Source organism: Pseudonaja textilis, chromosome 2 (genome assembly GCF_049901715.1).
Source record: "Pseudonaja textilis isolate UNSWEBS1 chromosome 2, rPseTex1.2, whole genome shotgun sequence".
NCBI classification, from domain to species: Eukaryota; Metazoa; Chordata; class Lepidosauria; order Squamata; family Elapidae; genus Pseudonaja; species Pseudonaja textilis.
Window position 1 is genome coordinate 54,908,223 of NC_141991.1, and position 72,089 is coordinate 54,980,311.

General features: G+C 36.4%; 3 protein-coding genes and 1 long non-coding RNA gene across 8 annotated transcripts; 1 reads left to right on the plus strand and 3 right to left on the minus strand.

Annotated features, from left to right (window-relative positions):
• Positions 1–268: 268 nt before the first annotated feature.
• Positions 269–15,354, minus strand: MKRN2 (makorin ring finger protein 2). Its single transcript, XM_026724267.2, has 8 exons — positions 14,890–15,354; positions 13,702–13,830; positions 12,364–12,551; positions 10,016–10,323; positions 8,599–8,813; positions 7,663–7,773; positions 1,548–1,692; positions 269–782 (listed from the first exon to the last, which is right to left on the minus strand). The coding sequence occupies exons 1-8, from the start codon at positions 14,916–14,918 to the stop codon at positions 639–641; spliced, it is 1,269 nt and encodes a 422-aa protein (XP_026580052.1). The 5' UTR covers positions 14,919–15,354; the 3' UTR covers positions 269–638.
• On the plus strand, positions 15,129–22,829 carry MKRN2OS (MKRN2 opposite strand). 2 transcript variants are annotated; one of them, XM_087923954.1, is made up of 5 exons: positions 15,129–15,975; positions 17,044–17,336; positions 17,640–17,689; positions 20,170–20,332; positions 22,304–22,829. In XM_087923954.1, the coding sequence occupies exons 2-5, from the start codon at positions 17,119–17,121 to the stop codon at positions 22,536–22,538; spliced, it is 666 nt and encodes a 221-aa protein (XP_087780080.1). In that variant the 5' UTR covers positions 15,129–15,975; positions 17,044–17,118; the 3' UTR covers positions 22,539–22,829. The 2 variants fall into 2 exon arrangements, with proteins under 2 accessions (XP_087780080.1, XP_026580062.1); XM_026724277.2 differs by lacking the exon at positions 15,129–15,975 and having other exon boundaries at positions 16,974–17,336.
• Positions 22,830–23,225: 396 nt separating this feature from the next.
• Positions 23,226–38,499, minus strand: TSEN2 (tRNA splicing endonuclease subunit 2). Of its 4 annotated transcripts, none has more exons than XR_015741646.1 (12): positions 38,308–38,453; positions 35,648–35,863; positions 35,441–35,522; positions 34,375–34,411; positions 31,038–31,515; positions 30,379–30,456; positions 29,696–29,746; positions 29,079–29,217; positions 27,019–27,068; positions 26,034–26,145; positions 24,776–24,865; positions 23,226–23,429 (listed from the first exon to the last, which is right to left on the minus strand). XR_015741646.1 is itself a non-coding variant. In XM_026724255.2 (12 exons), the coding sequence occupies exons 2-12, from the start codon at positions 35,834–35,836 to the stop codon at positions 23,370–23,372; spliced, it is 1,353 nt and encodes a 450-aa protein (XP_026580040.2). In that variant the 5' UTR covers positions 35,837–35,863; positions 38,308–38,499; the 3' UTR covers positions 23,226–23,369. The 4 variants fall into 4 exon arrangements, 3 of the variants coding, with proteins under 3 accessions (XP_026580040.2, XP_087780075.1, XP_026580026.2); XM_026724255.2 differs by having other exon boundaries at positions 27,032–27,068; positions 38,308–38,499; XM_087923949.1 differs by having other exon boundaries at positions 27,032–27,068; positions 38,291–38,431.
• Positions 38,500–47,118: 8,619 nt separating this feature from the next.
• On the minus strand, positions 47,119–53,792 carry LOC148126858 (uncharacterized). Its single transcript, XR_015741407.1, has 5 exons — positions 53,668–53,792; positions 52,129–52,236; positions 49,103–49,202; positions 48,760–48,820; positions 47,119–47,480 (listed from the first exon to the last, which is right to left on the minus strand). It is a non-coding gene; the product is annotated as an uncharacterized LOC148126858 (long non-coding RNA).
• Between the last annotated feature and the right edge of the window lie 18,297 nt (positions 53,793–72,089).

The following is a 72,089-nucleotide window of genomic DNA, read 5'->3' on the forward strand; positions in this document are numbered from 1 at the left end:
AGGAAAAATGGGTACAACTTAAGCTAGGAGAACTGTAACATAGTGCGGCAAATGTTTAAATAACCATGCTGCTTATAAAATACATTAACAATGCTCATGCCCAATTTTTTTTTAAAAAAGATCACTTATATTAAAAAAAAAAAATGGCCATGTACAGTGTTACAAACCCTTGGAAGATAGCTTGTTTTTTTTGTTTTTTTTGCTAACAACCCTGAAAAGAGTCTGATAATTTTAAACCACACTGATATATTTGACATGGATAATTAGATGTATTTTTCCGTTCTTTTATTAAGATATTATAATATTAAAAGACAACCTCCAATTACTTGGATCTACCTCAAATCTTAATAGCAAGTTTTTTCAATAAAATGGGAGTAAATATTCGTTTAAACTAAAAAAAACATTGCTGCTTCCTTCTAATAGAAAAGTTCTTCTCTTCATGATTACATCTATCACTTTTATTCCAACCACTCATTTTATGATGTTTCAACACTTTTGCTCTACAGTGACGCTCATACTAGAATTTCACCAGGACCTCAGTCTCCATGGCACAATAATTCTAACATTGTGGTACAAAGTTACTGAAGAAACAGAAGGATCAATATGGAATATGGACACGGGAGAGATCTTGTGGTATTCTAGGGAGCAGCAGCAGATTCAGCATCTGTGCCCGAAAGATGCATAAAAAGCTCTCCAATCTCAGATACATCATCATTGGCAACTGGCAGCATCCTGTTTTCTCGGTCTTCAATAAAATCCCACAGACGAACAGAGTTGAGGAACTAAAACAGAAGGCATATGAGTTACTCGCACATATCTCTTACTAATATATTTAAAGCACTTTTGGGACTAAAACTACAGCTTTTTTTTTTTACACCCAGGGCAGCATCCCAACATCTCATTGTGGACTGGTAAAAGCATAGGGAGGCTGAGGAATGAGGATGCAGGGAAGTGTGCCGAAAGAATGGAGAGGGCTGGCACCAGAGTGACTTGCAACCTTCCCTGCCAGTTTCCCCACTGACTTTGCTTGTGAGAAACCAGCAGGGTAGCCTGTCAAGAGTGATGACACAACTGTCACAATTGTTAAGTGCAAGCTGGTTGCCAAACATCCAAATTGCAATCTTATGATTGGGAACTGATGTGACAACTGGAACTTTAAAGACTGGTAGTTAAGTACTATTCACTTTAGCATGGTCACAACTTTGAATGGTCACTGAACAAGTGGTGAGTGAGGACTACTGTATGTAATTTTCAAAGCTGTTGGAACTACAATTGATATAGACGAACAGCTCCATGTTATTCTTAAATGCACGTTTTAAAATTACTGAGGTTAATTGGGTTCTAAAATGGAAACAAACAAGTGGAATGTCAAAGTAGGAACTAGGTTTATTATATCTGTGTTTATTTATTATTTAACACAGATGAAGTGTCCCTCCTATCCCAAGTATTCAGGTGTTTTCAAAATAGCATGTGCTGTCTCAAATGAAAGGAGATGACTAGTGAGCCCAGCAGAGACAGGATAGAGAGTAAGTTATGTCTCTTCTTACCCGGACTGTCCCTTCAGAGCTGAGCTGCTTTCGTGGTTTCTCTGGCTCAGCTCGTCTTCCATCTGGGTAAGCATGGAGATACAAACATTTCCCCCCAAATGGGCAAGTCCCCTTTCCTTGTTCAAAATACTTGCAGGCTTTTCTCCTAGAATAAGAGGGTGAAGAATGCGTGTCAGGGTTACTCATGTGGAGATTGATGGCTCAATCTATTTTTAAAAACTCAAGGAGTTTAGTGGCTCTAAAAAGAAAAATAAAGCCAATTTACAGAGAAAAGATTAGTCCTAAAAGCAAGCCCAATGCATATTTTGGGACAATTTTGAAATGTGAATTGTGATGACAAAAGTATAAAGGAAAGCAACTCAGCATTTAAATTCTTTGGCTGTATTTATATGCTGGAATAAACACCGATGCCTTTCCTTTTCTCTTCTCTCTCAAATAATATTGACGATAACCCATGTTGAACAATCTGTAAATGTACAATATTATAAAACCACTTCTCTGACTGCCACTAACAAAATGAAACATACTCAGGTATTGTTCTTTCACTACTCTAGTCATTTTATTCTATTATTTTCAGCCAGTTTCTCCAATTTATAAACATAATTTTGAATGTTATTTATTGAGTAATATTAATTACCCATTATGTAATTAATGTTATTTTAAGTATGACAAACATTCTCTCCACTTAGTTAACCACAGAGTTAATAAAGATGTGGAAAAGTCACTAGGCCTATTTGTGGCACTTTCCTTGATTCCTCACACCAGGCACTTCTTGAATATGATTTCCAAGCCAGCATTTACTGTCATTGCTACTCACACCCTGTATGATTACATTCCTAGTCAAAATGTAATGGGTTACTTTGTTAAACTCTTTGCTGAAATTAAGGTATATTAATTCTAGAGCATTCCTATGTTCTGCTAAGGAAGCACACCAAAAATAATGAGAATAGATTGGTAAGATAAGTTATTAACAAATCCATATTAACCACTAATCCTCATGCCTCATTTTTGGGCATATTAAGAGATAGTCTAGTGTGGAAATTAAGACATCAGGCTAGAAACTCACAGGAGAGTGTGAGTTCTAATCCTGTCTTAGGCATTAAGACAACTGGGTGGCCTTGGGTTCTCTCAGTTCTAGGAAGTGATAATGGCAAACCACTTCTGAAAATGCTGCCAAGAAAACTTCATGGCCCTTGCCGATGCCTTTGTAGGAGTCAATACTGAGTTACACATACACACACCACCCACCATCACCACAGATTATCTACTCCAGAATCTTCCCAAGTATAAATGCCTGCCTGCCTGATTTTTCTCTTCCCCCATTTTTGAAGATAAGGACCAGTCATCTGGTATTTCATTCTCAAATATTTCTCAAAGAGCCATAGTGGCTCAGTAGTTAGAGTGCAGTTCTGTAGACTACTTCTGCTGGCTGCCTGCAATTTGGCAGTTGAAATCTCACCAGGCTGAAGGTTGACTCAGCCTTCCATCCTTCTGAAGTCAATAAAATGAGAATCCAGATTGTTGGGGGCAAAATGCTGATTCTGTAAACCGCTTAGAGAGGGTTGTAAAAAGCACTGTGAAGCGGTATATAAGTCAAAGTGCTATTGCTATTTATAGCACATGAAAATTTTTAACTGTACTTCTAATTAATCTGATGCTAAAGATTCACTTTCCAACACAGAACTAATGATTGACCTTTAACAGAATAAATTATATGTAACATGGGAGATCTAACAAGTAAGTCAAAGTCAAACACGTTAAACTTATCATTTGGCAAAGAAAATAGCAGAAGTGAAAGAAATTATATTCCCACTTAGGGTAGACTTTTAACCAAACCACTGAATATTTTCCAGTTACATCTTTGCAAAATATAAACTCACAGGGTTTCTTTTTATCTTGGTGCACTTAGGAATTTATTCCACAGGTTATCTGGAGACCATCATGGGTAAACTATCTAACAATCAGTTTTAATTTCTATGGAAATGTATATATTATAGACTTCAAACACAGACCAGAATATAAATTATGTAATATAAATCTAATATGTGTGTTCTGATCAACAGCTGCAGATTTCAGCTCTACATTTATTAAGAGCACAGCTCCTGATGTCACTGATAAGCAAAATGTTCCATAAATAGAAAGCAACATAATGTAAACAATGAAAGTTCAGCTTTTTTAGAGTCACGCACAAAACTTTTTAGAGACTAGCAGTGAAGGTCATAGAACTACAGATGCGTCATTTTGTTAAACATAATGTACATTTAACAATAGAATAGAATGACAGAGTTGGAAGGGACTTTGGAAGTCTTCTAGTCCAACCGCTCCTCAGGCAGGAAATCCTACACCATTTCAGACAAATGGTTGTCCATTCTCTTCTTAAAAGTTTCCCGTGTTTGAGCATTCATAACTTCTGGAGTACTATATTAGTACTATATGGTGTATGCTGATCACTGTTTTTTCAAATAAAACCAGTTTGTTAAAAAATTTTCATACCTCGACTTATAATTGCCTTGACCTACAATAAAAAAAACTGAACAAAATACCATATGTTTCTTAAACCTATTCACATTTTTCATTCTGAATTTGCTACTTGCAGAATATATTTGAAAACTTCAATAAATCAATGAAAGATGTTCTAGCAAAAGAATATGATTTGAAAACACAGTCTTTCATATATGCAAAAGAATACAGATTTGGGCTTCCGGTTTGCCAGGCTTCGGCGGCGGCAGGGATTCGTGACAGTGCGCGATCCCTGTTGCGCTAGCCGTCTTGGTGCCTCCGATCCTGATGGGTCTGGAGGATAAGGCTGCCCTGTAGAGGCAGCCGAAGATAGGGAGGATCTGGGAAGGGGTTAGGGGGTGTCGCAGACCCCCTCCTCACCCAGCTTAACCTCCTTTTCTCAAGGCGGTGGAGTGGCGGTCAGCAATGGCCGCCACAAAGAAGCTGGCAGCTGGAAAAGATTGTGCTGGAGGAAGAAGGAGAAAGAAGAATCAGAAGTGAAAGTGTTGGCTGAGCCGGGAAAATAACAAGCTTTAAAACCCTGGAACGGAATTGTTTGAATTGCCTGAAAGATACATTGTATCCCTAAGAAGAGAAAAGCGGCGGAGAAAGCTGTCATGGGAAAACTTTTTTTTATTCACTCTCCCACCCCATAGAAATAGCAGACGGAGACTTGGAAAATATATTTGGGCACCGAAGGTAATTCAACTTGAAAGTTATGAGATAAAGGATTTTTGGACTTTGGATTTAACAACTTCAGAAATTGGAAAACCCGTATTTGAGGTATAGATTTCTGAGCGTTTAAAGGGAAATTGCTGTTGTAAGTGGGGGGAGAGGAAAAAAATTTCTTTGGAGCAGAGCTTGAAAAAGGAGGAGACTGCCTAGAACTTTAAAGAAAGATATACTTTAATGGGAACTTTTTGATAAATCAGTAACCCCAGAAAGAGAAATAGAAGAAGGAAAATAAAAGTATTAAAAGAAATAGTTTATTTGGATCTTTTAGCGACTTTGGAATTTTTTGGAATTATTCTTGATTAAAAACACTTGGGTGGTTGTTTTTGAAGAAGTTTTTCTCTTCATGATGGCATTGCTTCTGGATGAACTAAAAATTCAATATCAAAAATATAAAAAAGAAGAGCAAGATGGAAAAGATACTTTGGGCACACTTTTTCAATTTCTAGAAATGGCGGTATGCACTTATGAAAAACTGACTACGCAGCAAGATGACTGGAATAAAGAAGAAGAAGAAGCCATCTTGGATGAACAATGGGTTTTCTTTGGGGAGGAGGAGGAAGAGGAAAAGAAAAAGGGGATTTTAAGGTTTGAGAAAACAATCCAAAAAGAGGAAAATGAGATGAAAGGTGGATACAAGGTTAGAAAACAACAGAAAGGGGGTAAGCAGAAGAAGAAAATGGAGGAGGAGAGACAATGGGGTAAAAAAGGCAAGGAGAAAAATAAACAAGAGAGAAAAGAGGGGATGAGAAGCCTTAATGGTGGGAAGCAAGACTTAAAGAAACAAAATCTATTTAGAGACAATGGGTAAATTTAATTGAAAAAGGGATTCTGGAAGGTACATAAGAGTGTGTTTTTGTATGTGTATTTAGAGTAAAATGTGTATTAATATATATGATTAGCTTTTTAATGGTATCTATGGTGGGTTATATGCTTTTATTTTGTAATTGTAGTGTACTTGTTTTTCTTATAAAATTTATTGTGTAATTTTAGAATGTACTAATCAGAATCCCAATATAATGTAAGTGTTATATTAAGCATTATTAAGCTAGGGGAAAGAGTCAAAGGCGTTACTCCAATCAATGTACAGGAGAAGTATATTTAAAGAGAAAAGATGGATGGATAACTGGAAAAGAACAGACATGGAATTAAGTATTATGAATTGTATTGAGATAAGATAAATAAAATAAAACTAAGAAAGATAAAAGAGGGAAGAAGCTATATAGAAAATTGAAAATGGTAATAAGATATGGAATGATATATAAAGTAAATATGATTTTTGAATTTGCGTCTGTGCGAAGAGTTTTAACCCGGGATCAAGCAGCTTTCAGAAAAGATGTTTTATGTTTTTTATGTTTTATGTCTTGTATGTTTGTGTATTGTTTCTTGAAAGGCAAAAAAATTTAATTAGTAAGAAATATAATCTGGATAATAGAATGAAAAGGAGAAATTGGGATAAGATATGAAGTTGAGCAGATAACGTAAATATATATATTACAATTTGGAAATATTTTGTATGTCCTACTGGTTTTTCCAGAAAGATCTTTTATGTTATTATGCCTTGATTGTCTGTGTGTTCTGCAAAGTCAATAAAATTTGGTTTTTTTAAAAAAAAAAGAATACAGATTTGGGTTCAGGAAAGAAAAAAGGGGATAGTGAATCATTAAGGGACAAGGAAAGTCCTGAGAAAGGACCTAATCTCTGCCTTGAATTTATTTGATATAAGATGGGACAGGGAGGAACTGTGGCAGACTTTCAAGATTCTCTTACTTCCCCTTCTAACAATAAAAAGTATTCCTGGAACCTCTGATGCTTATTTCTTGACCTCAGAAAGTTGACATCAGTCTTGTAAGCCTCACTACTGTCTGAGAGGCACTGGATCTCACCTTCCAGGTCTAGAATATGGTATCAGATCCCTGAGGTATCCAGCTTCTGCAAAACACCTGGCTGAGGCATTATTACAGCCTCAACAGCAGCAAGATATAGATAATACACCCATAAAACATTGTGATACAGCTAGAACAGCATTAAGGTTAAGGCTTATCTTAGTAGGAAGATTTTTTTTCTGGATGTCTACCAGAGAAGTCTGAAGAAACTCAAGATCCTTGACTTTCAAAACTCATGTGACTTGTTCATGGAAGGCTGACTAAACAGGATTTTCTACAGGTCAGAACAAGGTCACCTTTGTTCTTGGTCTGCTGAAAGAAGTGTCAGACAGTTGAATAGTCCTACTCATTGTGAGCAATCATACATTCTCAAATAATGATTTCATGCAAAGATTTGGAGATGCTTTTGAGGACCACTGTCTGGCAGATTTGCAAAGTAAAACATGGAAATTGCAAGTTTGTTTTTTGTATGTGGCTAATTTTTAGCTTCATACTGGAGATATGCACTAAATGAACTTGTCCTAGTTCAACAGTGTCAGAGAGACTTTGAGTCTGATAAAATGAAGGATAAATTAGTAAGAAGGTTAGTAACACTCCTTACTAGGACTGATGATGTTACGTAGTTTGGGTAATGAAATGTCTGAAGGAAAACTACTAAGCTCCAAAAGTACCAAGTACCCCTCAAAAATACAACCCCCTGCTCTTTTAGATTCTGGTGTGGTGGCGGATATCATAGAAAAGAATAGAGTATGTAGCAAGGATTACCCACACAGTGATTAGAGATGTACACGCTGATTGAAATAATTGACTGAAGCTGGTCCTATTTTGCAACACACAACTCTGCTTCAGTTGAAAATACATGGTCATACAGAATGTTCTTAGTCCTCTTTACAGGAAGTCCTTGTTTACTACCTATGTATTCAGCCACAGTTTTAAGCAGCACAGGACAGAACAAAAATATCTTACAAATGGTTTTAAATGCTTGTACGTATACTTACCCAACCCCCTGCTTAAATGCTTCAATTAGCTCATTCTTTTTTGTCTGATCTTCTACCCAGTACACACTGGGAATGACAAACTCGGATATCACACGGCATTCTGGACAGGACCTTGAGTAGCAAAAAAAAAAAGCTGGTATATTGCTTGTTGAAGAAGCTATTTTATCTAACTCAAAAACAGAAGAAGGTGGGGGACCCACACAACTCCAAAGGTTCTCTGCATTTATCATAATTTTGAAGACATCTACCAAGTAATTTTATTAAACCTAAGCATTCTATTTATTAAGAAAAGTCCATCCTATTTGTGTTTTTCAGGTCTAAGTTTTCATTCCTGCAGATTAACTTTGCATAATAAAAGTAAGCTTTAAAGCATTTGAAGAGCACGTACTTCATTTTCTGTAAAGTTCTAGATTCACCCCTTTGTGGCAGAAGTTGAACTTAAGAAATAACTAGCACCATCCAGCTCAAAATCTGCTGGATAACTCTTATCAGTTTCATATAAATAGTGAAATAAAATGAAGACAGACTAGAACTTAAGAGGGACATCATAAGTACCGCAACTAAAATTTGTTTGAAAAAATGAGTAAATTATGGCAAACAACACTAGTCAATTCAGGAAGATATTGTGCTTAATAGCATTAATAATGATGCAGAAATCAGCCAGAACCAAACATTAGTCTGTAACCTGATGCCCAAAGGAAGATAATCCATCAGAAATCAAAGTGCCAAAGCCCACTCTAAAGCCAGTTTGAAATTAATCATGATAATCTGCAACTGAGAAAACCACCGTCATATTTTGTCCAACTTATGTGTCTTGGTAAATACCCTTGTCAACTATCAGCTACTCTATCATCTATTTAAGCTGCAAAGACTGAACAGTTTGAAAGGAAACATGTAACAAACTACGTTTTGGAAGAGCAGGCTATGGGAACTTACTTGATGATGGGATTCTCAAACTGCTTGACCCCCCTCCACTGACGGATACAGGATAAGCAGTAGGTGTGATTGCAGTTAGAAAGGATGCCAAATCTTCTTTCGGATGCGGAGGGCTTGTCATAAACCACTTCCATGCAGATACTGCACACCTTGTCCTGGCTTGCTTGGAAGGCAAAAGCGTTCTCCATGTCATGTTCAAAGCTAGCCATGCACATCTAGACAGGGAAAGAGAAGGCAAAGACTGAGGAAAGGAGTGGTTACTCTACATTGAGAAAATAGCATGCTTTCAGTAAAACACAAGTGCATTAAAATCAATGAAGTTTACTCTGAAAGAAGTAGATGAAGGACTGCAATTGAGAAAGGTCTGCTTCTGCATACAACTGAAGGCTTGAAGTTTTAGCATCCCAATTTTATTGGTAAGAACCACTGCTAGTAACATTGGATTACATAATACCAAATAACTTTATTAAAAACTACCAGTCACTTAGTTCTTACTGAAAAATGGGACATAATCCACTACTATAAATAACACTGGCATTTGAAGTGTCAGACAGAAAAAAATATGATACAGATACAGGCACATATGACAATCTGGATTTTAAAGGGAACTGGATAAATATGGGATAACAGAATTGTACCTTTTATAAATTGTACCTTTTATAAATTATCAAGCTAAATAAATGAGCACATCTTTTTACATAATAAGCCACAAATCACAGCATGACATATGAACCAGGTCAGTGTAAATAGGGAAGCTCCACATGCAACCAATATAACAGATTAACAAAGTTTGGCACAATAAGTCATAAGCTGAACAGGAATGAATAATTTTTAACATTTGTAGGTGTTATCTTTAATGTAACATTGGTTAACAGAGAGCCTGAAATGAGAAATTCAAAAAGAAATAGGTTGATTGAAAAACTGATAAAAAGGGAAAGCAGAAAACTTGGAAAAATTTAATTACATATAGTCCTTGACTTCTGACCACAGTTGATCCCAGAATTATGGTTGTTTGTCATGCTGGACATTACCTGACTGTGCTTGATTTTATGACTTTTTTCACATTGGTCCTTAATCACTGCAGCCATTAAGCAAATGCAGTGGACGTTAAGTGAACTGTCTGGAACAGATGTTTTCTTTTTTGCCAGAAACCATCCCGCGAAAAAAGTCATTTTATCATGTTTTGTGCAAGAGTACATAACATCCATCAGGAATTGGCCACTAGCATAGCAAGAGCTAGTAAATCAGATGAGGACCAGTTCCACATTTTTACATACCCATATAATTGTTCAATCTTTGTCATTTTTATATTTTACATCCTATATTATTAAGTTGGCCTGATTATTTTTGTCAGTTAAATAATGATTTGATTTGAAAATAACAGAGCCAAGTTAGTTTTATTTCTGGTCATGTTTACCTTTTCATGTGCCTTCCTCTGTTCTGGATCAAAGGGATGGAGCACTTGCATTCCACAGATTTCACACACTTGCCCATGGAGGTAGAGGCACCGATCCCCAAACTGGCACATGCCGGCTGCTGCGTAGGGGCATAACTGTTCATCGTATGCATATGAGCTCCCAGGTTCAGCATCATCTTCAAGCCCGCTGCGGATAGCATCTAAATACGAATGGGGCTTTGCTTCTGGTATGTCAGCTGGAATACTGCAACATGCCAAGTCACTTACTGCCCCAGGCCTTGTCCTTTCTTCATTGGTTCCACACAAGTCTTGGAAGAAGAAGAAGAAGAAGAAAATATTTGATTGCATTCAAAACAGGCCACAATTCTCATGAAATCCCTATTCTAAAGCAAGGGGAATTAGCAAGTATTTCTAAGCTTAAGTTTTAATAGCAGTTGATGCGCTTCCATCAAACATGGGAAATCTGCTTTCAATTTCAAAGCATAGTAATTATAATAATCTTCAGCGACATACTATAAAACCACAAAGTTATGGCTATCAGTTGTCTACAAAACCATGCAGCAACAACATAATCTCTTAGTTTACAACAGTACATGAAAATCATTGCAAATTAACAAAATACCAGTAATGACAACCAGAGTTCACATAAAAGAACTTGTTTCAAGGACTTCAGAGGTGAGGCTTGAGCATATTTTGGCCACAACGTGAGTCTTCAAACACAGCACGTACTATTCTCCCTCCCTAAGTAGCAGCTATCCAATCAGGGGAGAAGAACATTGAGAAATGCAATTCAGTATCACTACTGGGATGGGAATTGGGGCTAAAGTTACTTTCTGACTTCACCCATCATGAATCAGGTCTGCCCTTATAACTACAGTTTAATGTAGGATCTATTTCCTGGTCAGTCTAGCAAGTAAGCGAACATTGGACCTGATGATTTTCTTTATATTTATCCCATAAAATCCTCTGACTATTATACATAAATTTAAAAAAACGATTGCAATACAAACCACAAAAAGCAAGTCTTAAAATATTTAAAAACAAAAGTCAGGATCTATAAAACCCTAGCAGCTTATTAAAAAAAAATTCAATTGATCCCAGGCAAGCTTCTTAAGACAGGGGTGTGAAACTGGATTTCTTTGAGGGCCGGATCAGCATTGTAATTCTTCTCCATGGGCTGGCAGGGGGGCAGGGGGAGAGACAGGACACCTCCTGCAGCAGCCTGCCAGCCAAAGTGGGGTGTGGGGAGGCCTGCCGGCGCCCTGTGCTTTGTTTTCGGCCTCTGTGGCACTCTGCTGGTCAAAAATGGGCCATGCAGATACCGCGCAAAGCTCCCTCATACCTCATTTTTTGCCTCCATGGCCTTCTGCAGCACTCTGACAGCCAAAAATGGGCCCCGTGAGATCCCTGCATGCCCATTTTTGGCCAGCAGAGGCATTGCGGGCTGGTCCTTTGATATTTCCAGGACGGCCTTGTGGGCCAGATTTAAGCACCCAGTGGGCCAAATCTGACCTGTGAGCCTTGAGTTTGAAACCCCTGTTCTAAGACAAGGCCATTCTATATCTGTGATGCCAACACCAAAAAGGTCTTCCTTTCATTTGCTAGAAATAATAATAAAAAATATATTCGCCTCAAGATTGAGGTAGGTATAAATGGTATGAGACATGAAGCTTTCTTACATAAAGGTTTCTTAACCAATATGATGAACTAGGCCTCCAATGGACGGAATGCTGAGAAATGCCATATATGTCCAAAGACCGGGTTCTACAGAGAGTTGGCAAAGAATGGTGATCAAATATTGAAAATACAAGTATATTTTCAGATGTCTGGTGAAGCAAATACTTTGGATGTATCTATTCTTGCTTGAACAACTGCACTTTGTATAACATACATGCCATTATTAGCAAATGAAATATAAGGGGAATGGATATAATGGTAATGACAGAGGAAATTATCAATCATCATATGCAACTCGTTAATTTTCATAGTACAATAGGTTGTTGTTTTTAAGAAAAAATAGGTCTATTTGCTTTAAAACAACTGAAAAGATAGGACATGAAGAACTAGTTAAGTCCAGATAGATGACCATGGCTGACTTCAAAAAGCTAAGCAGGATTAAGTTTGATGAGTACTTTGATGAGAGGGTTGCATACCATACCAGGGTTGCAGATTAGACTTAAAAGAAAACTCAGAAGCCAAAAACAAACAACTTCTCTATTGTTACCAACAAAACTATATGGGTATATCTGTAATGCAACCAGGAATAAAACCTGACTGAAAGATTTTACATTTTAAAGAACCAGTACAAAAAAGAAATTCCATTAAAAAAATGACCCACTCTTACTCACCTCTGTCCCTGAGCACTAAGGTTTTCTTTTCACGTTTTCCAGATTCGTGTACTTTACTTTTGGTAACAGTTGGGGTTTGCTCTGATGGAGAGTTAAATCTTTGGAATGGTGGTGCAGCAATGTAAAGTGGTCTAGAACCCACTGGGCCCCCGGATGCAGAGGACCCCAGAGGTTTAACGTGATCATATCTTAACAAATGAGAAACAACAATAATGTACAAATGCATTTATTTCAGAAAGCCCGCTGAACACAAAGATAAGACTCTGCTATTGTGAAGTTGGTTTGAAAGATAATGGTTTCTAATTATCTTTCTAATGGTTTGAAAGATAGCAATATTTGCACTATGGATTTGTTTCACAGAACTATTTATCTCAATGCAGGAACCTAAATTATTCTAATCCTAGAAGAAGGATGCCGAAGATAAAAGAAATAAGAATTAACAGGATTTTAGTTATTTAAGTGCCTGAGTGATTACGTTTATAATATAACTAAAACTATATATAAAATGTAAAAACTTACCCTGTGAAATTTAAAGTTCAATGTAACTTAACTGTAAAGCAATATATATAGTAGAATTCCAAATGATTAAGTAAAACCATTCATAGTAATGTTTAGTAGTCCGATATAGTTCAATATGGATTATTGTCATATATTCTAGTTTAACAATCTTAATTAAATCTGCTAAATTTAATGAAATAAATATAGCATATGCAGTATTATAACTTTAAGATGTGGATATATATATATATAGAGAGAAAGTAAGTCAGAATCTATTGATGGATCTGTGGGTATTTTACAATAGATCAGGATTTCTGACTTCTCAGTAGTTTAACATATAATTTATATCTGAACTGGCTTTTGGAGTTCAAGAAAAAAAGGAAAAAAAGAATTAAACTACAAAGTCAAGAGTCTTTCCTCCTTTTAACAGTTGGGGTCTGAACACTGCATTATCAGTGTACTTTGAGATTGCCAAATTTGTCACTTATTTGGGAGCAAGACCTGCTGAATTTCACTTGTTTTGGAGTAGATATGCATATGATTGGGATGCTAAACTTGCAAACTTGTAAAAAGCTATCTCGGTAAAAATGAAACCTATTTATGGACCATATCTCTGCAGTTTCTTTTAAATCATTTATCAAAATTTGAAAGCTCTTCTTTTAAAAGTTTTCCCAGATTTCTTCAGTTCCAATCATCTCACAGCAAACAGTGCTAGTAAGAAATTATGAGAAGTGCACTGGCATGAAGTACAAGAAGTACACAAACAATAAGCAGCTTCTTACATGTCTTTAGCATAATAAAATAACTGCAAGTTTTCTCTTGGAAATGAATAAAACATACTTGCAGCGAGTTCCATAGGCACACTGTCCTTTTTGATAGAATTTGCAGATAGTCGATCGTTTGCTCGTAGCCAAGTCATGGGAAAACAGGCACCTATTTCCTTCACGACATACTCCTTGTACAAAATACCTGCAATAATATAAAGTTAGTTATATACAGCAACTGATGTCAAAATACACAATTGTTATTTCAATATTTGTCAAGTCCATGAATAAATCTGCCAAGATTTTCTCCAGAAAGTTCATAAAAGCAGAATGCGAAACATCTGTATTTGAAATATACAAATATCCTAAAATAAGTAGATTCTAAACTCACGGCTCAAATAAGGTTACACTGATTTCTTTAGGAATATTGTTTTATTGGCACTTTTAAAAGAACTTACAAAATATATTTTAAGATTCTGAACCCATGTACTTTATATATCCTAAAAAGATTCCCATGATTATCAATAAGGAGAGACTTTGGGGCAAATCAGCAATCCACAGGATTAATGTTATATTTCCATCCTGTGTGAAACTTCAATCTTTCATGATAGGGAATTAAGAGAGCCGCCTGATATTGACTGGTAGAAAGGTTTAGGTGTTTTCTGGGTCAACTGCAGAAAGGCCTCGGTCCTAAGAAATACTAGGAGATACCTTTAGGAATCTTTTAGGGAACATCGGGTTTAGATCTTTTAAGGGGGAATCAGTAAGTCTCAATAAGCCTCCCTGTTTTGCAAAAAGCTCCCCTATGTGTAATGCGCATTTTCAAGGGATACAACACGCACAAACTGGGGGAAGTAAAAGAGGACCATTGGGGACCACGTGAAAAGGATGGGATGGCGAGTTAGCGGGAAAAACTCTGTGTAATGCGCATTTTCAAGGGCTACAACACACACACACACAAACACACAAAACTGGAGGGAAGTGAAAGGCGGCCACTAGGGCTCGGACGGCAAGTTAGAGAAACAAGGACAGGGAACCATCGGCTCTCCGGCTTTTCCCTTCCTCTGGCGGCTTCGTCGGAGATGGAGGAACCCGGCGAAGAGAGCGAGAAAGGAGCCCGGGAAGCATCTCGGTCCCGTCCTCCTCCTCCTCCTCCACCACCCCCCTTCCCCGTGGGTGGAGCGTCTTCAAGCGCCCGTCCGTTTTTCGGGGTGGGGAGCAAAGCAGAGAGCGCTTATCCCAAGCGGTAACCGCTCCGTCAGACCTGCAGGTTACGTCCTTCGTGCTGCTCATGTCTCCTTTGGCACCGCTCCTGCTTCGGTGTCTCCTCCCTGCGCGGCTCCTCGCATTTTGGTTCCGCTGTAGCGCCGGGGAGGGGGTGGTGGTGGAGAGGAAGGGAAAGCTGTTTGGGGAGCCCAACAAAGAGAGCCGGGCCTTTGCTACAGGAACTGGTTTCCGGCCGGAAATTATGAATGAAACGCCCTACCATAGAGTAGGAGAGAGGGAGGGGCAACCAGGCTTTCCTTTACACCGGAGAGGGTAGGCAGGAGGGCCGCTTATGATAAAGGCAATCTGCCGCCCTTTTCCAAACTGACAAATTATTGGAAAACCGCCTTTTAATTAAAAAAAAACTGTCAGTCGGGAAAGGGACGGCCAGCCTCCTGCTTTTTGGCTACCATAGACTCCCCGGATATACACTATATTCAAGAGCAGGGCATAGAGATCCGGAAAGCGGGACCGCGGCTGCCTGGGGGAAGCGAGATTACCGGCTAGAGTGCTCCTTCCCCAGTTTAAAGTGATAGGGTTTCGGGACCCGCTACTTTTGAGATATCTGTATGGTTCATGTTTCCTATCTGGCAGGGAATGGGGAGAAATTCCCAACAAGCAACAGGAGAGGGTCCTCTCGTATTTGAGGCGCCAAATAGATATGCAGCCTGCTGGGCCAATCTAGATTTATTGCAATAAAATGTTTTTTAAGCTGCAGCAAAAAAAAAAAAAAGATGGTGTGACACTGGGGCATTAAAGGATTCATCTTGACATACCTTGAAGGGTCGAGCTATATCGATGTATCAGAACTCAACTTATAAAATGTATTTTAAATGAATAAGTCCGTCTTGGTACCTGTAGGTATACACACAGACACACATGAGTATCCTAAAACTTCAGTGTATGTGGGATAACAATGATTCTGGCGCTGATAAAATAATCACATTTTAAATCAATTTACAGTATATATAACCCAAACTCTTCATGCTGGATTCTCTTTTTGAAGTTACCTTGTAAAATGTATAGATTAAAAGGCAGAGCATAGAGATCAGGAAAGTGTTACAGCAGTCTCATGACTGTAAAGGTAAGGACAGACAATAGTTTATATTGCACAATACAGTATAATGTAAAGCAGATAAGCAGTTAAATAAACCTGATCTTGTAAGAATAGCAACTCGTTATATCAAGTAATAATTGGAAAAATCAGCATTTCTTCCAAATTGGATGCAAATATTCTCCATCTTATGTCATTTGTAAGCATTTATAATAATTTGTGCATTATTTTGTGGAGACATATAACCTGTGCAGTATGCAGGTAGTAGTTTATTATTGCTGTCATAACAGTACTAGCTAACTAGAACCAAGGACACAACTTTTTTGGAAACTTTGTGGTATTGGGTCCTTGTACTCTGATATATGGCAGCTTATGAGAAGTATGCAGCTGTCTCAGTTTTGGAAAGCTTATTTTTTATTTGGTCTTTCATGTCTGTGTTCTTATTGGACAACATTGTGAGTTGTTTGCAATACTTCATTTATTAGTCAGAATAAATTTGTATTATTCAAAGTAATAGAATATTACTAAAAAGAGATAGTGTTCCCTATAACTGCATGATAAGCCCACATTAAATTTAGGCTGCTGATTTTTTTTCCTGCCAAGGACAAACTAATCCTGATAATTTGGTACTGCAGTTCCTGAAAATCTCAGACAATACAGCTAACAAGAATAGTAGGGTTGTATTTGAAAAGTTTTGCTTTATGACCAAATAAACTAGAAAACTAGAAAAAAAAGTTTAAACACTTTTGCCTGTAGTGCAAAAGTCAGAAGATCTTTGTCAGGAAGAGATGATGGTAATTCTAAATTTGTTTATTCCTCATTTTAATCAAGGGAAAGAAATCTACAAAGAGGTAACTGCTTACCATTAATTAACAGACAATAACAGACAAATGGGATGGTTTCTATTTATCAAAAATAAAGTCAGCACACAAGTACCAGATACAATTAATACAAAAAGGGAACACTATCTCTTTAAAAGAATGTCCAGGAAAAGCTGTCCCTCCCATATCTTGTATCTCATTTGCTAATTCAGTTCACAGTAGAGGAAGAATTGGTACTGAGACCTGTCATTCTCAACTAATCTCTTCCTTCTTTCAGTGTCCAATTCTACTGGCTTCTGTTTATTAAATACAAGTTGGAAAGCAGGTTCATTTACCTAAGGAAGGACTGATCATGCAACCTTTGGACTCGGAGAGAGCCTTAATTAAAATCACCCACTGTGACAAAGACATTTTTGGCTGCTTAGTTCCCAAGAACTGTCCATTGTGTGGGCAAAGATTGATTTATGGAAGCCTGGAAGAAGCACCTGTTAGTATTCCAAGCCCATTTGTTAATGGACACCGAGAAAGATGTTCTTTTTTACTGAAGCCCACTATAGGAACATTTCTAAGGTATGGGTCTTCCTTGTTATTCTATGGTTAGAAACAAGGTACATAGAAGCTGCCTTTTATCATTACCGGAATATAAGGCAAGCACCAATTTAGAAAAGGATTTCTACACATCTGATTACTAGAGAGCATTTTACTCAGAGGTTTTTAGACGTAATTACTCTTGCCAAGCAAATAACTTTTGTACTGCTAATTGTATTTGAGTAGTATTATATTATGTCCAGCCTATTTTTCAAAAACTCTTCAAATAAGTGAAAAAAATCTCTAATATCTTTTTCCAAAGTGAAACCTTACATGTCTTTTCAGAGATTATGATGGAGATTCTGACCTTCATGTTGGAATAACTAATACCAATGGTAAGAAAACATATAATTAACCTTCTAATATGAAGTCTTCATGCATTGTCAGTATATACTGTACAAGATGGACATTTTGTGTTTTCTATCCTGCAAAGTAGTTTGGTTACATGCAGTGCTGATAGCAATATGAAATGAAGCAGTGTCACCTAGAGTGGGGCCTAGATAAGATGCCTTTTCTGTCATAGCTCCTGCCTTTTGGAACACCCAGAGATTTGAGGGCTCCAACCCTGCTGGCCTTCTAGAAAGCCATAAAGACCTGGATCCCTCCTCTCTGTTACAGGCACTTTACGTAACCAGGATGTCTAGTGAAGTTCAGCATATATCTGTTTCTTATGCAAGTACATGTAATAGTTTATGATTCTGTATTGTGGAGAAAATCTAGGTGGTTCCTGAATTGCCACCAACTTCATGATACATACATCCCAAAGTTGCTTTTTCAGGGCAACTGGACTTTTCTTGTTTCTTCTTTTGAAGATGTTTCACTTGTCATCCAAGAATAGCAATAGCATTTGGACTTATATACTGTTTCATAGTGCTTTACAGCCCTTTCTAAACGGTTTACAGAGTCAGCATATTGCCCCCAACAATTTGGGTCCTCATTTTACCCACCTCGGAAGGATGGAAGGCTGAGTCCACCTTGAGCCTGGTGAGATTCGATCTGCCAAATTGCAGATAGCTGCCTGTCAGCAGAGTAGCTTGCGGTACAGCACTCTAACCACTGCACCACCGAATTTTCTTCAGCTCTGAATGGAAAGATTTATATTCCTTGCAAAAAGCTGGTCATTTACATCCTTTTAGAGGGTAGTAAACTTGGAGATTTATGCACTTGGAGGTTTATCTGGATCCTCAGGGTCACCTGAGTAGTGCTAATGGTTCCTGTAGTCTGCAATTTTTCTGGAAATCCGTTCACACTCCCACACCATTCAAAGTGTGCTCAGTCCAAATTGCATGTAGCTTCTACTATTTCATTCTGTTCCATTGGAAGCAGCTTTACAACTCAAAATGCCTTCCCTTCAGTTCAAACACAAGTCTGTTGGCCAAGATATCTCCGTGCAAGTAGTTTTGCTCATTTATCCCACAAACCATTTCCAGTTAGAAGAGCCCATGTAGCTTGCTGCTTATCAGCCAGTAATTTAATAAGTTTTTTTAAAAAGCAGTTTGATTCTAGGAATGACATTGTTTGTGGATATGCAAGCAGTGATGAGAATCAGAACTGAAGCAGCTGTAATTGTCCAGCCCTCTTTTCAAAGTGTCCAGTAATCTACTGCGCTGAGAAAAACGTGGAGAGGCAACATATCTTGGGGCTGGATATATACTTAGAGAGAACTAGGAAGCACTTAATAGGATCACCCTTTTGTGCCTTGTACTCAGTAAATTAATGAGCCTTTGGGAAAGACAAAGACTGAGATCATTTTGGAAGCACTATATTTTTGAAATTATTAATTTCAAATATTTGCTAACTCTCACATTTGTGCAGTAATTCAGTTTGGAGTGCATGTGAGGGCTAGGATGCTTTTGGTCAAGGAACAGTTGGATGCTTGCACACTTGTACTGACAACATGTGAATTAAGGTGCCCCCTCCCCCACTTCTCTGCCCCCTCCCCCCATTCTTCAAGCCACTGGTTTCTTTCTATACATAGGATGCAGAACCATTGGCTGCTTCTTGAAGTGTTAATCCTACTATTTCAGCTTTTTTTTTCTCACTCTTTATTCAAATCATCAGCATCTTCTCTAGCAAATATTCGTGGGTTCTTCTGTTTCTCACTTTTCAAACTGTTTTGCTTCCCTTCTCTCATCTTTTTTCTTTACCTCAAATCTAAATCAAACAGTTCCAATTAAAGTTTCTCACTGGCCATAGGGCTTCTGTACAAATAATAGACTTTGCCTACTCACTAAAATTTCACCCCTCCTTTCATTTGCTGGAATTTATGTTGAATAGTATGACTAAATCTTTCATAGTTGTCTTGCATATTTGGCATCAACATATGGAATAAAAGTGAATGTTGTGCACGTAAGGGTGCAGCTTGTAGAAGGAGAGTCTTGCAGGACAAGCCTAAAAGATTTAATTATATCATTCAAAATGGGAAGATGGATAAAAGATGGCAAACTCTGAAAGATTATGTTTTGTTTACAAAGTAAATTTAGTATTCAAATATTCTATTTCTATTAGAATAATCATTCTATTGTTCAAAATGATACATTTTAATGTTTTTGAGATACCAAAAGCTTAGACAGTAAATGCCTAGGGCCCTAGACAATTGGATAGTCAGAAAACCACATTTGGTAAATAATCTTTGTTTCACAATTCCACATTATTCTTATAACCAGGATTTTCAAATAGCTTCTGTACATGTCTGTAAAGGAAATGAAAATATCACAAGAGATAGTTACTAATATGTGGTAATCAGTCTTTCCATATTACCATAGTATACATAGCAGTTTTACCCTTCTGATTGCATCTATTATTGTGTTTGTAGGTTTGGTGTATAATTACAATGAAACTGGTATTACCATTGCTGAATATGGCTGGGAACAATGTGTCAGCATTCCACTAGTGAAGCCTGATATGTATGGCCTCCTTAACCAATGGGATACCTATCTAGAACAATTTTCAGCAACAGATATTTGGCTTCCACACAGGTACAGAATTCAAAATGGTATTGGGGACTTCCTCCAAAACTAACATGCTAAATTTTTGCACTTTGCTTAGACTGAGTTACAGATGAGTCTCATGCAATCATTTGGAGACAATAAAACTCTCCAGAACCTTTGTCTTCATCAGCCTGTTCTAAAAAATAGAGGTAGTCCTGGGTTAATGACTGCATTGTTTGGCAACTGTTTGAACTTATGATAGCACTGAAAAAAGTGCTAATTTATATGGTGGTGGTATCCCATGGTCATGTGGCTGCCATTTGCAATTTTCTCAGCTGGCTTCTGACAAGCAAAGTCAGTGGAGAAGCCAGCAGTAAATAGTAAGTTGCAACTTACATTGACATTGTACTTAATGATGTGAGCAGTTCACTTAATCACTGCAGCAGAACTGACCCTGTACACCAGGAAGGATCACGTGATCTTTCACTCAATGACTGCATCATTTAGTGATGGAGTTCCCAGTCCCTATTGCAGTTGTTAAGTAAGGACTATCTCTGTAATTTACTTAACAAGAGTTCTAAATGAATAGATTGCAATTGAACCAGCTGTGATAAAGTTTGGAAGAATTATTGATTCTACAACAGAAAGCAGTTCCAGTGTTCCATAATATTTCTATATGTTAGATGAATAGGCTTCAATTATCATTAGGTCAAATACGGTAACCACCTCAGGTGGTATCATAAGTGCTAGATGTTTGTTTTCTGAGATTTCTTCATTCTTCCAGAAGAAAGGATTGGGATGGGAAAAGAAAATTAGTTTCAGACGCAAACTGGGAAGATTTTTTCAAAATACATTTTTGAAACATTGGGATACAGATAGTACTCAACCTACAACCATTTATTTTGTGACCATTTAAAGTTATAAAGCCTCTGAAAAAAGCAATTTATGACCGTTTTTCACACTTACAACTGTTGCAGCATCCCCATGGTCACATGATCAAAATTTGGGCGCTTGGCAACCAACATGTATTGATGATGGCTGTAGTGTCCCTGGCTCACGTGATCATTTTTTACAACCTTCTGACAAGCAAAGTCAATGAGGAAGCAAGATTCAACCATGTTACTAACTTAGCAACTGCAGTGCAAATGTGGCAAGAAAGGTGGTAAAGATCATCATAAAGATCATTCCTCTCCTTCAGATGATAGCAAGATATTCAATTAGTTTTTCCACACAAGCTACTTTTATGGAATGAAACTTTCATACAAAATTCTGCAGCTGACGAGCTCAAAGTTATTCAGATTTCAATAAATTTAATTTATTGGAATCAATAATTTTGAGCTCCCTTGTCAATTGCAGAATTTTGTGTTAATTTTCACTCCATAAAAGTAGCCTGAGTGAAAAATAAATTGAGTATCTTGCTATCTGAAGGAGAGGAACTATATGACCACCTCATGAGAATAAGTTAGGTGGCTACCATGTGTGTTGAAAAATATTTTTTGATCTGCAGAAAATTATAAACAGATTTGCTTTTTTATCACAATAGGGGCATTGAGTTTTCATGATAAGTGCAGGGCTTTCCTAAAATCAGCTAAGCAATCTACATTTTGTCAGCCTTCCATACAAGAAGCTACTAAACTCGCATTTTCCAATAATGCTCGAAGAATACACTGGACTAATAATTTACTGCAATATCCTTATATGGCAATATTCTTTGCCATACCTTTTCTTATTTGTAAATCTATTCTATTTATAAGTCTGCCACTGTTTATTTTTATTCCAGCTGAGCATGATACAAATTCGCAACTAAAAACCAGTGCCTGGCTTGTTCTTTTCCTCTCCCTTATCTAGACTGACTAACAGTGTTTTGGCTAAAGAGCAGGAAAATTATGTTAAATAAGTTAAGATTCTCATTAAGACAACGTGTTATAAATATACCAGAAGTTAATAAAATATACAGTAGTTATGCCGAAGCTTTGTTATTGTTGCTTTGAGACTCATTTCTCTCTATCTATTTAACAGGTATGAAGAATGTTTCCATAATTGTTATACGTATGCACTAACATTTATTAATTGTGTGCTGAGTGCCCAAAAGCAGCAGCAAATGAATAAAAATGAATTTACAGAGAAATTTGTAATTCCACAAACAAGAAAAGCTTCCAAATATATCACCATCTACAAGGAAATATGCAAGAACGGTTTTTATGTTGTTGACCATCCTGCTCAAAAAGGCAGTACTTCTACCAATGCCATTTGACTTTAGGCCGAAACACTTACTGTAAGTAAAATTAAAATATTTGAGTTAAGACATAAGGTGTTCTTATCTTGTTGTAAGGAAAGTGGAAAACATTATCATCATACTTAATTGGACAGAAATCCAAGAAAAATCAGAACTATTTCCTATTATCCATGAAACTGCAGAAACTGAATCATAATGTAATCTTTCTAATAAACATCTTTATTTAGCATTATTTTAATTTAAAGACATTGATATGAAGCCTAAGAGTCTACGAATAGAAAAAAAAATCCAAGGCTGTGATCAAGAAACTTCCTTTTTGTTGGAAGTCAAAGACAATTTTTAATAATTCTTTCTCTACTCCAGATGGCACTAGAGCAAAGACAATGACTTTTCTTTCTGTGGGTGTATTCATGAATAGAAGTTAAGGGAAATTCCTACCAACCAACAAAATTAAATTCAGCATTCATAGAATCATAGGGTGGGAAGGGACATATAACTATCAACCACATCAATAAAATGGACTTTTATTTGGCATAATGTAGCAAAAAAAATTGGCTGATAAAAATAAAAAATCTATTTTTTTGTTTAATCAATTTAAGCCATCTTTAACATACATGGTATAACTAGAACATTTTGAGCCAAGACTATAGTAGAGGTTAATTAACTCTAGAAGTATTAAGCTAAGTCATAAAACATGCTCAATTGTCACTATCCATTTGAGCTTTTATTAAAAAAAACCACAGTGCTCTGTATTATATACACTTAATATACACATGCTAAAAGGAATAGTTAAATTTTATTTAGTTTGCTACAGTTTTATTAATATTGCTCAACTTTTGGATTCCAATTTCACACCTCTTCTTGTTCACTACGTTCACAGGATGAAACCCAGCGATTTAGGATCAATTCCTTTAAAAAGAAAGACACTGGTTATAAAATAAGTAAAATACATAAATATGGTTGCTGAATGCTATTGTTAGCTAATGCATATTTTCCTACTGAAGAGATAGCTTAAGGAGAAATAATGCATTTGGGTATTGTTAGTATACTATTGTTAGTATTTGGTTCACAGCAAGCTATAGCAAGCTAGAGACATGATCATTCGCACAACTACGAATAGCACTGAGACTGTTAGTGAAAATGGAAGAATGATTCTTTCCTAAATATTGCTCCGCTCTAATCAATATATAATGGCTGCTTCATCTCTAAATAAAGCGACAGTTGATAAATAAAAATACAGACAATCCTTGTTATTTGGGGAGAAAGTATATTTGTGAATTTGATTATGAAAATATCTTTGCCATCCTGAAATCAGTACCTGCATAAATTATCACACTTATTAGCAGATAGACAGTGTCAAATCATTAGAATTGCCCAATATGCACATTCCCAATTGAGGTTTTGGCATTTGCTAATTCGGTATCTAGAGCATTTTCATAGAAAGTAACTACCACTAATAATTTCCTGTACTAGTTGCAATAGCACTTCCAATATCATTTGGCTGACCTTTAGATTTTTTTAAAGATCAACCTACTATTTGATGAATGTTTTTATATAGCTGATTTTTAGCATTACGCATATTATGAGATTTTTTAAAAAAGCTTTTTCTCTTTGAACATATTATTCCAGTATTGTGAATGCTTCATAGACTTATTATGATTTGATGAGGCTGCTTCATTTCAAGATACATTCAAATCCCTTTAAAATTAAAGAACAGAGTAATTTGCATTCAAACCATTATTTTCCATAGTTTATTTTATTATATCAAAGCATTTTTAGCATTGCTCTTTCAAACACAATTACAGGTAATCCTTATTAATGATTAAAAAATGAGACTGGCAACTTGACTGTAAAGCGAGTTAGTCGCTAAGTGAAACTGTGGGCTTATCTTAAGCTTTCCTTTGCTTTATAGACCTGGGAAGATTGTAAATGTAAAGCTGCAAAATTACTTTTTCATCAGCATCATAACTGCAAATGGTTGCTAAACAAAGCAACTAAATGAGGACTACTTGTATTCTTGGATGAATTAGTTCAATATACCTAGATCATGCATCATTCCTATTTTTTAGGGAGAAATGGTCTATTTCAATCTCTTCTAACACACACACACACACACACACACACACACACACACACACGGTTTTAGAAAACTGACAGTGAATAAATGACCCAGTATACTTATTTACTATAGCAGTAAATAAACAATTCAATGTTCATTTCTGACAAAATATTAAATTGGGAGGAAACATACATACCTGGACTTTCATTCTTTTGAGACATTCAGGTGAAAGCATTTCTTTTTCATTCATATCAGATGGCTTAATTAAATAGCAGAACATGAGTTCCTGGTGACAAATAAATTATGTTACCAAAATGTCAAGTAAATGTAAATGTGATGTTTCTCCTGAAAACTTCAAATTAAGGTTCATGCACTCTTTATTGCAATAATGAGACAGACAGCGTCTACTAGTCTAATTAAAAACAAGGGTAAAAGAGCCCTTTTGTAAGGTAGTTTTGATCATTTTATTGCACCCAGGGCAGTTCCAAACCATTTTGGTGATTTTCTAGAGCCAATTTTCAGAGAAAACTGAAGTGAGAAAAATGCATATGTAAAAACTAGAGGGATGCATAGCACCTTTAGATTCAAAGGCAAAATATAATTTGGAGTGTGCAAGGAAATGTAGACCTGCCTGCAACTCCTGAAGGCAGTTGTGACTTTTCCTAGGAATATGTAGATGCCTCTTGCAGCCCAGTCCCAAGAAAATATGCATTTGGTGTAAGGAGTTTTGGGCATATACTCTATTGTGCTCCTGGATCTTCCGAAGCACCATTTGGCTTTGAATCTGAAGTGCTGCAGAGCCCTCAACATTAGGTTTCTTGGACTTCAGAGGTAACTTTCATCTCTAGTTACTATAATTGTTTCTTCTTTCCATCCATTTACTCTTTCTAAAATGTTCAGTGGGGATTATCAACATTTATCCTAAATAGTGTATTAGGACAAACTAAATAAAAATATATTTGAAAACTGATCTGTAAAAGCACTGGGTAGCTAAGTATTCAACCAAGCCTCAATTATTAGAGAAATACAATCTGAACAACTCAAGCCCCCTAGAAACTAGTAAGCTGAAATACTGTATAGCAGCAGACCAATATTATGGAAGTTTAGATTTAAAGCAATTTTTTGAAAAAATGGAATCTAAACTCTGCTTCGTATCTGTGATGGAATATTAAACATGGAAAAGAGAGAATCTTTTCTCCATAATAGCAGCTTCAGTCAACCAGACCACATTTGTGATTGCTTACAATTCACACACTGCAACATTTGTACGAAATATGATTTTCCACTGTTAACCAGAAACATATATATAGACCCACATACGCTTACTCTCATTTATTGCAAAATTATTTTACTACACGCTTTGTATAATTCTACCTACTGCACTTAAAGTTATTCATCCATTTTCCTCCATAGCATTTTTGGTTTATTTTAAAATGATGCTTCTTATTGGCTACCTTGGAAACATTTGCTGTAGTTCTGTTCAATCCAGACAAAGATTTCCAACTGAATGGTCTGTGCAGTGGTCCATCAAAATCATCATTAATTAATTCAGCAATCACAGAATAGCTGGAAAATAACCCCCAATATCTTTTTTTAGGATGAAAAGTTAAAACATATATTCAAAAATCACAACCAAAATAACTTAAAATACTGATGGGCTCCTTTAGCATAAGTGAAAGAATCAATTCAGCAAACAACAGGATATTTAGATTAGATCTCTTTTCACATTCTTTTAAGTCTCTTTTCTGGGGTTAGTAAATTAGAGATAGTTTCCCACAGTATTCATTCAAATAGACAAGTAGACTATGTAGGTTAAAGGGAAGGTAAAATCCAATGTAATATTATGATGAAACTGATTCTATCAAAGGCATGAAAATTCATCCCCTCTCTCTGTCACCAAAGTCATTTCCCCACTTTCCAAATCACTTCTGGACAGCATTGAGAGTCCCCCAGAACAAATATTTGTGAGGAGAGGTACTCATCACCAGGTACTCATCACCATAATGTTTTAATTACTTTAATTAGTAGAAGGAGCAACACTGGTTTGCCTCTATCAAAGCAGCATTTAAAGACCACAAGGGCAGCTTTTAATAAAATGCATACTGATAACACAATATATGAAAGTATGCCAAAATCAACATATTTTTTCTTTGTTTGAAATTTCAATTATTCATGTTTTTGAGACCCTTATTTGAATCTCAGGGCATCTCCAGGGCTATTCTGTGGGTAATAGAACATTCCAGAATAGGATTGGTTATCTGGATGTTCTTATTGAAGATGGCCAGCCATGGACTCTCCTAATTTGAGATTACTCTTAGTTTCAGCTTTGAAAAAACAATATTCTGAATTATGTTAAAGCAATTTAGAAACAAATATATAGTTTCAAGTAGCATAAAAATTAAGCATAGTATATAGTAAAAATGAAAACTATATCCAAACCTTAATGCTATACCTGGCATGGTAAAAAGGAGGGCCTTTTCGATATAGCACTACAACAGGAATAAAATGAACATTAATAATCAAGTATATTATTTCTTTACTATAACTTTCAGGCAAAATCCCCATTAAAAAAATATCTCAGGTTTTAAGAGTATGTGTTGTTTTAGCATTTTTTTCCAACCATACAAACTAGAATTGTATTTGCCCAAAATTGGAAAAATAAGAAAATTCCAATGGAGGAGGAGGTGATTAAGAAAATAATGGAATGTGCAGAAATAAGTAGATTAACATTAGCAATTAGAGAACAAGAAGAAAAAGAGTACTATAAGATTTGGGAGTTATTCTATGGATGGCTAGAAAATAGAGTAAGAAATTAAAGGATATTGTATTAATAATGATATACTAAAATTGATTATTTTTGAATAAGCTTTAATATAAATATAATTTAGTAAGATATGGGATTTGCCTTTAAGGATAGTTTGAAATTGAAATAAAAACTTAATGACAATGTAATGATAAGAGGATATATAATACTGACTATAATATGAATGTAAACTCAATAAGAAATGTATGCCAATATTATTATTATATGCACACAATATATCTACCCAACCGACACCGTACAATTGAAAGATGGTTTTATTTGTTGTTTTTGAACATTCATTTACTACAAAAGCCTTTTTTTTTCCAGTTATAACAAGGTAAGATTGTGGTAACCCATTATAAAACTTTCAGAATCTAAACCACTTTATAGTAAGATGAGCTTGTATTCTATAACATGAATGTACTAAAGTAGAAATGATACCACGTATTTGTTGAGAGTAAACTTTTTTTTTACTTCTATCTACTAAAACTCTCATGTCTGTAACCTTTAACTGGGCAAAATGGTGCATCAAAGGGCAAAACCTTTTGAGCCAAGATATCTCAAATAGGCCAACTTACGGAATGCATCCCAAAACTGGATCCCATGACTCCCATGGAATTGAAATTTGACAAATTTTATTTAAAAAATTATGCCAATTTTCACAAAGCATTTTATGACATAATAGAGAATGTCACAAAACATTTCCTGTGATCAGTTCTTAATGTGCTGTACAGTTCAAATGGGCTTTGTTGAAGGCAAATGCATTCTGAATATCCCCTGAATTTTTAAGAACTTTTCAAATAAATTAAAAGCCCTGCCATTGTTGAAGGCATTGAGGAAACGGGAACCTTATAAGGAAACAATGAGCCAAGGGATCACAGGCTGTTTAGTAGAGTTTTACTGATGTATAGAAAAAAAATTATACATCAACTGAACTGGCCACATAATACATAAATACAATTATATACAGGTAGTCCTCAAGTTACGACCATAACTGAGCCCAAATGACGTTGTTGTTAAATGAGGCATTTGTGAGTTTTGCCCCATTTCATGACTTTTCTTGCCACAGTGGTTAAGTGAATCATTGAAGTTAAGCTAGTAACACAGTTGTAAAGTGAATCTGGCTTCCCATTGACTTTGCTTGAACCCATGACCTTGGGACACAGCAATGGTCTTAAGTATGAACCCATTGCCAAGCATCTGAATTTTGATCCCATGATCATGGGAATGTTGCAAAGGTCGTAACTCTGAAAAATGGTCATAAGTCCCTTTTTTTCAGTGCTGTTGTAACTTTGAACTGTCACTAAATAAACTCTTGTAAGTTGAGAACTACTTATATCATAGAACAATAAAGCCCAGCATTATTCTTTGCCATTTTTTCTCCAAACAGCACAAATCCCTAAAATGGGATGTTCAGTCTAAACATGCTTATAGGGAAGAGTAAGCTGCCTTCACATAATATATTCCAAGAATATGAAAAGCAGACACGTAACTATACTCAAGATAATATGCCAAGCAGCAGAACATCAACCTCACTAAAGAATGACTGAATGTAAAGAAAGAGGAACGTTCACGTAACAGAGAACGTGAATGGACCCACTCTTGTTCAGTTACTTCATTAGGTGCCAATAATGAAAGGATACTACTTACACAAATCAGTTCCATATTTCAGGCCAACTTTAGGGATACTACTTACACAAATCAGTTCCATATTTCAGGCCAACTTTAGGGACCCATCCTTTACTACGGAAGTAATGATAAGCCATGTATGTAGCCTTAAAATTGGGTTGTGCTTTACTAAAAAGTTCCCACAGCTTCAAGATAGATAAAGGTGCCTTAAAAACACAACCAGATGATTATTGTGAATGAATATATTCTAATATTATAGAAATGTCATAGATAGTACTTTGCAAAATTATAAAAATTAACAAAATAGAAGCCAAGTGTCTGTTATTAAAAAAACAGACAATAGTAGCTTGGTAAGGTTATTAATATTTCACGATAAAAGTTCAACAATAGTTTCTGAAAAAATGTCCCACATACTCTTTTTTAAAAAAATCATAGCCTCATACTTGTATTGAAGTTGAAGAGTCAGTTTTAAACAAAAATATTATTTCAGGAATGCAGCCAAAATTATTTACATACATCAGTAAGTTTAAAATATTTACATGAACAAATAAGTAGCACCCTTTTTAAAGTTGGTATAAAGTGCCTTAGAAAGAGTGTGCTTTATTACTTGCTAATAAGTACTCCAACAAATCTCTCACTCAAGAATTACTACTGACAACATTACCTCAACTGCAATTAACTTACCTCATTGTAATAAATGTTTAAACATCCGAGAGCATAGACCAGGAAAAAAGCCTAAAAATGACATCAAATAAAATTAGTTTGTGCATGTTTAAAAAGTACTAGAATGCTGGGAAAGCTTTCTTATATAGTTAAAAATCATATTCAAGGATACAAAATTATAGTGCAATATGGACAGCTTTATAAGAAAATATAACTAAGATTAATTTACATCTGAATAAGCAAGTATAGGATTGCAGAAAGGTATTTCTATACAACAATTATAATACCAGAGACATTTTCCTAAGCAAGTTAAACTGGAGGGGGGGATAGTATTTTTCCCTTTACTTATGTACTACCACAAAATGGAAGCAGTCCAGAGAGGAATAAACTTCCATTGTGTACATTAGTGCTAAGCAACAGAAATCCATTGCTGAAGGAGGAAATCAAGGGAAATCTGAGGGGAAAATTCTGTGAAAAGAAGTATGAGGTGGTAAGACTTGGTGAGTCAATTTTTGCTATCATGCTCCAGCTAGTTGCTGCTTAATCAAACTTCTGACAATGGGTTTGCTAGACAATGTCACTTTGCTGTTCCAATTATGCAAGCATCCATTTAATTTCCCAATCTTATGTTTGCCTAGAAGTTCCTTATAAGGCTTTTTCCTAATGTATGCCAGATACAGACTAAGAGAGTTCATAAAACTTACCTCTTCTAGACTGAGTTGCAGATATTCAAAAATCCTGAAAGGATTTCTTCGGCATACTAAGTTTGCTTTTTTAATTAACTACAAGAAAGTAATAAAAGTTATAAAGAAGAAATCAAAACATTTCTGTAATTTACATACCATCAGCTAAACGTCAGTCATCATAATGAATTATATTTTCTTTGTGCATAAGACATCCTCTTGATCTTTTTGGCCTTTCATTCCTAAATCCACCAGCTTTTGCTCTAACATTATAGCAGTTCTGCAGACAAGACATGACTTTCTAGATGTTTCTATTCCAGGGGTGTCAAACTTGTGGCCCACGGGCTGGATGTGTCACGCCCATCCCCAGTTTAGTGAAGGGAGAAAAAAGTTGCAATGTCACATGATGAAAATGTGATGCCACGAGTTTAACACCCCTGCCCTATTTATTCAGTCTTATTTGTGTTGCAATATGCTTTGGAGAGGGCAGACGAATTGCAACAGGACTCTTCAAGTAAATTGGCAAATAATTTCTTTAAGTGCACTTTGCTGATATCCATCAACTGATTAGTTTCAGAATCTCTTAATAAAAAGGAATAAAGGACATCTATAAAGCTAAATACCCGATTTAATAATTTTTAAACTGACTTTACCTTTACTCACAATCAAGTTATACTTACATGCAATTCATCACTTTTTTCCTCTTCCATACATAATTCTTTTTCTTCTATTAATACGAGCTCGTGCTCATATTCATTATTACTGAAACAATGAGATTCTGGTTCAACATAATTGTCTTCTCTGCAGCTATCATACATATTGAGAGAACATTGTTGTGGTGAAGGAGTTTTAGCTAAAATGTTAGAGTCTGTAATATCTGATTCACCACAGTCATGTTTGTCTAATGAATCACAACATGTATTAGCTTTGAAAGATTTGTTATTCCCATTAATTTCAGATGACGTCATTAGAAGCTTTGGTTCTTCTTTATCACTTTCCATTTTAAATGTTCCTTCATCTTGAAATCCATTATTTTGCCCAGTTTCTATTTTCAGATTAATTTGTTTAGTGTAATTTTCCATGATGTTGTTAATTGTGGAGTCATCCATTCCCTGTTCAGACAGACGTTTTTTAGCCCATTCAACACAATGCTGGTATCTGGAATAGAAGAAAGCAGAAAGTATGGGCTCATAAATAAATGTATGAACAATATAGAAGTATCACAACAAAATAAATGATCACGTCTCAAGTTTTACTGAAGCCCTAGGTATATTAGAAGTCCCTCATTGAGGTGGTATAGAAATATGAAAAATAAATAAATAGTTTATTTAATCATATATTCTATATCCCTGGCTACTCATAAATATTTTTATGGTTATTCTATTGCACAACGTACAAAGACTACAAGTATGGTTGTCTTTCTGGGTTATTTAGTGAGGATTGCCCTATGTGAGAAATTCACAACTGCCGAGATTCTCAATGGTGCATATAAAGAATATACTATTATCTGCTCAAGTTTTTATCTTTCAATCAAGACAATAGAATTAAGTGGCATTGTATTAATCATTTTATTTGCAAATTACTCTTGCAACTTGAGTATCCAGAGGAAGAACAACTTGTAGATAATTTTTTTTAAAAAATACAACAATGCCAGATTGGAAATAAAGAGCTGAATCTGAATTCCAGCTTGAGTTCTGGAATCTTAATTAAATTTAGGAAATATTTTTTAGGAATATTTGAGAGTTCCTTTCTTTTAAAAACATGATAGACTAAAAGAAATAATTTCAACAGTTATTTGTATTAATTGTTCAGAAGGTAATCTCTTTAATTAAAAATTATTACATTGTTAGAGAAATCAAATTTGGTAGTATTATTTAGAGAGAATGATTATATACTGCATTTTTCCCCATAGAGAAGGTTGTGTTTGACTGATTGTATACTTCTTTTATTGCCCAAGTAAGCTTTTACTGAAATACTGAAATGTTGTTCATGCTGACACTGAACCTTACTATTTTCAGTTCTAGCAACTAATATTCTGTTTTGCCACCTTGAGGTTGAAATGCCTTTAGTAACTTGGATAGTGAATAAACAATTATGGTTATGCTTATTTTGTTTGTATCTTCCACAATCATTTCCGCTGTAAATTTAGACATTCAGCCACAATCTTAGTTTCTTATGGATTGAAACTGAGATGGACCCAGAGACTCATATAATTGTAAACAGGCCAGTGGTTTCTTTTCTTATCACTCATCTTGTAGTAGAAAATGGAAATGAGACCAAAAGCAAGGTTCTGGCAGCGCATGATCATTCCTACAGGTGAACGCCAAATGTCATTAGATTCATAGTATCAGAAAAACTTTGAAGTATATAATACTAGCTTCTTCTTGACTAGGATATGAAGTATGCTTCAGAAGAATTACTGATGCCAGTAATGTTTGATGATGGCAGTCAGACTAAACTCCAGCACTTCCATTTTTAAATGCTTCTTTGAGTTTGCTCAGCCCTTTAGGATTCAAGATTGCTCTGAAGCATATATTCATCTTTTGAAAATAAAAAGATGGAATAAACCAAGCCATATCCAAGCCAAAGCATGTCTACTATTTCTAAGATTCTGCTAACCCGCGCTTAAATATATGATTTTTCAGCATATTTCTTGAACATTTTTTACATTACTAAGAAACAATAGCAATAACAGATGTGACTTTCATTACAGAACATAAACGTATTTCCGAACAGGTAAGCAAATTCCAAGGAATAATTTTTTTGAAGCAGTATTCCTCACCTAAGGATCTACAGTAAACTGTGATCTGATTAATAATTCTAAAAAATGTTATCCTTTAGCTTTCTGGATTGCTTTGACATCACAATATTTTTAACCCTTCTTAAACTTGGATAAAAAAGTATACAGTAATTTCAAGAAGATAAGATATTTTGTATGCCTTTATAATTATCTGAGGATCTCTAACTGTGTAAGGAACTTGTTTTGCTAGCAGGGGTCAGACTGAAAGGATACAGCAGTTTTAAATATGTTGTTCTTTGTCACAAGGCTTTTTTCTGTATCCCTAAATATAGCAAAGAAGGATTACTCTAAATTTCAGGCTCTTATAAAGAGGGAACTTATTATTGCTTAAGAACGTGAATATGTGTCACGTTCTCAGAAAAATGTTTTTATCTCTATATTAAAAGTCAATGAGGAATGAAGCATTGACAATTTTTTAAAAAAATCATCCTTTGTGAGAATAAAACGTACGGGTGAATGTTCTCTACTAAATTATAAAATCTGAGTCAGAAAAGTCGTAGCTAGTCCAAACTCCACTGTTGACCAAGAATTGTCAGAAACTGTCCTCCATTCAAAAAGGCAAGTTTAAATGTGCAACCAGCTTAACTGTCCCAGAAGAAAGAATTAATTCCAAGAAGATCACTGATCATTCTGGAAAGATAGGGTTTGCTGAAAACAATCCATAATCACTGTGATTTCTTCACTAACCAAAATTTAAACAAGCCAAGGTTCCCCATATTAAGCCCTTCTAAAAAAAAAATTCACCTAGAAATTTTTAAATTGTTTTCTTTGATATGAGAGCAAGAAAAATGGGACCACACTTGATATACTTTCCTGTTACTTCTGAAGCAAGATTCAATATATCGTATATTGCAACAGATGACTTCTAATTTAATACTCAAAAGTATATTCATGATATTATCCAGTTTGGTAACTGAGAGAGCACCAAGATCCCACAGTTCAATCCTGAACTACAAATATTCTCTTCTATTGGTAATACTCAAAAGGCATATCAAATTAGGACTTAAATCATTGCTTGATAATTCTTGGTTCAGAAAACCTGCCCATATTTAGTTTTTCCACTTTAATCACTTAATAATTGGAACAATGGTACAAAGATTTAATTGAGGAATCAAAGAAAGAGTACTTTGTCTCTTTAAAGTATCTTAAACTGTTATTTTTATAGTGATTAAGTATGCTCAAACTCTAGGCTAGACCAAACAAAAAGAAAAACTTACTTTTTTGATGAGATTATTGGCATATTTAATTTAGCATCTGCAATAAAAAGTATAATTACTATTTTTATATACATAATATTAAAACACGAATAACATTGTTTGCATACAATTTCAGAAAGGCATTCATATTCATATTTACCGTTTAATATTCAAAATGCTTTATTATGAAAATTACATTCAATGTTGGGAGCAGGACAGTATATAAATATATAGGATAAATAAATATGGAAATATGCTGATCTTGAAATAAATTTGAAAACTATAGCATTGTCCCATTCTGCACAATCAGAGAACGCAAAGCAGCACTGTTGCAATATTGTGTAACCAAATGCCTACCACATGCCCTTTTATCTGGGAAGATTCTGAGCTGGTTGCTCTTGAGGAAATGGACAGAAGTCCTCAGAGACGCCAGTTTTGCCACTTTTGTGCTGGACTGGTGCCCCTCTTGGTTGCTTAAGGTCCTCTAGGAGATGACATGCAGTTGGATCCAAGCAGCAATTAGTGACTCACTGGAGGATGGGGCATGGCTACCTCCCTTGAAGAAGGCATTAGTATGCCTGTTTCTCAAGATGCCTTTTATGTCCATTCTCCAACCTTCCCTTTTTAGGGAAGATTCTTTTGAGGCTGAAACACTAGGCTATTTGTTCAAGTGTCTCTCCCAGAATATCTACTTTTTCAACTAGGTCTGATAGGGTGGGCACATGCCAGATCCCTTTCTTTAAATGCTAGCAACCCATGGGAGCAAAAAAGTGTGCCTTCTTTCCACAGCCCCTGCTTTGTGAAGTACCCTTTCTCCTGAGATCTGGCCTTCACTCTCCTAAGCTTTTGAAAGGCTTTGAACAACTGGCTCTTCCTGCAAGCGTTAGAGTAGGGTGAGGCTACAGCTCAATTCAGCTGAATGTGGCTATGTAAAGGTGTATTGCCTTTAGGGTACCAGGTATTTGTTACTTTTGAGGTGGCAGGAGGTTGGCACTGTTCTATGGTCCTGTCCAGGATTCTGATATACAAGATCAGGCTATATAAGTCTAATACATATATATGTACATGCATACATACTTCAGTTTACCTTTCCATTTAGCAGTCAACATAGGATCTGAAATACTATATTCTGGTCGACTTCTTGAAAGAATACCTTTTCCAAAAAATCCCTAGAAAACAAGCAAAAATATGGTATCACTCATTTAAGAGAATATTCTTTGTTGAAACAGAAATGCAGGATCATCCAAGACTGATTAATTTAATTGATTATAGAGATAAAATGAGCCCCAAATACCTTGCTATATAGCTGTTCTATATCTTCAGGATTCTTCACAATTACATTGTTGTTTATCAATTCAGCCTGGCACATTTTATAAACTCTTCCATGACTGCCTTCTACAGAAGGAGAAAGAGGGAATGGAGAATCATATGATTCATATACTTTTCTTTTCCTTCTGGGAGGATGAAAAACTGCTTCTGCCATTTGGTATTATTTTTCTCTTTCAAGCGCCTAAGGGTAAAAGAGCATAAAGAAATATTTTATATATTTTTTTACATTCTAAATTATTAATTATTCATGTTATCCAAAGCTATGTACAGGTAGTCCTCACTTAGCAACTCCCCTGTTAAGGACCATTTACAGTCAGGGCAGCACTGAAAAAATAACTTTATGACAATTTTTTGCAGTTATAACAGTTGCAGCGTTCCTGCGATTATAATTGAGATCCAGGCATTTTACAACCAGTTGGGTGTTGATGACTATTGTCATATCCTGTGGACACCATTACTATGCTTCACAATTTGCTTCCAACAAGCAGTGAATGGAGAAACTGTCAGTAAAATTGCAAACTGCCGTCATGTGATGTGCTTAATGATTACAGGTGAGTTGCTTAACCACCTTGATAGACCTGAGGTCATACATCCATCATAGTCATGTGATACTCACAAAATAAATATGTTGCTTTGTGATACCTGTGCCAATTGCAGTTGCTAAACAAAGACTACCCGTATTTTTAACAGCTTGCAAAGTGTTGCATAGGTCCAAGGCTTAAAATAGTGGAAATACCAGAATCTGAATATGGACTTTTATGCATGATAACAGTATGACGCTTTACTGAGGTATAGGGTCTTTGCAAACACAAAAGAAAATATTTTGAATCAATATAGCTTCAGGGAATGTAACATACTGGATCCATACTGGAACCTTTGGCAGTAACATGACCACTATTTTCGTTTAAAATATATCCCAACTTTCTCCTCTAGTCTCCAGTGTAGCCACTTGCAATGCTCTCTTCTCCCCTATCCAATTATTAAACAGTCTGGATAATGCTTAGCATTTCCGGAGGTTCATGGGGAATGTCTAGTGTCTGCTAGATGCTGCCATTTACTCTGGCACTTTTTATAACCTTTCACTCAATACCAAAATGGGAAAGGGGGAAAAAAGACACTTGCACAAGTTCTTCTTTTATACAGGCCATAAGCCAACTGAGGGGAAAGTAATAACACATCCACCCCCACAAAGACATATATTTTTTGTCCATCTTATTCAGAACAGTTAAGAAATAACTTTTATGGTTATTTCAAACAGTGATTATAAGTGTGTTTCTGCAGGTATGTCCTAGTCTTAGAAGTAAGAAACTCCATATATTTTTTTTCTGCAAAAATGGAAGTAACAAGAGCTTGTTTCCCTGAGGAAAACAACAGCAGCTCCAATGTTTATTTCTAGGTCTGACACAGACTTTTATGTGCCTTCTAAGGAAGAAAAGCAGGCATGCAGTATATGAACTTGTTACTATGTAATAAGTTTAGAAACCCAAAATACCCGATTATTCTCACATTACGAACAATGCCAAAAACTAAAAGAATGCCTAATTCCCTAATTAGGTTGCTATGAGCATTTAAAAAAATACACCTGTCTACTGCATGGAAATTCAATTGGTGCAAGGAGTTCTGTCTCCCTGATTTGGCCTCTATACCCTTCACTTTAAAATAGGATTGAATGTTTTTGAAGAGGGACTCCTTATCAGAGATTTCCTGTAACCATTTTTTAAGAGGATTGCATTTACTATCAGATCAGAATCTCTGCTCCGCACAGGGACGATTTCGTACTAAACGCGGAATACGACTGGGTGACTTCGACTGCAGCCTTCGTTCCCAGCTTGCGCCTTATGGGTTCCCACAACTACTGAAAGCGATTATTACCAAATCGGTTTTCAAAGTGATATATCTCAAGCAAGGAAACCCAACTCCCTGTCCCTGACTCTTAATTTTTGAAGAGGACCCTGCTCCTCGTTCGTTCACCGACCACATAGCAAAAGCGGCGCTTTTCTGGGAAGAGCCTCCGGGTTTCAAGCTCTGGTGCATTCGTGGGCCGGGCGACTCCCAATAAGGATGGAGGCGAGGGGATTCCGCTTCGTTTGGTCAAGGTTGCTGAGCAGTTCCCCCCCTTTTTTGGGGAGGGGGAGTCCCCGCGAGCGGAGGACTCTTCTGCTCGATCCCTCAGTTTCCTCAGGCATCTCCCTTGCTCAACTCAGTGAGCCCGCCTGCCAGATCCGCCTTCACACTATAAGCTGGTTTAACACCAAAGCCCCATTTTCTGAGTTCGGAGGTAGAACCTACGAGGGAAACCGAGCTTTGGGAGTAAAACGTGCCTTAGTGCCCCTTGCAAACGCTGCCACAAGGGGCAGCCTTGCCCGAAGGTTAACTTCTCGCCGCTTCCTTGCCGACCTTGCTGAGCACTGAAGCTACTACCCAGGTTGGGCCTCACTTAATGCGTGGATAGGAGACCCCACCGCAATCCCAGGACTGCTCGAGACTAATGGGAAGTCGGAAAGCAACCCAGCGGAAGGAAGCGGGGTAACCATTCGGCGCGGCCGCCCAGAAAAACAAGGCAACCCTTATGACGTCAGCAGAAGTCGAACCCAACCACCCGGCTTACTAAAACTCCCGACGTACTGTTAAGAGCCGAAGGGTCTTAGTTTGACGGCCGTTCTCATTTACGGCCCGACGTGGTTGTTGTGGCAACGGAGAAGCGCAGCAGAAGGCCGTTCAGAAGATGGCATGGCTTTACGGCTCGGTTGCTGACGCAACGGGAGAGGCGGGGTTGAGGAGGCGAGGGAGAAAGCGCATGATTACGAAGGGACGTCAGGGCTCCCTCATCGCTGTTTGGGCGGCCACGTGCCTTTCATGCGACCGACTCTGGGGATGTCTGGGGGGGCGGGGGGCAGGGGAAGGGGCTATAATAAACTGAGTTTACTTGTGTTGGAAGAAATATCCTTCTGGGTTCAGTTCCAAGTAGGGAAGAAAGACACTGGAAACATGGTGACTGCTTGGAAAGATGGATTAATGGTGGACAGATTGGGTGAAGAAAGAAGGGGCAAGATGCTGAGAGACCCTTAGTTATATACCCTCTGTTGGGCCCCACCTTAGTGTTTCCTGTTCCTGTGTACGAAATGTATCCCATTGGTTGTCAGTCTCGGGAGGGGGAGTCTTAGCTAACTGTAGGCTTTGTCTAGACCAGGGGTCTCCAACCTTGGCAACTTGGAAATTTGTGGACCACAACTCCCAGAATTCCTCAGCTAGCTTTGCTTTTCTGGGAGTTCTGGGAATTGAAGTCCACAATCTTCAGGTTGCCAAGGTTGGAGACCCGGTCTAGACCCACATGGCTTCACCTGAGTGTTGGCTGATGCAATCTTCCCAGGCCAGGTGGTGAGATGGGCAGGGCCTTTGTTATGTAGAATACTCTGGCCTAGGCCTTAATGGCCCACCCATTAACAAAGGTTGGGGTGAGCTTCTGCTTCTGAGGTGAGTTTCTGCTTCTGAAAATTTCTATTCTTTTTAGGGGAAATGTTCTGCCTTTTTAATATTTCCTAGGATATTTCATTTTTCTAGGAGAAGGGTGGGTGCTAACTTCCTACACCCGAGGTTAAATGTATTGGTGCATCAGTTCGTTGCAATGGTATAATTGGGAGATTATTTCTGCATATCTCTTACACATATAGCTATTTCTTTGCAAGAGTTACAGTTTTCCAGCCAACTTTCCAAAACTGGGTTTATAATGTGGATGTAAAAGAATTTTAAAATGTCAGAAAAAATAGTAATGTACAGGTAGTCCTCGACTTACAACAGTTCATTTAGTGACCATTCAAAGTTACAACGGCATTGAAAAAAGTGATTTATGACCATTTTTCACACAACCATTGCAGCATCCCCCTTGATGGGCTGTCTGCTAAAATAAATCCAGGTCATGGCATACACTTGAAAGTAAATCAGGAAGCCTGTAATTGTGGATTCTGTCTGACAAAAACAAAGAAGGAAATATGCAGGTGTAAATCTGGGTAGTTAGAAAGCTGATAAAAGTAGCAAAGAGTTAGGCAACTTGCAGACCTCAGCTAAAAATTAGGAATGGAGATGGCCCACAGTAAATAAAATGTGTATTTGATAACTCCTGGGCATTCATTAGCCATGGCTTAGGAATAGGGATAGCTAAAGACCAATAGAACATATTGTAGAATTATTACTAAAATGTTTATTAGATGATATTTCTTATTATCCCGCCTTGTCCTGCCTTCTTGAGTGAAAATGTATGAAGCTTACTTAATCCTTTGTTCTTGGTTCTTGGCATTTTGGCCAGGAGCCCTTTTCCTTGGGGTTCCCCAATAAAAAGCAATCAAAACCTGCACCTCATGCCTGGCATCCTTTATTGGCCTTGGCACCAGGCTCAGACCCGAATTGGGGACAACACCATGATCAGGTGATCAAAAATTGGATGTTTGGCAACTGGTTCATATTTATGATGGTTGCAGTGTCCTGGGGTCACCTCATCCCCTTTTGTGACCTTCTGGTAAGCAAGGTCAGTGGGGAAACCGGATGACTTAACAACCATATTAGTAACTTAATTGCAATGATTCACTTAACTGTGGCAAGAAAGATAGGAAAACTCACTTAACAAATTTTCACTTAGCAACATAAATTATGGTCATAATTCGAGAACTACGTATATGATAAATTTGGTCACTTTAGGATTCTGAGGTGCATATCACACACAGAGGCATACACACATTGTGCCTTCAGGTCAGTGATGATTCCCGTGGACTGGTCCCTGCATTTTTCTTGGCAAAGTTTTTGACAGTGTTTTACTTTTGCCTTCTTGCTAGTTACTAACTGAAGATCACTCAGCTGGGTTTGTACCTAAAGCAGGACAAGAACTCAAGGTTTCCCTATTTCTAGCCTGGTGCCTTTAACCACTGCACCAAATTGCTCTCGAATCAAATATCTAAAACATGAATACAGTGAAACACTATAAACAATATAATTTAAATTAATAAATATAATGAATATGTGATTATTGGGAATATAATAATTCTTAAATTTATTTGCTTACTTTGCCATGGGGCTATTTTAGTTGGTTTACAACAACCACAACAAAAAGGAAGTTTAAACAAAGTGAAGATAAAATAATAGGACAATAAAATGAGCAAGGAAAAAGAAAGCAAAGAAAATACATCAATATGACTAGTAAAAATATGGGTGAGTGGAGAGCAGGGGGGGAGGTGGAGTCTGTTGTCAATCTAGCACTTACAATGAAATGTTCTTTAATAGCTCAGAAAAGTGGATGTTGAAAGCAATATTGACTGGCCTTAATTTTTGCTGTGTTTATGTTGGCAGTTTCAGAACAGGCAGAAGCAAGTGAGCTATGGTCAGAATAATTCATGGAATGGCTGACATCCTATTACAAGCTGTCTAACCTCTCTGCCCGCATACTGCCCTTTCAAACCATTCAGTTTATAATGGCATTATTATCACTCACTACCGTTAAGATAGTAAGCATAGCTATGTACTGTTTTGCCAAATTGATAATGGCTTCAAGGAGGATAACTTTTCAGTGTTACTCCCCCCACCCCAATAAAGCCCAACAACAAAATGAGCTGAGCTTTAGCATTTTATATTTATTTTTAATTTATTTTAAGTCAAATAAGCTGAGTAGAGTTACCTCATATGATACAAATTGAACAAGGCTATTTTTCAGTTTCTGACAAGACTATTTCTATTTGTTCTCTGATAATGTTTATTATTAAGATAATTATTATCTTAAAGATCAAATTTGTGCTTTAAATTATGGTTTTGGGAGGGGAGAAGACTCAGAAAATAACACCCTGCAGTAATTTTAATTCCAGTAAGTATAGCAAGATAGAGAATTTGTGTCTTTAAAAGTTTGAAATGCCCATTTATTGCCAGAAACAGGTATGTGTCAATATATTTAGTTGGGGTTAATAGCAGTTCACTTTGTTTCAAAGTGATAACCAAATTGCTGAAGTTTGCACCTCATTTAAAGAAAGGTCAGTAACCTGGTACATAATGTATGAACTTCCTTTTAGAGGTCAGAATTTGAGGAAATCATTTGGAAATACTTGAAGTAGTATTACCTGTAATTGCTTTATACTGAGTTTTGGGGTCAATACAGGAAGATGCATGTATATTGCATTGACCTGGAAATGTAATAGCCTTCTATATCAGAATAAGATCTTCCCCTCAGAGATTAAAGAAGCATCTTTTCCTTGGGAAAAAAATGGCAAGCAAGACAGCTTGATTGAGGGTGTAGCTAATGACCATGACAGAATGAAGAGACAGTGAGTGAACTGACTCTTCGTGATTCCTCTCTGGACAAGGAGACCGCTTGGGATTGCCCACAAGTGCTCCAGACAATTACTCCTCTTGAGAAGACTGCAAACCAGTGATCTCCAATGGGTTTAGAGTTGGAGGTGTCAAACTCACACCGTCATGGTTGGCATCATGTGACATATCGGGACTTTTTTCCCCTTTGCTAAATCAGGCGTGGGCATGACCAGCATATAACTCATCTGACCTATGGGCCGGGAGTTTGACAGTTCTGGTTTAGAGCTTTGGGAGATGAGGGAATGCCACCATAACTCTGGGAGATGAGGGAATGCCACTGTCTGTGCCTTTAAAGATAAAGAGTTCATATACTTTTCTAACCACTTTTGTAAATTGCTTGTTAGGGCTTTTCATAACATAATCCTATAACAACTTTTAAAATATCAGAAGCCATAAAAAAGAATAAAATAGGGAAAGCACCAAGGCCTGATGGATTATTGAGTTTATACTATACATGTTTCAAAGACCAACTTTTTCAACCACTTAAAAGCATGGTGAATTACAGGGATCTGCTATGCCAGAATCTTGGAAAGGGGCTAGTAGTGCTTTACTAGCAAAGGAAGGATGAGATTTAGTTTCAACTAAGAATTATGGATTGATTAAATAATGGCTTTGAAATATTTACATTGACATCTGATAAAGAGGATTTTACATGACTTTATTCATGGTGATCAATGTGATAATTAAGAGATAATGTCAGAATTGTATTGGATATAGTAGAGTATCTACAACGACACAGTGAGAAACAAGTGGCACTGAGTTTTCTAGAAGCTGAGAAAGTTTTCAGTAATTTGAATTGATCATTTACGTTAAAAATTTAGGGAGGTTTGGATTTTGGGGAGAATTGTATTTAAGGGATTAAATCTTAGAAAAATATTATTGTAATAGCAATTTAATTAAATCATGTAAGATACAGAAGGGAACAACACAATATATTTTATCCTTGTCACTTTTTATTTTTGTTCTTTTAAGTGTTGAACAGAGACATCAAGATGAGAAAATAATGAGATTGAAAATTTAAAAGAGGCTTACAAATTCATAACTTTTGCTGATGATTTAGTTTAGTTTATGAGATCCTCAGAAAGGGATTGAACACTTAATAAAGAAAATTGAAGGCCTTTGGTGCATTAGTTGATCTTAAAAAACAAAAAGCAAATATGTTGGTTAAAAATATCAGTATACAAGATCAAACAGTCTAAAACATAGCTTTAAAATTGAGAAATATCTGGAGATCAGATTAACTAATATAAATTGTCTGATATTTGGAAATAATTATATAAAAATATGGAACAGTATTAAAAAGACTTATTGAAGTAGGATAAATTACAACTGTAATTGTTGAAAAGAATTTCAGTAATTAAGATTAATTTTATGTAGCATGTTCTTATTTCAGACAATATTGATATTAATCACTGATGTATCATTTCAACAAAAGCAAAAGATGTTTAAAAACCAAGAATTAAATTGTAGATACTAAAGAAAAAGAGGTGGGCTAGGATTATCTGACTTAAAATTGTTGCTTGTTGCCTGATATGGGTGCAAGATTGAGAAACAGGAAGATGTTGGAATTAGAAGATTGTGATTTGAGATTTAGGTAGCTTGGCTGCTTATGGTATAAAAAAGTTAAGGTTAATGTAGATTTTAATAATCTCTTTATTAATCTCAGACATTTAAGATTGCCAGGTTCTGTGTAGTGGCATACAAAATTAGACAACAAATGATGATGAGCCATTGAACTTGTTTGAGCAGGGAATAGATTAGATGATGTACCATTGGTATTGGTACCTAATGAATTGTCAAAAATATATAAAGGAGTATAACATGTATGTTGGAAATACAGTCTCTGTGGAGGTACTTTTTACCATTTTTGGTAACTACATAATAAAGCTTAGAACTACAGGGACAAGATATATATTGCAATCCAGAAAAGGACTTTTTTCCATACAATTTTAATATGAAGTTATATTTAATTGAAAACAGATTTAGCTTGCTTTACTGTTCTGTTACCACCTTAGAAATGAAAGCCAGCTGGGTTACTTTGGGCCAGTGATTTTCTCTTAGTTAATTTCACCTCACAGGCTTGTTCTGGGAAAAAAGAGTATTATGTATGTTCTCATAACTTTATAAGTATCCTTGAGATACTTATAAAGCAATAAAAGTGGGATAAAAATCTAATAAATATTTCATAAGCACTGCTTATTTTTGTTTTAGCTATTTTATTTCCTATTCATTAGCAAGGATTCTGTCCTGCATATAATATGGCAATAGCAGAGACCCAGAAATGCAGGAAAAATATAAAATTGTTTGAAAAATAACAGAATGGCAACATACGTCAACATATTTCAATCCAATTGAGTGCCACAGAGTTGTTCTTTTTGTATTAAAAAGCTACATATTGGTAAAGGTATAGAAAAGCTGACTTTTCATTTAAATCATGCTATTGCTTATATAAGGTTGGTTTATTGCAATGATACTTTTAATGTCACTTTGCCAAAAAAGGCTCATAAAGCAGAGATTATCTTACATGCTTTACATGCCATTAAAATCTAGCTTTGTTTTTAATTCCTGCCAGTTTCTCTAAAGGCATTTTTTATATCTTGGTTCACCCTCAAATTTGGCTTGCTACAATAAGGATTTGCATCATTAAATTCAGTGGATTTATGGATAAGGATTTGCATATCAACACACATCTTATTATGGCAATCTATAGCATTCTACTATTATAAGTAGTACCACTTGCAATTTACACTCTGAAATATCTCTAAGAAGAAAATAAGTAAAATTCTATGTTCTTAAAAATGAAATAAAAATGAGAATGTAAACTATATGCACCATAAAAACAACATTCAAATGTTAGGGTATGTTTTTAAAAAAAGAATATTAAATTTATTAAAATGTAATGCAAAAAACTTCCCCCAATCAAATGAAGTCCAGGTCATGTTTGTCCCAAAGGTGCCTCTCCCCCCGCCCCCCAAGACTTTGAAGATATTTGGCTTCTCATCCAAGAAGCTTGACTTCAGCTCTGTCTGGATGGTGGGGAATGGAACTATTTATATTCCTTGCAGATAGTTGGTCATTTGCATTCTTTTAAACTGGAGAGTTGTTGAGGCCATTTGGAGGTTTATCTATATGTGCGGACTACCTTTGGGTGTGGAGTACTTTTGGGACAACTTCTATTTCAGCCTGTACGGCAATGTATCTCAACCTCATTCTGGATGCCTGGAGTTTTGAGGAATTCTGGGAGTTGAAGTCCAGGCATCTTAAAAGTTGCTGGGGTTGAGCAACACTGCTGTAGGGAGACATATTAAGTTGGGAGAATGAGCAGAATCAGCCTATCCTCCTCGCTGAGAAGAACTGGGGCTTATCTTTTTCAGTTTAATTCTGAATGAGGAAGAAAATTGGTGCAGGGGACCTGATAGCATAAGATTGACATTGAGTCAAAATTAAAATAACAGATTACCTGGTCAAAACTGATTTAGGAATTTAAATATTAAACATTTTAAATTATAACTGAAAGTTAATTAATATCCCACACTGTATGGTACTATAGCACGATGGCTACACACTGTACTTGCAGATTTATTCCTGATAACAAATGGGCTGCTGCATTCTGAATTAAGTCTAACTTTACCAATAGCAGAGAATATTTGTAGCTCAGAGTTGAGCTGTGGGATCCATGCTGCTCTCTGAGAACACCAAGGACCCCACAAATATAACCTTGAAAAAACACTAAACATGTGCATTAAACAACGAATTCTACATTATTAATATTTTGTCAAGTGCTAATTTTAAGGCTCAGATGGTTCTGTTTTGCACCCTTACATCTTCTGAGCCAGCAAGGGTAAAGCAATCAATTGAATCGTATTTCTCAGTGAAAGAACAAGTCCCTTGTGTTTTGTCATTGTATTGTCAAGCTGTGCACTCTTTTGAAAAGTAGGAATCTTTGGAGCCACTAGATGTCCCCATTTCAGTAATTTTCACTGTTTATCCCTGATTTAAAATTAATCTTCCTGCATAGTAGTTTATGGGAATGTGTTTATAGCCTGCTGAAAATGTCAACAGAAGGTGAGGCATGCCAAGTTAGTCATTAATGAATGACATTAAATCTCCCACAAATCTCTTAAGACCAACCTCAATCTGATTTCACTTGTGAAACCAGCAATATCACATAAATGTTTTATTCTCAAGTTCATTAAATACTTTAACTGCAGTTGGGTGTACATTTTATTCATGTACCCAGTTTTGTTGTACTTTATCTGCAATAGTGCCCAGAATTATGTCCTCTCTGAACATCTGCAACAAACATCTAAGAGTTGGTTCAATGTCAGCATAGTGCACTGTTCTGATTCTGCAAATTGAAGCGCATTTCTGAGAGAATTAAACCTCCTTACCACAATATTCCACTGCAAGTTAGATGAGATGGTGACGTGTTCTTATCCTTCAGAATAGAATTTATCTAGAATATAGAAACTAGGCCCAAATCCCAAGAATTTTAATTATTGCTCTTTCATGTGAGGTTTGAGTTTAAAATTTCACCAGTTCCATAAAGGAACCCACTCAAGGATAAGGCTTAATAAGGGACAAGAGGTAAATATAGGTTGCAATATATCCATCACATTTGTCAATGTCTTTGGAACATTGTTGTTAACTGTTTGACCTGAGCATTTTGAAGATGGACTCCCTTTAATTATTGTGATCCCTAGAAACCCTTATAGACGTGGAGGGATGTAGCCTTTGGACTGTATATGTTTTGCCTGTGCCTGACTATTCACAGCACAACCTAAAATATACTAAAGTTGATATTTTCATTCAGTGTGCATTTCTGAAACAAGGATATAATATCCCACTTCTCTTTTTCTTTTCATGTACATTGTTAACATGCATAGAATTTAAAATAGTGAATAAAGTATTATTTTTAAAAATTGGTTTTCAAGTGGAATGTTGTGACTCCTTGGAGCATCAAGAGTAATCTACAGATAATAATTTTGATCATGCTTATTCAGGAAAAGCAGGAGCACACTCAGAAATCACTCACATTTTGCTTGGGCAACTCACAGCAGGTTTATACAAGCCAAGTGAAGGAAAGCCTGGAATTGTTATAAGGGGGTTAAATTTGGATGGTCCAGACATCTGTGAAAACCATCTACCACTAACAATGGTTTTAAAATTGATTGATTGATGATGCCCAAAGATGCTTTTTCAGGAGGCAACTGGACTTTCTTGTTTTTTCCTTTGAAGACTTTTCAGTTCTCATCCAAGAAGCTTCGTGAGCTGACTGGATGGTCAGGAATGGAAGGATTTGTATTCCTTGCAGATAGCTGGTCATTTACATTCTTTTAGAAAGTCATTGAGGCCCCTTGCAGGTTTATCTGTGTCCTCAGGATCATCTGAGTAGTGCAAATGGGTGTGGAGCCTTCTTGGCTGTAGGATGTTTTCTCTCCTGTGTTCCTTCACTGTTGAAGACAGGTGCAGGTTGTTGGGGATGAGCCTGTGTTGTCTGCATCTCAAACTGAAGCGCAAATGGTTCCTGTAGTCTGCAATTTTTCTGTAAATCCATTCATACTCCCACACCATTTGAAGAGTGTTTATCCCAAAGTGAATAGCTAAAAGTCTATGGAGCCTCCCAGTCATCCAGGTCATGGTTGTTCCAATTGGGAGCAACCATGACCTGGATGATTGACAATCTCCATAGACTGATTAACTGATGGTTCAATTTTACTAACAAGGGTTAATATTGCAAAGTTTGGGCAAAATTCTGGGATTAGAACCAGGTTCAGTTCCACCCTCAACTCACCCTCACCCTGGACACTGACTGGACACTGTGCACCATCATATTGGTAGGATAGTGTTCACTTTTTCACCTGAAGCAGAGATCGATACTTTCCTAAAGGAGCTTTAAAAAGAGAGATTTTCCCTAGTGGCGCCTTACAGGTGGAGCAGGGTCTTATTTCATCAGGATCTATCATTAACAGTTTCTTAAAAAGCCCTAGAGACCTACTGATTTTCTCCCCAAGTTTTTCTCCTAGTGAAGTTTTAGTGTTCCCTTCTAGGTATTAGCTATAACAAAGCCTAACTTTCAGAGCTGTTTGAGACTAATGGCTAAGACAGAAGGCTAGAAATCATGAGATTCTAGTCTCACCATAGGCACAAAGCCATCTGGATGACCTTGGTCCCGTCATTCTCGGCCCTAGGAAGCAGCCAAGGACAAACTAATTCTGAAAGGGCAGCATGGCCTTATCCAGGAAGCCGCCAGGAGTCAACAGACTTAGAGGCACGCATATACCCTAATTTTAGTAGTCTGGTATAGGAATGATCACTTTAATTGGTGGTGATTGTAAACCTTATTCATTCTTTATATGTTGTAGGCTTTATTGTTGCTTAATAAATGCTTTAAGATACTTTTGGCTTCAAAACACCTTAAAAGTATTTTAAATAATAAAATAATAAAACTTGAATTCCTATTGTTCTTAGAAAAACTAGAAGATATGTAGGAAGACAGTAGACATCAGTGATATTTACCACTCAGAGATTAAAATTGCTTCAGAACTGTCTAGCTCAATGTTTTTCAAACTTGGCAAGTCTGGGAGTAGAAGTCCAATCTTAAAAGTTGCCAAATTTGAAAAACACTGAGGTAGCACAATGGAAAAGCAGGATGTGTGTGGGAGAAGGGGGGGTGTTTCCAGACTGTCCTAGAACTTCAACCAGGAAGGTTCATGGCCACCTTTAGCTTACCTCTTAGGATTGCTGTGGGGGGAAATTGGAGGAAAAGTGCCATGTAGATTGCCTGGAGCTCCTGAAGGAAAGGTATAAACAAACAACCAAACACGAATGAATATTTATTATATGCATATTTGGCTTCTCCCTCCCACCCCAGAGAAGTTCTATTATCTGAACCAAACACAGTAAGTGATTTGGAATGGAACATAAATACTTAACTCTGCCATTATCATTTAGGACAAGGTTCCCCCCACCCTTTTTTTTAAAGACAGAGAAAGTACCAGCTGCTGGGAGACAGCCTGATTGTTAGTAAAACAAACCAGATTTTGCATATAGAGAGCTTAAAATAGGCTGCTACCTTCCGGCATCTTGTGGGATGCTTTCCTCTCATTCGCAGGTTCAATTGCCAATCCAGTCAGCTTTCCTACAGGGGTTGGAGGCATGTCTGCTTTCTTGCCCTTCATGAAAAAGATGGCTTGGTTTGGTTTGTAGATTTGTCGTTAAGTTTGGAATCACGCTTAAAATGGCAATTTAGATGGCAATGATTTATTCTGAATTATTAATTCCAGGCATCAGTTCACTTCTGGCAGAAAATCTCAAGTTTCATTGACTCTAATCAGACTAAAATTGGCCCTCGGTCTTCCCTTTTTTGCAGGAATGTTAGAAACAATGCATGGACTTGATTCAGCAAAGTACAGCAATCAAGCACATGTTTTAATGGGCCTTTCTATTAATAGTCCCATTGTATACAGTGTTATAAATCTGGCACATGCCTCAGAACTTTTTTGACCTGGTGCCTGTTTATTGTCTAAAATGTCCTAAAAATTAAAAAAAAGACCCTTCCAAAATAATTCAGAAAACTGGTTTTCTGAAGGATAATGCCCTAAATCATCACCTTCTTAAAGAGCGTGAAAGCAAAAAAACCCTAATTTTCTGCCAGAAAAGACATGTTGTCTTTTCTTAAACAAAAATAAACTGAAAAACATCCTCTTGAGAAATGTCCCACTTTTTAATATTTTCTTTCCGTTCTTTTTTCATAACAGGAAAAGGATTGCTGTTCTTTTGTTGAATCTGAAACACCAACAGCTTTATTCCATTTTTTTACCATTTTAACAGCAAAATACTATATGCCAAGGCATGTGCTAGGAAATTTCTGTTTATTTAAAACACATTGATAAGAAAGTAAATGCAAACAATTGTTTCCCGTAACCAAATCAGCTCAACTTAGGGTAAAGAATTTGTTAAACATTCTGTCATGGCTTCATATCATTTCAAAGATTCCCCTTGCCTGAGTCAGCCATCCCTAACTTCTGTGCAATTTTCATTTTCAGCACTGTAAATAAATTACATTATTATTTATTTTTAAATAGCAATACCTTCATAGCCTACTCGGAAAAATATATACCGTGTTTCTCCAACAATACGGCCTCTACCAATAGGAAGGCCCAGCATGATTTCTAGGCATGAGGTGAAATTAAGTCCCACCCCCCAAATTTAGGCCTATTTAATCCATGCGTTTCCCTGCCATTTCTCACATTGTTCGTTAGAACTACATGAGGTGAAGAGAAATGGGGGGGAAGGGCGGGAGGTGGGGAGAAAATTTGTCTTTAGGAGTGCCCTGCAGGTAGCCTAGGCTAGAATACCCCAATCTACTGATAGAAGCTCCCCAAAGGCAGAGTCCCCAGCCTCTTTGGGGCGAGGCATGGCTGCCTGTGTCCCCTCGCCATTAGGCAGTGTCTTTCGGGTGATGGAAGCTCCCCAAGGGCAGTCACCAGCCACTTCAATCAGCCGGTAGAAGCGGCCTCATGGCGAGGGGAGTGTGTGTGTGCTTGCCCCGAGGCCATTTCTACTGGCCGATCGAAGTGGCTGGTGATGCCCTTGGGGAACTTCCATCACCTGAAAGACACTGCCTAATGGCGAGAGGACACGGGCAGCCTCGCCTCGCCCCGAAGCGGCTGGGGACTCTGCCTTTGGGGAGCTTTTGTCGGTGGATAGAAACGGCCTCGCGGTGAGGGGAGTGTGTATGTGTGTGCATTTGCCCCGAGGCCGCTTCTACTGGCCGATCGAAGTGGCTGGTGACTGCCCTTGGGGAACTTCCATCACCTGAAAGACATTGCCTAATGGTGTAGGGACATGGGCAGCTATGCCTTGCCCTGAAGCGGCTGGGGACTCTGCCTTAGGGGAGCTTTCGTTGGCCGATAGAAATGGCCTCATGGAGAGGTACATACTTATGGGCCACTCTAGGTGGGGGAGGAAATTAAGTCACCCCCGAAAAGACGGCCTAGCCGTTTTTGGGGGGGTCAAAAAAAAAAAAAGGCCCGGCCTTATTTTGTGAGAAACATGGTATTCATGTACACCCAGTTCTTGTCTTCCTAGTTAGACTGTGAGATGGCACATAACATTTGTGGAACTGAATATGTGTCAAGGCTATTGCTGTAGCTAAGGTGCAATTTTGAAATAATTTCATTATTAATTAAGACTCATTGGCCTAGAATTAAACCAGCATAACTGATGGTTGGCTATCCCTAATAATACTATTTAATCTGAGTTTGGGATGAGGGGCTCCAACAGCTCCCAGAAGTCCTTCGCTGAGCAAGACTAGAAATGAATCTGTAATTTAATTAGAAATGAATCTCTTTCTAACAGCTAGTTTACTCAAAGTGCTTTTCAAGGGAAGAAATGGGTTGCAAATGATTCTGCAAAATAATTTGTGGATCTCATGTCATAATTCCTAGAAACTAAACCATGGTTTGGAGAATTTCTGTTTCCAAAAATGCTGATGTTAGTATAAAAATAATGTGATAAATGAGTATTGAATACTCCTTAACTAGTCCCCCCCAATTCTTTAGAAAAGAATTTTCTGTTTTTAAAGTTAGGAAAACCACCACAACATATATAACAGCAGTAATACATCTAAATGCCTACAGTGGAAAAGTGGAGTGGAAGTAAAGCTGATGTAATTCTTGGAGATGGCGAAATTGCCAGCTTTGACTGAAGAAAAGATTTTGATCAATTTTATTTCTATATGGAAACCACTTTGTACTTTTTGCAAGGAACTGAAAGAAATAAAATTTTGATTTTGGGATTTGATGACTAGAATTATGTGGGATTGTGGAACTAATGTAGACTATTGTGAACTTTAGAGTAAGGGTTTGGTGAATTTTTATCTATATCTACATCAAAGAAAGTCAGAAGTCATTCCTTTTCTATTCTCTTTACTTGGTTTTTTTTTTTTTTGCCTTTTTATCATGCTTTCCCCCCTTACTTTTCCTTTTTTTTTCAATTCTTTTTCTCCTTTTTTATCTTTTATTCTTGGAGGGTTTTTTTTTAAATGTTATAAAATGATATATAAAAGAAAAATTCCCAAATTGCTGCAATAAATACCTTCTGACCTGATCCAGGAAGACCTTTCTTATGCTGCTTATCCCAGAAAAGTCAATTATATGGCTTCACAATCAAGTCCATGTTGAGTGTTAATGCTTCCTTCCATTTCTAGGAATAATACATTTGTGATCAAGATTTAATCTTGTGCTCAAAGCAGCCATCCTTAATCTAATCTGCTCCAGATGTACCAGACTATTAACTTTCAGAATTTCCATTTAAAACTCTTATTAGCTGAAAATGTTAGAAACCATAGCCTTGTCTATTTGGAAAGCGACAAGGTGGACAAGGAGAATGAAGGGTGTATATTGAATATTATTTCCAGAATACTATAAGTATACAAATAAAGTGTGTTAAACATCTTCTGAATATTTGAAGGTCATGCTTCAGAAATCTAATAGAATGGGATGGCCTTAATTCCTACTATTTTGCAACAGGAAAAGTAAGGCAAAAGAAAATCCAGTAACCTGGTTAAAACCAGCCTTCAGTTGCTACAAAAAGAATCTCAGAATCTTCTGATAAACAAAATTTAAAAATATTTTACATGCCACTTATCTTGATGGTGGGGGAAATAAAGTAGGTTAAAATATGATGCTTGTGTCTTGTATCATCATCTGATTGGACTCAAATGCTAAACGCATCCTTGGGTTCTCAAGTTTGGCTGTCACCTATCTCTGCTTAGTTTTATTGAAGGAAAAGAATGGGATAGCAAATGTTAGGATATGACATTTTAAATCTATTTGTGCCACATCAGAAAGCAGATTCCCTAGAACATATTGGAGAACATTGAAGTACTGAAAGAAATTGCTTTTATTTAAAGAACAGATATCCAGAATATATCAAGGTCACAGAGATGACATGTATATATCAAAGTTGCTAAGTAGTTAGTACAGAAATATTTCCTTATTTATTCTTTGCTTTTCTCAATAAAAGTCTGATTAATGCTTGTGTGCCTCAATAAGCTTCTATTCTATTTTTAAAGATGGCACTGTTTTTATTCACCTCCTTCCCATCATTGAGGAGTGAAGGGTTCCATTGTTTATTGTTATTCCAGACACTTGTGATAAAAGACTACATTTTATGCACTAGGCAAAGTTCTTAGCCACTGTGCTATTTTAGCGCTGATTAAAAAGGGAAAGTAAAAGTAATTAGAATGTAAAATTATTGTTGTGTCTGCACATATATACATTTTGATATTTTAAGCAACAATATATAATTTGACGTTATTTTGTGTGCAATTGGTGAAGCTCTCACTCCTGGAGCACTATCTCCCTATAAAGCCACCACCTGAACCAGAAATCACTTTTAAAGCTGCTGCTTGCACCAGTAACCATGAGTAAACCTGATCCCAAAAAACAAGCCCAAAAACGCTGGATTCTGAAGCCGTGGAGCCCAAATAATGCTAGCATAGCTCCTTCTAATTGATCCGGAGTCCTCCTCTCCCTCCCCAGAGAAGTGAAGCTCTTCCATCGAGCCCTAATAACCACACTGGTAGAGCTCTGGAACTGATCACTTGGAGCCCGAGGAGTGCAATCAACGTACCTTCATTTAAATCCCTCACACAGCTGATAGAAGTATCTTCCACGCCAGACAACGCGTTTCCATTAATATCCCCCACACAGTTTCCCCGGAGCCACATCAGACAGCTGGCAGGGAGAAACAAGGAGGGAGGAGAAAGCCCCGAGGCTCTTAGGAGCCAAAAGTTACCCTGGACAGCAGAGGAAGGCTTTGGTTGTTGAGACGAGAGGACAGTCTCCTTGACTGAATTTCTGCAGTGGAATTTTCCTCGGAAAGTGGGACTCAAAGGAGGAAAATAACTGTGATTAACGATCTGGAGTGACTGTCAGATTTAGTTAAAAAAAGGTATTGCAACTAGAAGTAACTTTAAAAGTAAAGGACAGATTGGATTAGTTAACCCAAATTTCTGGACTGTATTTTAGTACTATTCAACTTGAAGAACTTTAGAAAACTATTGCAAAACAATCTTATTCAGAGACATACTGATTGTAGTTAAAGTGTTTTAATTCAGCGAGTTTTGCTCTCTTTCAAAAACCCAGCGTGCTTTGAACATCCTGTTACAGCCTTTTGTTTACAGAGCAATAACAGCAGCATTCAGAGCAATACATTCCTCTTACCCAGTCTATCACAGCTGCTAGAAAAACAAACAACCCTTTCCTTAAAGACTCTCAATACTACCTCATTACTTTAATCAAACACCCATTAATTCATTACCTCAAAACTTACAACTTTTCTACCTCATCACCTACATCAATGATTAGATAATCAATTTCTATAAAATATTTTATTAATGGTTTAATTGATTTATTGTATTAATTGATTATTGTGACTAGAGTGTTTAGTGCAAAGAGTGTGATTATTGACTAGTTTAAAAGATCAAGATTCATGTAATTTAATTGATTAGTAAAATCAGTGATTTAGTGAATTTAATTGAACAGTGTGACTAATGATTAGTGTAATTAATTGATTAGTAGTTAGTGTAATTAATTGATTAGGTTGATTGTTGCTTAGGAAATTATCTGACTAGAGAGATTACTGCAATCGATTGATTGGTGTGATATTGGCTATATTGATTACCCAAAATTGTTCCATTAATTAATTCAATCAACGTACTATCTTAACAAACCTACCATGCCAAGAAAAAAAATCCAATGCCAAACCACAACCTAAAGAGAATTTAATCCCCAACAATGAACCACAAGACTCCTGCACATGCCTTAAATGCTACAAAACTCTAAAGGATAATGAAAACTCCATCAAATGTTCTCTGTGTAACAAATACGCTCATCATGACTGCTTGGGATTACCCAAGCAATTGATTCAATACCTAGAATCATCCAATGAGTTTCCATTTCTCTGCAACTCATGCAGACCCAAACTGGATCTGTTGGAAAGAGTCGATACCCTTGAAACACGATTAACATCCCTTGACACCAAAGTAGCATCCCTGGACGCCTTAAAAGAAAGATTATCCGGAGGAAGGCGGAGCCACGTTGCTGCGATACAGCTGCAATCTTGGGGCTCTGAGATTGCAGCTGATATCTTCGTCCCTGGTCGGTCCTATGGATCTAAATCGTCCCGTAGAGAGACCGATGATTGTAAGGGCGCGTTCTGCTGATCCCAGGGACATCGCAAAGTCCCTGGCTGATCCAGAAGAAGCCCTTTACCATCGGCGGAGAGGCAGCCCCCTTGGCTGCTGAAGCTGTGGCAGCTCCGGAAGAGAGAGAACGTGCATCGGCTGGTGAGAATTTTTTTTTTGGGAACTCAAGGACACTCTAAAATGAGAAGAATCCTGTAAGACTTAGGACAAAAACTGATGGAACTGATTTAGTAGCGATTTCTTAGAGAGAATGTCAAATTGAGGCTTGGCTTTTACTTTACTTTTGTTTTCATTGAACTTCTATTGTGATCTAGTAACTGTAACTAGACTGGTTTCTCCTTTTATATTTATCTAATTTTTCTTTCTTTTTTTCTCCCTTTTGAGAATAGAGGCTCCCTTTAGTAATTTTTTTTTTTAAATATATATATATATACATGTATATTTCCCTTTTTCCTAGGCTTTTTGGGGAAAGAAGGGGGAGTGGACTAAAGAAACTTTGTAACACTGCCAACTAGAGGCTTGAAAATACTTTATTGAAAGTTGAAAAAGCTGTGAAGGAATTCTTTCTCAAGGACACTGGAACTTGATTAGATAGAGGGAAGAACACCGGAGAATGTTTTAACAGGTGTTCTTTGAAACTCTATTATTGAGTGCTTGAAGTTTGGCTTTGGAATTTGTGGAGAAGCCATAATAAGAGCCTTGGATAACTAAATAAGATGCAGTGTGTTCTTTTTCTTATCTTTCTTTAGCTGTTTCATCCCTCCTCCTCAATCCCATAGTATTTTGTAATATTTGTATATTCTATTTTCTTTTTTTTTTTTTTGACTTTATTTTTAATTTTTAAACTTACTTTTTTTTTTTTTTAAAGGGAAAGCCTCAGAATAGCTTTTTCTTTTTCCTTTTGTTTATTGGGATTTTTGCCTTTTCTATTTTTCATTTTCATTTTTTATTTATTTTTATGGTTATTTTTTTATTTTTTGAGATTCTACAATTGGACTAGGTGTGAAGAACCTGAAGAATTCTTTCTTTTTCCTTTTTTTTTTTTGATCATTGTTTTTTTAATATTATTGGGTCTTACTCTCTCTTTTTTTTTTTACTATTCTTAATTTTTATTTTTGAATCATAATTGGTCATCTTACAATAGGATTAAGGTCTAGAAGAACCTGAAGAATCTCCTTCTTTTTTTTTTCTTTTTAATCTTCTTTTTCTCCCTCTCTTTTTAATCCTGGACTCTTTATTTTTATTGGCTTTTTTTAAAATGTTTTTCTTCTTCCCAATTGGATTATAATTGGCTACCCTACTGATTGGATTAAAGGAGCTTAAAGATCTTGAGTTATTCAAATGAGTAAGAAAACTTTACCTTCTGGCAGTTCAACTTCTGCTCCTGCTTCTCCATCAACTGGAGGACGACTATCAATAATGGCGAAGCAAGATAAAGTACAAATGGATCTAGCAACGATTATACAAGGAATACAAGAACTCAAAATAAGCATTGACCAAAGAACAGAGAGTATTGAACAAAGAATTGCAAAGACTGATGAAAAAATTGAAAACTTTCAACAGATGATGGCAAAACAGGAGGAGAGACTCCAAAAATCGAGGAGAAAGATAAACAAAGAGATGAGACAATTGGAAATATTGTTAGCAAATTAACAATGGTGCAACAAGATATAAATGGGATGTTGAAGTGGGAGATGGATAGGTCAGAATTTTATCTCAGATTTCAAAATATTGAGGAAGAAAAAGGACAGGATTTGGTGGCTGTAATGATAGAAATTCTGGCTGGAGCCTTGGAGATAACAGAGGAAAAGATGATGGACGGAGTAGATGAGATATATCGTGTTTTTACAAGATATGCAATGAGGAATAAGCTACCAAGGGAGATCCATGTCAGATTTACTAAGAAGACTATTAAAACACAAATATTACAAGTTCGCAAGAGATAAGGGGCTGAAATATAAAGGTAAAGAGATTATGGTTTTAAAACAAGTCCCCAGAAGAGTGAGAGAGATGAGAAGAGAATATCAATTTTTGACCAAAAATTATTGGAAAAAGACGTGAATTATAGATGGTTGATCCCAGAAGGATTAATGTTTATATGGCAAGAACAGAGACACAGAATCGACTCAATTGAGAAAGCAGAAATATTCCACAACAAATTTTTGGAAGAAGAGAAATAGAGACAGAAAAGAAACCTTTGCAATTGAGCCTCAAGAAGACCAGATGAGATCGGGAAGGAAGAAGGTGCGGTAGGTGGACAAATGGAGACCAAAGAACAACGTGAAGTAAGATCCACAAGAACTGTTAGACCTAAATATAAAACATAACCATGGAGGAAAAAAAAATTGATTTCTATGAATATAAATGGATTGAATTCAGCTATTAAAAGAAGAAAAATCTTTCATAAATTAGAGAAGTTAAAATTTGAGATAATTTGCCTACAAGAAGTACATATTAAAAAACAACATCAACGATTATTGGTAAGACCAAAACTGGGAAAATTTTACTTCCTTGACTAACTGTAAGAAAAGAGGAGTAGTCCTGTATATTAAAGAAACTATTGTAGCAAAATTGGTTTATACTGATGAAGATGGAAGAGTATTAATGGTTGAAATAGTGGATAACAATATAAAAATATTACTTGTTGCAATCTATGCTCCGAACGATAAACAAGAAGAATTTTATAAAAAGTTACATATGAAATTAATCGGACTGGACCATGTCAATATAATTATGATGGGAGATCTTAATGGAATTGTAGATAATAAATTGGACTATACAGCGACAGCATTAAAACAAAATAGAAAGACTCTCCCTAAATCCTTTTTAAAATGGTAGATGAATTAAATTTAAAAGATATATGGAGAGAAAGAAATGGTAAAACGCAGCAATATACTTTTATTCAAATAGACATTTATCATGGTCCAGAATAGATATGATTTGGACCTCATCAGAACTAATATCTAACATTCAAGAAATAAATATAGAAACGGGTATATGGGCAGACCATAACCCTATGACAATTAAATGGAAAGGACAAAGAAGAAGATCTAGATGGACATTAAATAACGCTATCTTAAAGGAAAAGACTTTACACAATGGATGGACAAAGAATTGGCCTTCTTTTTCATTAAAAATAAAAAAGAAGATACTTCAATGCAGAATGTTTGGGATACAATGAAGGCATATGCGAGAGGATTAATAATGGACTATACAAAGAAAAAAATATTAGGAAGAGGCAAACTATTAAAGCTTTAGAAGATGATTATAAAAAACTGGAAAAAGAATTGCAGAATATGCCACAGAAAAAGATATTAAATTCAAAATGGATATAATTAAACATAAGATGGGTCAGGCGGAGAAAGAGGAGTTGGCACAAAAATTAGAAGTGCTAAACAGAACTATTTTGAAGATGCAAATAAACCAGGTAGGTGGCTAGCATACAAATTGAGAAAGGAGAAAGAATCTAGGAGAATAGTACAGTTAATAGATGATAAAGGTCAAATTTGTTATGGTAACAAGGAGAAAAGATAATTATCCAAGACTTTTATGGACAATTATGTAAACAGGAGGATTTTGATGAGGAAAGAATTAAGCTTTATCTACAAAATGCTAACCTACCCAAGATACCTGAAGAGACTGAAAAAATGTTAGAAAGTACCATAACAATGATGGAACTAACGGAAGCACTTAATAGGCAGAATAATGGAAAAGCACCAGGCCCAGATGGGCTCCCGGCAGAATTTTATAAAACATTACAAGAATCGTTGAGCATTCCATTGTTAGAAGTTATGAATGAAGCCATGTTAAATAAGAAAATACCTAAAACATGGTCAGAAGCTTATATCACACTTATTCCAAAAGAAGGGGCTGATCCATCACAAATTAAGAACTATAGACCTATTTCTTTACTGAATGCAGATTACAAAATCTTTGCTTCCATCTTGGCAGAAAGGCTCAAAAGATATCTAAATAACTTTATTCATCCTGACCAGAATGGATTCCTGCCAAGGAGACAAATTAGGGATAATATGAGGGTAATTCTGGACACTTTGGAATATTACGAGGCACACCCTGAAAAACAAATGGCTTTGGTATTTTTAGATGCCCAAAAGCATTTGATAATGTGAATTGGAGATTCATGTTTTTGTTATTGGAACAGATGGGCTTTGCTAGAAAATTTATTCAAGCAATAGAAGCCATATATGACAAACAAACGGCGAGAGTGATGATAGAGGGAGATTTTACAGATTCTATTAATATAAGAAAAGGCACAAGACAAGGTTGCCCATTATCACCTTTGTTATTTGTATTGACTTTGGAAGTGCTGAATAGAAACATTAGAGAGGATCCAAATATAAAAGGAATGAAAATTAAGAAGGAGGAATTTAAATTGCAAGCCTTTGCGGATGATTTGGTTTTTATTTTGGAAGATCCTCTAGGAACAGCTTTAAAGCTACTGGAAAAGATAGAGATTTATGGTGAGATGGCCGGTTTGAAAATAAACAAAGATAAAACAAAGATCTTGACAAAGAATATGTTATTAAAACAAAGAGATGAAGTGGCAGATTTATCGAAAATTCAAGTTACGAATAAGGTCAAATATCTGGGGATATATTTGACGTCAAGATGTACTACATTGAAAGAGAATAACTATATCAAACTTAAACAACAGATAGCATCTGATTTGAAAAAATGGGAAAATCTACAATTGTCATTGATAGGTAGAATATCAACAATCAAGATGAATATTTTACCCAGAATTTTATATTTATTCCAAACCATACCAATCAGGCTTGGTAAAGATTACTTTGAAGAATTAAATAAAATTGTGTTGAAGTTCATATGGCAAGGTAAGAAAGCCAGAATAAAATTAAAACTCCTGCAAGATGCTAGAATTAGAGGAGGTTTTGGCCTCCCGAATTGGGAGTTGTATTACCAAGCTGCAAATTTAATGTGGGTTAAGGATTGGATAACATTAAGAAAGACTAGATTGTTGACTCTAGAGGGGCATGATTTATTACTGGGATGGCATGCTTTTCTGTGGTATAAGGGAACCAAATCACAGGGCTATTTTAGAAGGCATTATATAAGGGAGTCTTTATGGTTGAATTGGGAGAAAATTAAGAGAAAATGTTATTTGAAAATCCCAGTCTGGTTATCAACTATAATATATGAGAAGGAACAAACAGTTAGATATGGGGAAATATTGGATGAAAAGAGTGAACTTAAAACAATGCAAAAACTAGAAGAACAAGGCATAAAGATGAATTGGTTTTCATATGCGCAAATACATTCAAGGTATCTTATAGATTCTAAAGTGGGAGGATTTTATGATAAATTGACTGATCTAGACAGGATCTTGACAGGTACTGATGAAAAAATGATTAAAAATTATACACTTATTTGTTGGAAATTTTATTAGAGGAGGAACAAGTTAAAGAAAGCGATGATTGTTTGGGGAAGAATTTTGGATATGGGATTGATTTGGAGAATTGGGAAAAATTGTGGTCTCAAAATTATAAAATGACAATGTCAACAGCTTATAAAGAAAACTTGTATAAGATGTTTTACAGGTGGCATTCCCCGACAAGAATTGCAAGAATGTTTAAGAACAAATCTGAAAAATGTTGGAAATGTCATCAGATACCTGGCTCATACTACCATATGTGGTGGACTTGTGAGGACGCTAGAAAATATTGGACTAAAATTCGCATATGGTTGGAAAAATGACAAAGACACATATAGACTTGAAACCAGAGATTTTTTTATTGGGAATCTTACCGGATATATATAATAAAAATTTGAAGTATCTGATTGTAAATATATTAACAGCGGCTAGGATTGTATTTGCTAAGAACTGGAAGAGTGAGAAAATTCCATCAGAAGAAGAAATTATTAAGAAAATATTGGATTGTGCTGAAATGAGCAAATTGACATTTGAAATCAGAGAACAAGAAGATAAACAATTTTATGAAGTTTGGGATCTTTTTATCAATGGTTAGATAATAAAACATAATGATAGAATATTCAGATTTAGCATAAAAAAAAATTTTTTTCTTAATATTATCTTTATAAAACATTATTAAGGTAGATTTGGTATGATCTTATGATTTATTGCAAAATAAATTAAGCAAACTATAGTTATCTCGTTAAAATATGAATTAACAAAATTATAAATGATTTTTTTTTTTAGTGATGATATTAGGTTATACAATTGTTGATTGATAATATGAGCTATTATGTAATATAATTATACTGGTGACTAGGAAATGGATGCACAAAAAAAGTGGTAAACCAATCGATGCACTGTATGTAAATTTATGAAGAAGGATCTTTTTATGTTTTTTGTGGTATGTTTATGTTTATTTTGTTATGTATGTTTATGTTTATTTTGTTATTAAAAAAAAAAAAAATTATTAAAAAAAAAAAAGAAAGATTATCCAACCTCGAAAAAAAGACACAACGCAAAAACCTGAACATCCAATAGCTACAAACCACATCTCTACTCAACAACCACAACCCAATCCACAACCCAATCCACAAAAAACATAACCCAGACAAATATTGATATCCCAATCCTCATCAGAGAGGCTGTTGAGCATGAACGGAAACGTCCAAACGCCATCTTATTTGGTCTAGAGGGCATCAATGATAATGATGACATCACAACTGTCCGAAACATCATCAGTGATTATCAAGCATCAACCATCTCCCTGATGAAATACTTGACATTTCCCGCATTGGCCGAGAGCTCAAAAACAGTGACGGCTCTGTGACCCCACACTTCTGCAGGGTCATTTGCAAAAATGAATCAAGCAAACGCAAATTCATTTACACTATAAATTCACTCGCCAAAACCAACACCAACCATAAGAACCTCCGTTGTCGCCCTGACCTAACCATACAGCAACATGCCCGCTCCCGTGTACTCCGCACTGAACTCAAAAACGTCTCGACAATGGAGAGAAGGACCTGTACATTGACTACCATGCTGACTGTATCAAAAGTAAGTCACACATCCCGCAACTCAGCTTTAACCTTCAACCACAACCCTACCTCAACCAATCCACCATCACCCAAGACTAGGCACGCACGCCCCTAACTACCTCAATTCCAACTACTGCTGGCCTTAAATGCAAGCTACTCAATGCAAGAAGCCTTGTAAATAAAATACCTGAATTTTTCCTCCTACTAAATATGGCTAAATTCGACATTATATTTGTCTGTGAAACATGGCTCAATGCATCTCTCCCTGACTCCATTACCACAGTAAGAGACTATCATGTTTACCGATCAGATCGTGAAATTGTAGAGGAGGTGGTATTGCTATCTTCTACAAAAGTCCTTACATCTAAAAATATCCAAGTTACCCAGGAGCTTGCTCTTCCTGAGACCATTATCTGTGAACTATCCTTAAATATCACAATTCGATTCTTACTATGTTACAGAGCACCTGATTATGACATCGAACATGTAAACAAGCTAAATACACTACTAACATGGGCAGCATCCTGCCCATACCCTTTTATCTTTCTTGGTGATTTCAATCTGCCTCATATTGACTGGACCCTAAATGAATGTACAACTGAAACCATACATGCAACCTTTTACAATGCTGTTACAAATCTGGGACTGGAGCAACTAGTATCCAACAACACTAGACTAAACAACTGCCTCGATCTCATCTTCTGCAATAGTTTGAATTTAATTTACGGAATACAAACTAAAGAACCCTTTTCCAGCAGTGACCACAATATGATTGACTTTTGTCTCAACATACGTTCACACAAAAACCACCACAATGATGTGATCCCCAATTATAATTTCAAAAAAGGCAACTATGATCTTATAAACAACGATCTCTCATCCCTTAATTGGCAATCTCTATTCACTGGATGCAATACTGTTGAAGACCATTACAACATATTTTTACTTGAACTCAAAAGAGTCATCAAACTATATGTACCAACAACTACTCCCAAAACAAAACAAAAAAACAGATTGCCCATAACAATAAGGAAACTTCAATCCAAAAAGAGATCACTCTGGCGGAAAAACAAATCTGGTCACGTTGCCAATTTCAAAAGCCGATACAAAAATTTATGCCACCAAATAAAGACCGAATGCACCAATTATCACATTAAACAAGAGGAAAACCTTCTAAGCACCAATTCCACCAATGCTTTTACAATTTTGTAAACAACAAACTAAAAGATTCAAGGTCCATCCCACCCCTGATAGGACCTAATGGTAAAGACTGCAACGACACCATTAAAGCCAACATCTTTAACACATTTTTGGCTCAGTATTTGTAAACAGCAATGGATCATGCCCAGCATTTCCTAGCCGAACCACAGATAACTACAGTGATCTAATACATATCGATTTTACAGAAGACAATGTTGAAAAAGCACTACGCAATCTAAAACCATCCCTATCTATTGGACCGGATGGAATATGTGCCTATTTCTTAAAAAAGCTATCCACTGCCATAGCCAAACCTCTAAGCATAATCTTTGAAAAATCTTTCAGGACCAGTTCCTTGCCTAACCTATGGTCACAAGCCACAGTCATCCCCATCTTCAAAAAGGAGACCCTTGCCTAGTTGAAAATTACAGACCAATCTCCTTATGCTGCGTCACCTGTAAAGTCATGGAATCAATTATTAACCAATCCATCATCCTCCACTTAGAGACAAACAACCTACTCTCCAATAAACAATTTGGTTTCAGAAAAAAACTATCCTGTAATCTGCAACTCTTACACTGCAAAAACATATGGACTACACAACTTGATCAGGGCAAAACAATAGATGCAATCTACATAGACTTCTGTAAAGCCTTTGATTCAGTGGTACATGACAAACTACTACTAAAAATAAAATCCTATGGTATCTCTGGACAACTGCATAACTGGATAGAAGCATTCCTGTCAAACAGACAACAAATGGTCAAAATTGGGAGTGTCCTATCAAATTCTGTACCTGTCAATAGTGGTGTCCCCCAAGGCAGTGTTCTAGGACCAACTCTCTTCATACTCTACATAAATGACCTCTGTGATCATATTAAGAGCAGCTGCGTTCTTTTCGCTGATGATGTAAAGCTGTTCAATACCACAGACAATACTGCTACCCTTCAAAAAGATCTTGACTGTGTATCAGAATGGTCAAACAAATGGCAACTTCAAATCTCAACAAATAAATGCTCTGTCTTACATATTGGCAAAAAAAATCCGAAAATAAAATACAAGCTGAATAGTCAAGATCTTGTTGATGATCCAAGCTCTGTAAAGGACCTTGGAATACTCACCTCTAATGATCTAAGTGCTAGTGCCCACTGCAACTACATAGCCAAAAAGGCATTAAGAGTTGTTAACCTAAACTTACACGTAGCTTTTTCTCTGGTAATATCACACTACTAACTAGAGCATACAAAACATTTGCTAGACCAATACTCGAATACAGCTCATCAGTCTGGAACCCACATTATGTATCTGATATTAGCACAATTGAGAAAGTCCAGAAATATTTCACAAGAAGAGTTCTCCACTCCTCTACTCATTGTAGAATACCTTATGCCACCAGACTTGAAATTCTAGATCTAGAAAACCTTGAATTACGCCGTCTTCGGTCTGATTTAAGCATGGCATATAAAATCATACATTGCAATGTCCTACCTGTCAATGAATACTTCAGCTTCAACCATAACAACACAAGAGCACACAACAGATACAAACTCAAGGTTAACCGCACCAAGCTTGATTGCAGGAAATACGACTTCAGCAACAGAGTGGTCAATGTCTGGAATACTCTACCCGACTCTGTAGTTTCTTCCCCAAACCCCAAAAACTTTAACCTTAGACTGTCTACTGTTGACCTCACCCCTTTCCTAAGAGGTCTGTAGGGGGCGTGCATAAGCGCACCAACATGCCTACCGTCCCTGTCCTATTGTTTCTTTTATTTTTCTTTCATTTTTCTTATATGTACTCATTTCATGTATCCATAATTATGTGTACACTTTTACTTATTATCTCATAAACAATTGACAAATAAATAAAATAAAATAAACAAAATACATGTATATATGCACCCAGGCATGAAGTTAAATGACCCACACAAGCAGTTATGAAAGGGGCAAAGCAGTAGAGGTAAAGCATAGGATGATATGATACCTTTCATTTTGGATTGAATACCTTACAAACAATTGCTGTAGCATCTCAGTCTGGATATGTTTTTTCTAACTCTACTCTTAACGCTGCCAGGAAAAGACTTTAATAATAAGTCCAGATGTACCTTTTGCTCTCTTTTCCTTTTTTTAAATGAAATTTAAAGGAGCATGAGTTTATGTAAAATTAGGCTTCAACCACTTGGCAAATTTCACCTCACTTTGCGGAAGTATTAGAAAGTTGAAATTCTTGCAGGTTTCCTATGCTAGTTATTGGGAGATATCAATCTCGCTTTGGATTCATTCCAAATCTATTTTGACTACTTTTTGAAGTGATGTATTGAGACTGAACAAATTTTATGATCAGTGGGAACATCACTCTTCCATTTGCACTCACATAAGTAAAGATTGAATGATTTATTTATAGCATAGGTTCATTTATCATAAAAGTGTCCTCCTCACTAAGCAGGATTGCTTATAGTTCTGTCCTGAAAATATATATAGATCATAGCAAGCCCAGGTTTATCTCTACAAAATATGTGCTCCTTAAGAGTAGGCCTCCAGAGTGGTTCTTTCCTTATTACTATATGTATGGTGTCCTTAAGGTAGTTGACCATCAAAGTTCATTTACTCCAATATTTTGACCACACAGAAGATGGATGCTCTTGAAAAATAAGATATTTTACATTTCTAGCAGTACTCTTTACCCCAGTCTTTTCATTTCATTGGCATTTGGAAAAATTTCATAATCATGTGGTCTCTTGGAAAAATAATCTGACTACATTTTTGATAAATGACTAGCTCTATTGGAATTGTTCTTGGAAGATCACCCTCAGTTGGCTTTCTACTTTAAATACCCACCCGTAGAGAAACAAAAAGATCATTAACCGAACATTGGAATGTAAAGGATACAATACATGAGGGAAAAATCCTGACAAAATGACAGAGGGACAGCCAAATTATTACTCTTCATCAATCCTAAACTAGACTTTATGTGGAGACCTTGAATTGGCTTTCTGGAGCTCTGATAGGTACCATTGTTGTTTAATGAGAACTAGCACATCAGCTAATATAAGCTAAAAACACTTATTGATCTCTATTTGTTTACATATGTGGGAGAACAAAATAGAAAATTCCATTAAAAAATGACATCCATTCTGATGTTGCATAATCAGCAAAGGGTTGCATATTGATGGGAGATGTATAGAATAATGCTAGCAACCCTGCCTTCCAAATTTACACAGATCCAAATTTACAAACCCATATAATAAGATGGTGGCATCTGTGGCATCCAAAGAAATAAATCCTTTGGTTCTTAAAAAATTCATTGTAACAGAAAGCATCAAATGAAGTTTGAAAGTGCCAGTTGTATTTCACCAGATTGATTGTTAATTCATTAAATAAAGTGACATGGAGGGGATGGGTGCAATAAGGAGTAGAAAGCCAACAAAACTGATCCGAGAATTCATTTAGTAGCAACCTGAAAATACAGTAATATACCCTAGAATAACAATCTGGATGGCATCAGATTTTTAAAGGCTCAATTAGGCTCTTTTAGAAGCCATTATGGTTTCATTTTTTTATCTGAGATTGCAGATAGACTCAAGGCTGGTCCGCAGGTTTGTTTTGCAAATACAAACAGTACCAATTGCTTGAATGTGTCCTATTTAGCTATGGCATTTTCAGACAAAGACATATGCCCTCAGTTAAGTAAAATAACTTTTTCCCTGATCCCACTCAGCCATAATTGTGTATATGCAGCCACAGAAGTGCTGGATTTTTATACAAAAAGACAAATCTATTTGGCAGCAGCAAAAAACTTGATGGAAGCGAAACAATCCACACCTTTACATCCCTGGGAAATTAATGGATGATGTCTCCTGATTTCCTAACTGTAATTTCACATGAATTCTGGAGTCTTCAAGATGGTGACCAAGGCAGATGCATAGTCACGCCACTAGGAGCCCGAAGGAGAGAATAGTACCAGTAACTAAATTCAGAGATAGGAGTAGAAGTAACAAAAGTAACAAAAAATACATAGATTAGGTCCTAGGGATCTACAAAGTAGCAGCGTAAGGATTTGAACAAATAAAACCCTAAAACCCAACTGCAAATCCACCTGCCTATGTGGGAGTCATCCCGGACTCCAAACAAAGCCAGCCCTGTGACTCCAAACAAATGGAGAAACTAATCTAAAAGGGCAGAATACAAGCTGATCTGCAGCCATCTAGCAAGGAATCAGCAAAATGGAGCAGTTCCTCAACATCAGCCATTGGTGTGACAAATCCCCACTTGACAGCTGACAAGGCAATCTAAGTGGAGGGCGAAGCTCCCACTGGCTGCTCTGAAGAACCCAGCCACATAAGTAAATAATAAATAAATAAAACATCCTTAAAACACCAACACCTCCATAGACAAGCATGACTGCCCAAATTCCTCCTGCTTCTAAATGTGGTCCTATTCAACCTTATTTTTGTCTGCAAGACATGGTTGAATGTAACCTTTCCAGACTCCATTATTACAGTAAGTGACTCACATTTTCTGGTCTGACTGTGATAATCGTAGAGGGGATGGTTTTGCTATCTTCTATTAAAAGTCCTTAGGTCTGAAAAAGATAAATGTTACACAGGAGCTTGCTCTTCCTGAGACCACTGTGTGAGAACTGTCCCTAAATAGCACAGTTCATTTCTTGTTATAGAGCCCCGGACTATGACCTTGGTCATATGAACAACCTAATTGCACTACTAACGTGGGCAGCTTCCTGCCCGCACCCTCTTATCTTTCTTTGTGACCTCAATTTGCCTCATTAATTGGATCCTAAATGAATGTACAACTGAACCTATAGATGCAACCCTGTACAATGCTGTTATGATTCTGGGGCTGGAGCAATTGGTAACAACACTAGGCTCAACAATTGCTTCGATCTCATCTTCTGCAATAGCTTAAACTCAATTTATGGCTTACAAATTAAAGAACTTTTTTCCAACAGCGATCACTGCATGATTGATTTTGTCTCAATTTGTGTCCTTGAAAGAAGGTCATAATAACTATGATCTCAGAGCTGCCGACCTTGTGTCTCTTGATTGGCATCTTCTGTTCGCCGATTGAATAACTGCAGAAGACCATTATAACCTTTTTTGCTTGAAGTCGATAGAGTCATTAATCTATACATATCTAATATAACCCCAAAGCAAAAAAAAAAAAAAAAAAAAAATACCCATAACAATAAGAAAGTTACAATCCAAGAAAAAAATCTCTTTGGTGAGAAAACAAAATTGGCTACGTAGCTAACTTTAAAAATCGCTACAAAGCCTTATGCCACCAGATAAAGGCTGAATGTACCAATTAGCACTGCAAACAGGAGGAAGAGCTGTTAAACTCGAACTCTTCCCAAGCCTTCTATAATTTCCTAAATGCCAAACTTATCCCACCCCTAAAACTATCCCACCCCTAAAAGGGCCTAATGGGGAAGACTGTAATGATGAAGCTGTTAAGGCTAACCTCTTCAATACGTTCTTCAGTCTTTGTCGACAGTAATGGCTGCTGCCCCCCATTTCCTAGTCATACCATAACAAATTTTAACAATTTACTACATATTGATTTTACAGTAGAAAACATTGAAACAGCACTACATAACCTAAAGCCATCTCTATTGACCCTAATGGATTATGTGCCTACTTTTTGAAAAAGTTTGCCACTGCTGTGTCCTGCTGATGATGTAAAATTATTTAACACCACTGACAATGCTGCTGCTCTACAAACCAACCCTGACTACGTGTCAGAATGGTTGTGTATTTGGCAACTCAAATCTCAACTAATAAATGATCTGTCCTGCACATTGAGGAAAAAAAAATCAGAACACCAAATACAAGTTGGGTGGAAATGATCTCATAGGTGACCCTCACTTTGTCAAGGACCTAGGAGTACCCATCTCAAAAGATCTAAGCTCTAGAGTTCACTGAAACAGCATTGCCAAAAAGGCATTAGGAGTTGTTAACCTAATCTTGCAAAGCTTCTTCTCTGGTAACATTGTATTGCTAACTAGAACATACAAAACCTTTGCCAGACCAATTCTTGAATACAGCTCATCCACCTGGAATCCATAAGTGTGTGTATAAGTGCACCAGCGTGCCTACCATCCCTGTCTTACTGTCCCCGTTTATCTGTATTTACTTCCTTTGTTTATGTTTATGTTTATACTTATACCTGCTATTTTGTACATGTTAGACAAACAAACAAACAAATAAATGTCCTGTTTTTTATCCATACAAGAAATGAAAAACAGTGGGGATGAACTCAGAAACAATGGAACACTACGCCTTTGATTTTTTAAAATTTTACTTGGAGAAAGCAGTTTGCCTTTTGGCAAGAAATTGGGGTGTGTGTGTGAAGCCAAGACACCTTGTTGCTTCCTGATGATCAAGTGTAAAGAATTTGGCTACAGTCCAAAGCAGAGTTTAATTCTTTTTAGGCCAACTAAAATTCAGAGAAGAAAATTTGGCCATTTATCAGCATGTGAAGTTTTAATGATTTAGACAATTTGTATAGACACCTAGAATTGTTCTTTCACAATAAGCTAAGTTGGCTAGCAGAACTCAATAGGTTGACACAGAAGCTGTAACTAATAATTGACAAATGACATCTCCACGTGTAGATTTCTATCACAAGGTGATGATAGAAATATGGTGCAATACAACAATGCAATACATAGTGCAATAATTACTCCTCCTCTTAGTTGACAAGCTTCCAAATATCTCTAGAATAGCCATTTCTCTTCTTGCAGTTACACTTCTATCTTATGTCTAGCTGTTGAGTAATCTTGGTAGCTTCAATACTTTTTGTGCAAGTTTCTGACTATATTGCTTTGTTTTCTTCAGTGATGTTTCTTTCCCTTTTTAAATGTCTGTTTTGGTCTTTGACAAACAAAGGACAAATAAACAAGCAATAATATGGGTTAAACTAGATAGCTGTAATAAGCAGTAGGAATAGCTTTGAGGGCAAGAAGAAGAACTACCATCAAGGTAACTATCATGAAAAGAAACCTGAGATTGGGGTAGAAATGTAATTTGAGAAAGCGTGCCAGACTTGGTTGTTTTTAGTTCTCACAAAGATAAAGGGATGGAGGGAAAGAGAGAGAACACATTTAGATTTGCTTGATTCTGTTCTTGTAACATTAGAATAAAAGTAGTACTTATAAGGTAGGTTTCCTGGTCTGCTCTACCTCGAATGGCTGGCAAGGCCTGGAATTAGTTGCATATCTAAAATAAAATTAAATGCATTTAATAATAAGATTAAATGCAATATATAACATGATATAATACACAGTTATGAAAACTCAGAAATCTCTTAAATACTTTGAATATCTATCAGTTCAGGGAGCAGATATTTACTTAAACCAGGTTTGAAGTCTGACTGAGAATTTGTCATCGGAGATTTGCAAAATTAAATAAGAGCCTTCACTATCTTAATCAGTTATTCTACAATTGTTGAGTGGTTTCAGGCATAGTACAGTTCACAATTCTAATAATATTACTATTTCCATTGCTTATAATTATGTCTTTTTCTGTAGAGAAATGTCAGGTTCACCGAAACCTCGGACTAGTCAATGTAATTTAGACTCCAGTCCCAAATACTGATATGCAAATGCAGATAATTTCAAGGCTGCTTACTTTGCATAGCAGAAATTCAAGGAAAGATGCATTGTTGATTCTTTGCTATCTTGTGCTATTGTTAAATAATATAGTGCTGTTACAATCAAGGATAGAAAATAACTGACTACACTGTTAGGGAATTAATGATTTATTATTTGTACAACATGTATGAAAGAGAGTGTGGAGAAGAGAAAATATTGGGAGAAGGCATAACAAAGTGGTCTGATGTATCTTATAAATCCGTAGCCAAAGCAAAGATACTTGCATATGACAAATTTCCTCCCCTCCCCTCCATATAAACATAGAATAGTATACACACAAGAGTAATAATCAACTCGTATTCAGGAATAAAAATAAGAAAAATAAATTAGGTACAACCATCAATGCACCTAGACATGGAAAAAAAATTATGGTGAGAAGGAAAATACCTCTTTTATTCTGGAATAACTAAAGACAACTGCATGAAGGAAGCTGCAAATCCAGGAGATGAATCATTGACGAATTATCACATAAAGAGGTGGGGAGGCATTTGAGAAAAGTAGTTCAAAGCAAGGCTAGGAAATCCTTCTTACAGTTTTCAAGAGTCTGCAGTTGCTTTTGGGTAGTGGTTGGTGGTTTGGTGGGTTTCATGTAGGCTTTGAGTTCTAGTCCCACCTAAGGCATGAAGCCAGATTGATGACCTTTGACCAGTTACACCTGCTCAGCCCTAGGAAGAGGCAAACCATTCTGAAAAACCTTACCAAGAAAACTGCAGGGACCTGTTCAGGCAATTGTCAGGAGTCAATGATGACTCAAAGGGATGGGACAAAAAAAAAAAAAGGCTTATGGATTTCCATCACTGATTTCCATTATTTATACAATGTAAAGGTTGCCTGACTCCTAATGAATCTGGGCAGCTTACAATTAAAAAGAAACAAAAGAGATCAGGAATGGCTGGAGACAAACATAAATCAAAGGGCCCATCCAGGCATCACACTGCCCCAAAGGATGTCATTCTTGCTTTACAGCCCAGCTGTAGAGGACTTGGCA

Coding starts and splice junctions, on each gene's coding strand:
- MKRN2OS (XM_087923954.1), top strand. CDS start 17,119: ATGCAACCTTTGGACTCGGAGAGAGCCTTAATTAAAATCACCCACTGT. Junction 17,337..17,639: donor ACTATAGGAACATTTCTAAG/GTATGGGTCTTC, acceptor ATGTCTTTTCAG/AGATTATGATGGAGATTCTG. Junction 17,690..20,169: donor TGGAATAACTAATACCAATG/GTAAGAAAACAT, acceptor TTGTGTTTGTAG/GTTTGGTGTATAATTACAAT.
- MKRN2 (XM_026724267.2), bottom strand. CDS start 14,918: ATGAGCAGCACGAAGGACGTAACCTGCAG. Junction 12,552..13,701: donor GCCTATGGAACTCGCTGCAA/GTATGTTTTATT, acceptor TCATTTGTTAAG/ATATGATCACGTTAAACCTC. Junction 8,814..10,015: donor AGAGGAAGGCACATGAAAAG/GTAAACATGACC, acceptor TTCCCTGTCTAG/ATGTGCATGGCTAGCTTTGA.
- TSEN2 (XM_026724255.2), bottom strand. CDS start 35,836: ATGGCAGAAGCAGTTTTTCATCCTCCCAGAAGGAAAAGAAAAGTATAT. Junction 29,218..29,695: donor TAAACATTTATTACAATGAG/GTAAGTTAATTG, acceptor TGTGTTTTTAAG/GCACCTTTATCTATCTTGAA. Junction 27,069..29,078: donor GAAATATGGAACTGATTTGT/GTAAGTAGTATC, acceptor TTCCTGTTGTAG/TGCTATATCGAAAAGGCCCT.